At 38.7% G+C, this 72089-nt stretch overlaps 2 pseudogenes; both read left to right on the plus strand.

Annotated features, from left to right (window-relative positions):
- Positions 1 to 28817: 28817 nt before the first annotated feature.
- Positions 28818 to 31722, plus strand: LOC122350938 (annotated as a pseudogene).
- A 4683-nt stretch (positions 31723 to 36405) lies between these two features.
- On the plus strand, positions 36406 to 50743 carry LOC122350722 (annotated as a pseudogene).
- The last annotated feature ends 21346 nt before the right edge of the window (positions 50744 to 72089 follow it).

The raw sequence follows: 72089 nt of genomic DNA on the forward strand, positions 1-72089 counted from the left end.
ACATTATTTATTAAGTTTAACATTTGATGACCTTAAACATTCCTAATTTCTCTAGTAACTACAATTACACACACACACACACACACACATATATATATATATATATATATATATATATATATATATATATATATATATATATATATATATATATATATATATATATATACTGATAATATTACAACCTGTTAAATGCTTAAATAAAAACAAAAAAAATTACAATAAAGATAGTCTTAGCCAAGACTCTTCAAAAATAGATTCAATCCAGTTCAAATTTTAAGTATTATCAAAAATATTTCTAAATAAATACAAGCACTTGTTGAAGCTGTATGACTGGCATGAGTTACGATTGTAGTTATTGCAATTTACTCAAAGCTCACTTTGCCACCCATGCGAGTGTTTTTAATAACTTCGATCCGTGTGGAAGTTGATCGTTTACTGGTATTAAAATATATGCCTTATAGCCTTTTGTATGGCTCTACAAATTTTACATTTTATATATACACATATTATTATTATTAAAAATATTCAAATACATTCAGAGTATAATCGCATTAATTCAGGAGCTGTCTAAACTTAGGCCTGTCTGGTGTAGGCCCAGATAACACGTATATCCACAAGATGTCTGTCAAAGATCGGCAGTCTGAGAAACATCTGCTGTGTACACACATCTGACAGATGTCTTTAAGATGTCAGTTTTTACATGATCAAAAACATAAACATCTTGAAATCAGTGACCAGGAGCTGTTCAAGCCCAATCAGCGATTAGCGATTCTGTCCACCTCCTCAAATCTCTACACAACTACGGTGAAAGACCCAGGACTAACATAAGTGTCTTTTTCTATTGTATTTATATAGTTAATATATTGAATGCACCTTAATACAACAATTAAAATAATGGAAACAATAAGAGACTTCAAAATCAATAAAAAAAAAAAAAAAAACATTTTTCATTGATAATGTACACACTGTAGTCAGTAGTTTAACTATAACCTAGCATCATTTACAAATAAAAAAATAGTGCATAAATTGTTTGGCATTTTGTTTTTCTTCTCTTTTCAATTTTCAGTGGAAGGAGCGAGGAGTCTTAGAAATGCGTCACAAATGCAGTAATTATTTAATGTAGTGCTTAATGTAGTAAGTGATGACTGTTTCTCTCTGGTGCTGCTCAAGATAGTTCGAGTTCTCAGAGTTCAGCTCTCAGGTGTAGACCATCTGTGAGAAGCAGCCTCTAAACTGATCATTAGTTTTCTTCCTGTTGGTGTGTTGATTTGAGTTAGACTACTTCGTGACTTTTCAGAGATGTGATTAAAAATTCTGATTTCAATCGCCAGCATTCAGTGTCACAATGGCACTGTTAGCAGTACATTTAGACAACTTTTGAGCGTTTATAGGCTTCTTGCGTGTCGTGAGGGCCTGCAGTATTTAGCGCAGGTGGGCGGCTGAAGAAGCTTTGGGGCATGGGTATTTGGCAGGCTGAGGCTTTCGCGTCACCAAAAACTAAACTCAAAGGAGGAGATGCGTAAAGTAACTACCTGAGCAGCTTAGCATTGAAAAAATCAAATAAACTCAGTAATTGCTAGTTAATTTCACTCTTAATCTGAAACATCAACACTTTGAATTAAATGTGAGAAATGCTGAAAATAGAAAGAGTGAAATAGTGTTATGCCTGTGCTTCTAATGATCTATTACAAACTTGAGAGCTTTGTATTTTTAGCATGGAGGGAAAGAGAGAAAGGAAAGACAGGTGAAGGTAGAAGAAGGAGAGGCATGAGCAGGGGAGAGTGCCAAAGACATGGCTGGCAAAGAAGAATCTGAATTTGTCTTGAAGAAGATTCTGCCAAGAAGAGTCTGCCAAGTTCAGAGATGCAGAATCTAGACAATTTGATGGAGAACAGTAGTGAGCAAAGAGATGCAGGAGAAAAGAAAAAGAGAAGAAAAGCGGAGTGAGAAGCACACGTAAGGCCTACTCCGCGTCTTGTGGAGGTCAAACCTCAGCAAATTCTGTTAGTCCTGCAATGAGCTTCCTTCTTGGCGTAATGAAAGAAGTTTCAGTGCTTCCAGTGTCTCTGAAGACCTTCTTCTACCCAGCTGCCTTCAGGCCCCTACGCCAGTGACCAAACCGGCCACATATCCTCAAAATCAGAGAAAGTGCTATATTCTCCTCTTGAGTGATCCTCTGACAACTGGTAGTTTCCTCCCAAGCCCCACTCCGGAAGGATCTGATGGCGTTGATCTGCAACTTTCTTCACCTAAAGCCAGCAGCCAGTGCAGCCTCAGCGTCCACTTCTTCTCTGTTTGAGCACTTGCCAGAACTCACGCTCATCGACATAGAGGATGAGATGCGAGTAAATGGAGTACGCTGGTAAGACCCACATAAGGCATGGGACTTAAAGCCTGAAAGCCCCCGACTGCTGGAGGCAGATGTGAAACCAAGAAGATTATTGCTTGGCTGGAGTGACAGCGAGGCTGGAGAAAGTGGTCGAGGAAGCGTTGGAGGTCAGGGATGTGAGGACGAGGAGAAGATGGGCCTGTTGAAATGGGAGCTCTGAGGACATCAAGGGCATTCGACAACGACGCCTCTCAGAAAAGAAGGAGCTGGACAGGCACATGATACCGACTCTTCTGTGTAACCTCTCCTGAAGGTCCAAAATGAGACCAAGCACAATGTGCATGTCCAGGGAAAGACCAGGGCAAAAGAAAGTACCACTTTTTCTGTTAACCTGGGCAGAAAACAAGGCCAAAACAAAGGAGGAGAGAAGAAAATCGGAAGAAGGCGAAGAGAGAAAAAGTTGCTGCTTAGACGCTACAGAATGATCGAACTAAAAGCGCCTTGTTGATCAACAAGCACAACCGCCACCACTGCTCCTCTGAATGATGCTCATTGATCCATTTAAAACAGTCAAAGTCTGTGTACAAAATAAAAAAAATACATACAAACTAAAAAGCTGTACAAGTTAGCACATGTGTTCATTTACGATTACATGCAGTAGTTGCTCATCTAGGGACCCAGTAGGTTCGGCTGGAGCGTGTATTAATGAAGCTCAAGTTCTTGCTTAGAGAGAAATAAAAAGATGTATTTGGAAGAATATTTCACTCAGAAAAGGAAATGAGTAGGAAAGGTGACCCAGAATTCACCAAGGGCAAATTTAAATATTACACTGTAACAATAAAAGAAATTCAGTAACATTCAATTCAATGCACAGTATTGTCGCTAATCATAGAACGGCTTGGTAACTCAGGTTTTGGAATAAACTCACGCAGCAGAATAGTCACCAAGACATCAGACTATCGGATAACCGATAATATAAAAGGCAAGCCTCTCAATAAGTTTCCAAAGCGAAGTTCAGACAAACACTTTTTGTAGATTCACATAAATTTCACCAAAATACAAAGGAAATAAAAGATTCAATAGAAAAAAAGAGTCATTCATAAAAAAAAATCATTTGACTTTTACAATCCTTTCCAGTTCAAAAAGATTCAGTTTAGTGGCTTGATTCCTTCCATTATTCACTTAATATACAAGTGAGCGAGGATTCAGAAAACTTTCCAGCTGCTGTTCTTGCACTTTCCTAAAGATGCTTCAATTAAGACTTTAAAATCACGGATTCAAGAATGATCAATCATGCACAATGACTTAATATTTGTCTGAACTCTATAGGAGTTTGGTCATTGTAGTGACTATCCTTAATCAATTTGTCACATTAGTCACCTCTTGGGTCTGCTGATTTAGGCCTTACTGAGCTTTTGTAAGTCAAGGAACACCAACTGTCTGCATTTCTTGACATTTATTGCAGACTTGATTAGAAAAAAATAAAAATAAAACAAGCCTTGGCCAAAGTGCTACAAACTTGGTTTCAAGGTTTGGCTGTAACCAACAAGTAGAGTCTAAAGACCATATACAACAAATCATGCTCAATAGGCCACACCCAGACCTTTAAGCCTCCATTCTCCTGCCGAGGGGCACATCTCTCAAAATAAAGACAGATGCAAAACAAAAAGATGAACTATATAAACCTTTTAAATAATTAAACTCCTGCAGTCAGTTTATAACTAACTGCTACTATTAAATACATTTGAACAAAATGAATGCAAATTATTTTTGTGCTCATATTATCATTGCAAATAATGATGATACTCACTCTTTTGGCTTATGGGCGTAATACAGTTTGAACGATTTTTCTGCATCAGTGCTCCAGAACTGAGTCAAATGATCAGCTAGAAGTCATGTTTGCTCAAGAAAAATTTCGGATTATCATCAATGTTGAAAGCGTTTATACTTCATATTTTTGAAGAAATTGCTGATGATAGATTTTATTTTCACGATTCTCTTACGAATTAGTAAGTTCAGATTCAGCACTTATTTCAAATAGAAATCTTTTATTAGCATTCTAAATATCAGTTTTAATAAGTATAGCCCGTCCATGAATAATAATACTGCTATAAATAGCCGACACTATGTGATTCTAGATAATCCAAACATCCTTCTTTCAGACAATAAACCATATACGCACTTTTTATTTTACAATTGAATTTAGTTTCTGATCCTCACTTTTAATCAGCTTTTCTTTTTTTTTCCTCAACAATTTCTTCCAGAATACATGATAAGATGCACTTTCCAAATATTTCCAAACAATGTTCACATTAAGGGATCAAATGTAAGCGGGATGAAACCCTATAGCCAATGTTGTAGTGTTTGGTTTGTTCATTTTTATTTTCTGGCCCGGGCATTTCACAAATTTTACACTATTAGACTTGAATTATCATAATTAAGATCAAATGAGGAAAAAAAAGCTATTTGTGATGTTACTCTTCCCTTCATGGGACTTTCTTTATTATACACTATATTACTTATTCTTACTAAAAAATAAACACGTTAGTCAACACTAAACAACAAATAATGAAATCACAACTTGACATTTCAATGCAAAGAAAATTAAGCGGTCACCTCTTGAAAAGCCATTAATTACCCAGGTTTGTTTTTCAAGGACATTCTTTCAGTTTAAATAAAATAAAAAACTAAAGAATTTTCAAATCATGAGCCAACATTTTATTCACAATAGAACATAGATAACGTAAATGCTTAAAACTAGAAATGTTACTTTATAGATAAATAGGCTCTTTTCAAATCTGATGTCAGCTACAGAGTCTCAAAGTAGTCCGGCACATCAAGTATTTTTAATACCTTTTTGATCACATGTATGGAAATTTGATGCGTTTACTGTTATTAAAACCTGTGCTATTTATAGCCTTTTGTAGCTCACACAATTAGCATTTTAAATATGCACATATTGTGTAAGAAAATATCCAAATCTCAAGACAATCACATAAACCGCGTGTTTATTGTGGTTATGCGTCATCATTCTTCTGCTGTGTAAAAGCCTTAACGTGCTCTGGCTGAAACTCATCTTGTTTGTGAGTGTTAAAGCCACCTTCCTCTCCGTTCTTAGTTGCCAGCCATTTAGAGTATATCTTGCATTAGTCAGGGCTGTAAGCTTGGGTGCACACACCATGCAGGTGTAGGCCCAGATAACATGTATGTCCACAGATGTCTGTCAAAGATGGCAGTCTGGAAACATCTGCTGTGTACACACATCTGACAGATGTCTTTAAGATGTCAGTTTACACATAGTCAAAACATGAAGCATCTTGAGAAATGTTGACCAGGGCTGTTCAACGATGTGGTCATGATTCCTGTCACCTCACTCAATCTATTTAACTACGGTGAAGACCATAGGACTAACATCGTGTGTCTTTTCTATTTGTTATATAGTTAATATAATAGATACATAATATAACAATTAAAATAATGAAACAATAAGAACTTCAAAATCAATAAAAAAAAAAACATTTTCATTAATGTACACACTGTAGTCACAGTAGTTTAACTATCTTCGCATCATTTACAAATAAAAAAATAAAATGTAAATTGTTTTGGCATTTGTTTTTATTCATAAGCATTTCAGTGGAAGGGCCAGTCTTAGAAATGCATCCACAAATGCAATCAGTATTTAATGTAGTGCTTAATACTTAATAGTGGCTGTTTCTCTCCTGTGGTGCTGCTCAAGGCTAGTTCCGAGTTCTCAGAGTTACAGCTCTCAGTTATGACATCATAATGGAGAAGCAGCTCTAAACTGCTAGTCCTGAGCTGATTTTCTTCTGTTGGTGTGTTAGGAGTTTAGAGTTGGGAGCTACTTTAAATGACTTACTGAAGATATGAATTAAAATTCTGATTTCAATGTGTATTCCAGTATCACAATGGCACTGTTTAGCAGTACATTTTAGACAACTTTTTGGGCGTTTTGCTCATGTATGAAGTCGCCTTTGAGGAGACTTTTAGCAGTATTTAGCGCAGAACAGAGCGGCTAGAAAACTTCCAGAAGGCATCATTGTGAAGGCGAGGCTTTCGGCGTCACCAAAACAAGAAACTCGGGAGGAGATGCGCCAAGTAACACCTGAGCAGCTTGCGTTGAAAAAATAAATAAAACTCCAGTAATTGCTAGTTAATTTCACTCTTAATGCAAACATTAACACTTTGTTGCGTAAAATGCTGAAAATGAAAGAGGTAAAATAGTGTTGTCTTGCATAATATACAATGATCTTTATTCACAAACTTGAAGCTTTTGTGTTTTTAGCATGGAGGAAAGAGAAAGACAGGTGAAGAAAGGTGAAAGAAGGAGAGAGGCATGAGCAGGGGAGGAAGTCTCTTAAAGACATGGCTGGCAAAGAAGGGAGTACAATTTGTCTTGAAGAGATTCTGCCAGAGGAGTCTGCCAAGTTCAGAGAGATGCAGAATCTGGAACAGTTTGATGGAAAAGTAGTGAGCCTTAGAGATGCCGGAAAGAAAAGAAGAAGAGAAAGCTGAAGGGGCAGAGCACACTTTGGGCCTACTCCTCTTGTGGAGTCAAACCTCATAAAATTCTAGGTAATCCTGCAATGAGACTTCATGCCAGCGTAATGAAAAGTTTCCAGTGCTTCCAGTGTCTCTGAAGGCCTTCTTCTGGCTGCTCTTCAGGCCCCTACGCCAGTGACCAAAACCCGGCCACATATCCTCAAAATCCAGAGAAAATTCTATGTTCTCCTCTTGATGGAAGTCCTCCCCAAACAACTGGTAGTTCCTCAAGCCCCACTCCGGGGATCTGATGAAGCGTTGATCTGCAACTTTCTTCACCTGGCCAACCCAGCCGGTGCAGCCTCGCGCGTCCACTTCTTCTCTGTTTGGGCGCCTCCAGACTGCGCTCATCGACATAGAGGATGAGGATGCCGAGAATGCGTGGAGTACACTGGTAAGACCTATCAGGCATGGGACTTAAAGCCTGAAAGCCCCCGACTGCTGGAGGCAGATGTGAAACCAAGAAGATTGTGCTTGGCTGGAGTGACAGCGAGGAGCTGGAGAGTGTGGTGAGCGTGGGAGGTCCAGGGATGTGAGGACGAGGAAGATGGGCCTGTTAGATGGGAGCTCTGAGGACATCAAGGAGCATTTAGACAACGCCTCTCAGAAGGAAAGGGCTGGGCTGACAGTGAAGCTCTTCTGTGTAACCTCTGAAGGTCCCAAAAAATGAGATAGCTTCAGTGGCCATGTCCAGGAAGAACCCAACCACGGAGCAAAAGAAAAGTACCACTTTTTCTGTTAACCTGGGCAGAAAACAAGGCAAAACAAAGGAGGAGAAAATACGGGAAGGGAAGGCGAGAGAAAAAGTTGCTTAGGCAGCTGCAGGAATGATCCGAACTAAAGCGCGTTGATCAACAAGCTGCCGCCACCATGCTCCTCTGAATGATGCTCATTGATCCTTCCCCAAAACAGTCAAAGTCTGTGTACAAATAAAAAAATACATGCAAACTAAAGCTTCATACAATTCCTTACATATATTGTTCACGAATTACATACATTAGTTACTCATCCTAGGACCAGTAGGTTAGGCTAGGGCGTATATTAATAAACTCAAATTCTTGTAGAAATAAAGATGTATTTGGAAGATATTTCTCAGAAAAAATAAAATAGGAAAAATTGACAAATTCACAAGAGAGCAATTAAATATTACACAACAATAAAGAAAATTCAGTAACATTTCAATTCAATGCACAGTATGCGCTAATCTGGGAGCACCCGGTAACTCAGGTTTTAGAATAAACTCACTATAAATCGTCAAGAACATCAGACTATCAGATAACAAATAATATAAAATAAACCTCTCAATAAGTTTCCATGAGTCAGTGAAAACACTTTGTAGATTCACATAAATTTCACCCAAAATACAAAGGAAATAAAGATTCAATAGAAAAAAAGAGTCATTCATAAAAAAAAAAATCCTTTAACTTTTTTACAATCCTTTCTGATTCAAAGATTCCCAGTTTTGATAAACAGTTCTTCCATTATTCATAAACATATAGTAGTGAATTGAGAAAACTTTCAGCTGCTGTTCTTGCTTTCTAAAAAAGTCTTTTCAATTAAGACTTTAAAGAATACAGTTTAAAGGAATGATCAATCATGCACAATGACTTAATATTTTGTCTGAACTCTATGAGTTTAGTCAGTGTGGTGACTATCCTTAATCAATTTGTCACATTAATAGTACCTCTTGGACCTTTGAGAGTTTGGGCAACTTGCAGACTTTTGTAAGTCGAGAACACCCAACTAATGCCATTTCTTGACACATTTATTGCAGACAGTTAGAAAAATAAAAAGTAAAACAAACTTCCAGCCCAGGTGCTACAGCTTGGTTCACCAAAGTTTGGCTGCCAACCAACAAAGTGAGTCTAAGACCATGTATGCTCCCAGCAGTGTCATATCAGTAGGCCACACCCAGACCTTTAAGCCTCCATTCTCTCATATAGAAAATTTACATCTCCCAAAATAAAGACAGATGAACAAAAAAGATGAACTATATAAACCTTTAAATAAAGTAAACTCCTGCAGTCAGTTTATAACTTACTTTGCTACTATTAAATACACATTTTGAACAAAAAATGAATGCTACAAAATTATTTTGTACTGTATTATCATTGCAAATATTGATGGTACTTACTCTTTTGACTTATGGACGTAATACAGTTTGAACGATTTTTCTGCATCAGTACTCCAGAACTGAAGGTCAAATGATCCTTCAGAAATCATGTTGCTCAAGAAAAATTTGATTATCATCAATGGTAGAAAACGATTTATGCTGCTTCATATTTTTGAAGAAATTCATGATAAGATTTTATTTTTCCATGATTCTCTTACGAATAGTAAGTTCAGATTCATTACTTATTTCAAATAAATCTTCGTAGCATTCTAAATGTCAGTTTTAATAAATATGTACGTCCATGAATAATAATACTGCTATAAATAATAAACACTATGTGATTCTAGATAATCCAAACATCCTTCTTTCAGACAAACCATAACACGCACTTTTTATTTTACAATTGAATTTAGTTTCTAGAATCCTCACTTTTAATCAGCTTTTCTTTTTCCTCCAACAATTTCTTGGAATACATGATAAGATTACTTTCAAATATTTCCAAACAATGTCATTAAAGGGATCAAATGTAAGCGGGATGAAACCTATAATAATGTTGTAGTGTTTGGTTTGTATTTTTATTTTCTAGGCGAGGCATTTCACAAAATTTTACACACTAATGAACTTAGTTATCATAATTAAGATCAAATGAGAAAAACTGTTATTTGTGATGTTACTCTTCCTTCATGGGACTAGTATTATACTACACTATATTACTTATTCTTACTAAAAATGGCAAATTAGGTCAACACTAAAACAACAAATATTAAATCACAACTTGACATTTTTCAATACAAAGAAGGTAAGCGGTCCTCTTGAAAAGCCATTAGTACCCAGGTTTGTTTTTCAGGACATTCTTTTCAGTTTAAATAAAATAAAACTAAAAATTTTAAATCACATGAGCCAACATTTATTCACAATAGAACATAGATAACATAATCTCACTTAAACTAGAAATGTTACACTTTATGAATAAATAGGCTCTTTCAAATCGATGTCAGCTACAGGTCGTAGTCAGCACATCAAGTGTTTTTAATACCTTTTGATCATGTAAAATTTGGTGGTTACTGTTATTAAAATATATGCTATTTATGGCCTTTGTATGGCTCTACAAATTAGCATTTAAATGTACATATATTGTTATGAAAAATATCCAAATCTCGAACAATCACATACAAACGCGTGTTTATTGTGGTTGTATGCGTCATGTTCTTCTGCTGTGTAAAGCATGCGTGCTCTGACTGAAACTCATCTTATTGTTTGTGATGTGACCACCTTCCTCCGTTCTTAAGATTTGCCAGAAATACATTCAGAGTATAATACGCATTAGTCAGGAACTGTCTAAACTTGGGCCTGTCTGGGTGTAGGCCCAGATAACCGCGTGTGTCACAAGATGTCTGTCAAAGATCGCCCGATCTGGAAAACATCTGCTGTGTACACATGCAATAGATATCTTTAAGATATCAGTTTACACATGATCCCAAAACATAAACATCTTAGAAATCAGTGACCAGGAGCTGTTCAAGCCGTGCGATTACTTGATTCTATCACCTCCTCAAATCTCTATTATTTACAACTACGGTGAAAGACAGGACTAACATGCGTGTCTTTTTCTATTTATTTATATAGTTAATATAATGAATGCACCTTAATATAACAATTAAAATAATAGAAACAATAAGAGACTTCAAAATCAATAAAAAAAAAAAAAAAAAAACATTTTCATTACATTAATGTACACACTGTAGTCACAGTGGTTTAACTATATTACAGCATCATTTACAAATAAAAAAATAAAATGTAAATTGTTTGGCGTTGTTTTTATTCTCTCTTTTAATTTTCAGTGGAAGGACTGAGAGTCTTAGAAAGTAAATCACAAATGCAATCAGTATTTAATGCCAGTGCTTAATGTAATAGTATTGACTGTTTCTCTCTGGTGCTGCTCGAGATAGTTCGAGTTCTCAGAGTTCTAAGCTCTCAGTTGTGACATCATGGCTGACTTGGCTCCTGAAACTGCTAGTCTGAGCTGATTTTCTTCTGTTGGTGTGTTGGGTTTAGAGTTAGGAGCTACTTTAAGTGACTTACTGAAGATATGAATTAAAAATTCGTTTCAATGCGCAGCGTTCAGTGTCACAATGGCACTGTTTGGCAGTACATTTAGACAACTTTTGAAGCGTTTTGCCTTCTTGCGCGAAGAGAGTGCTTTGAGGCACAGCAGTATTTAAGCGCCAGAACAGGCGGCACAAACTTCAGAGGCATGATGTGAAGCGAGCTTCGGCGTCATAAAACAAGAAACTAGGGAGGAGATGCGCCAAGTAACACCTGAGCAGCTGCGTTGAAAAAATAAATAAAACTCAGTAATTGCTAGTTAATTTCCTCTTAATGCAAACATTAACACTTTGAATTAAATGTGAAATGCTGAAAATAGAAAGAGTGAAATAGTATTTGTCTTTTATAATATACAGTAATCTTTATTCAAACTTGAAACTTTGTGTTTTTTTAGCATGGAGAAAGAAGGAAAGACAGGTGAAGAAAGGTAGAAGAAGGAGGCATAAACGAGGGAGAGTCTTAAAGACATGGCTGGCAAAGAAAGAGATACAATTTGTCTTGAGAGAGATTCTTAGAAGTCTGCCAAATTCAGAGAGATGCAGAATCTAGACAATTTGATGGAAAAGTAGTGAGCATGAGGATGCGGAGAAAAGAAAAAGAAGAAAGCTGAAGGCAAACACGCTATGAGCCTACTCCACGTCTTGTGGAAGTCGGCCTCAGCAAATTCTCGTTAGTCCTGCAATGAGAGCTTCCCTTCTTGGCGCCAATAGAAGAGATTCAGTGCTTCCAAGTACCTCTGAAGACCTTCTTCTACCGGCTGCTCGCTTCCAGGCCCCTACCGCCAGTGACCAAACGTACACCATCACTCAAAATCCAGAGAAGTGCCATATTTCTCCTCTTGATGAGTCTCCCAAACAGCTGGTAGGATTTCCTCCAAGCCCCACTCAAGGATCTGATAAGAAGGCGTTGATCTACGCTTTCTTCACCTAAAGCCAACGGCAAACAGCTCAGCCGTCACTTCTTCTCTGTTTGAGCCGCCTCCAGAACTCACGCTCCTTCGACATAGAGGATGAGGGGATGCAGTACGTGAGTACACTGTCGAACCTATCAGGCATGGGACTTAAAGCCTGAGAAGCCCGAGCTGCACAGAGCAGATATGGGGCTCAAGAGAAAGATTATTGCTTGGCTGGAGAGTGTGACGAGGAGTTTGGAGAAAGTGTGGTCGAGAGCGTCGGAGGTCAGAGATGTGAGACGAGGAAGATGAGCCTGTTGAAATGGAGCTCTGGACATCAAGGGCATTTAGACAACGCGCCTCTCAGAAGAAGGGCTGGGCCAGGCACATGATGGAAATAACTATGTGTAACCTCTCCTGAAGGTCCCAAAAAGTAGGACCAAGCACAATGTATGCATGTCCAGGGAAGGACCACGGGCAAAAGAAAGTACCACTTTTTCTATTAACCCTGGGCCAGAAAACAGGCCAAAACAAGGAGGAAGAAAATCGGAAAGAGAAGGAAGTGAGAGAGAAAAAGTTGCTGTAGGCAGCTACCGCAGGAATGATCCGGAACTAAAGCACTTGTTGATCCATAAGCACAACCGCCACACTGCTCCTCACAGATGATGCTCGTGATCCTTCCCAAAACAGTCAAGTCTGTGTACAAATAAAAAAAAATACATACAAACTAAAAGCATGCAAGTTCAACACATGTGTTCATTTACAGTTACATGCAGTAGTTACTCATCTAGGGACAGTGAGTTAGGCCTAGGGCGTATGTTAATAAGCTCAAATTCTTATGAGAAATAAAAATGTATTTGGAAGAATATTTCTCAGAAAAATAAAGTAGGAAAATTGACAAATTCACAGAGCAATTAAATATTACATAACAATAAAGAGAAAGTTCAGTAACATTCAGTGTGCACAGTATTATGCGCTAATCTGGGAGCACCAGTAACTCAGGTTTTAGAATAAACTCACACCATGAAATAGTCACAGAACATCAGACTATCAGATAACAAATAATATAAAAAAATAAACCTCTCAATAAGTTTCAAAAACGAAGGTCAGTGAAAATACTTTGTAAATTCCACATAAATTTCACCCAAAATACAAAAATAAGATTCAATAGAAAAAAGTCATTCATAAAAAAAAATCATTTCTGACTTTTACAATCCTTTCCAGTTCAAAGATTCCAGTTTGATGGCTTGATTCCTTCCATTATTCATAAATATACAAGTGGCGAGGATTAGAAAACTTAGCTGCTGTTGCTTGCTTTTCCTAAAAAGTCTTTTCAATTAAGACTTTAAAATCACAGTTTAAAAGGAATGATCAATCATGCTGCAATGACTTAATGTTGTCTGAACTCCATAGGAGTTTGGTCAGTGTCGTGACTATCACTTAATCAATTTGTCACATTCGTCACCTCTTGAGTGGTCTGCTGAGGATTTGAAACACTGAGCTTTTGTAAAGTCCAAGACACCAACCAATGTGCATTTCTTAGCATTTATTGCAGACTTGATTAGAAAAAAATAAAAGTAAAAACAAACTTGGCCAAAGGAGTGCTGCAAACTTGGTTTCAGGTTTTGGCTGCCAACCAACAAAGGTAGGTCTAGACCATATGCTCCCAGCAGGTGTACTCCAGTAAATACACAGACCTTTAAGCCTCCATTCTCCTGCGAGAAGCTGTCTCCAAAATAAAGACAGATGCAAAACAAAAGATGAACTATATAAACCTTTAAATAAAGTAAGCTCCTACAGTCAGTTTATAACTATGCTACTATTAAATACATTTGAACAAAATGAATGCAAAATTATTTGTGCTGTATTATCATTGCAAATATTGATGGTAACTACTCTTTGACTTATGGAGCGTAGTACAGTTTGAGCGATTTTCTGCATCAGTACTCCAGAACTGAAGGAGTCAAATGATCCTTCAGAAATCCCGTGTTTTGCTCAAGAAAAATTTCGGATTATCATCAATGTGAAAACAGTTGTGCTGCTTCATATTTTTGAAGGGAATTGCTTGATAGATTTATTTTTCGATTCTCTTACGAATAGTAAGTTCAGATTCAGCCCACTTATTTCAAATGAAATCTTCCGTAGCATTCCTAAATATCAGTTTTAATAAATGTAACCGTCCATGAATAATAACACTGCTATAAATAATAAACACTATGCTTGATTCTAGATAATCCAAGCATCCTTTCAGACTAATAGACCACATATACGCACTTTTTGTTTTACAATTAGATTTAGTTTCTAGAATCCTCACTTTTAATCAACATATTTTTTTCCTCATTAATTTCTTAGAATACATGATAGGAATTGCCAAATATTTCCAAACAATGTTCATTAAAGGATCAAATATAGCGGGATGAAACCCTATAATAATGTTATGATGTTTGGTTTGTTGTTTTTTATTTTCTAATGGGACATTTACAAGAATTTTCACTAATAGACTTAGTTATCATAATTAAAGTCAGAATGAGAAAAAACTGTGTGATGTTACTCTTCCTTCATGGGACTTTATTTATTATACTACACTATGTACTTATTCTTACTAAAATAAACACGTTAGAGTCAACACTAAACAACAAATAGTAAAGAAATCACAACATTTTCAATACAAAGAGGTATGGCATTCACCTCTTGAAAAGCCCATTAGTACCAGGTTTTGTTTTCAAGGACATTCTTTCAGTTTAAATAAAATAAAAACTAAAGATGTCCTTGAAAAAGCAAACCTAATTACTGTGGAGCTTTCTTCTTTCTTTGTGATGAAAAAATGTCAGGGTGAATTTGCTTACTATTGTTGTTTAGTGTTGACTAACGTGTTTATTATGGGAAAAATAAGTAATATAATTAATTAGTATAATAAATAGGAAGTCATGAAGAAGAGTAACATCTATGATTTTCTCATTGTCTTATTATGACCAACTAAGATTCGTGAGTAACAAGAATTTGTGAAATGCCCGCTCTAGAAACATAACAAGCCAAGCTTGCTACATTTTGACCATTATGAGAGTTTCATCCACGTTTACATTGTCCCTTAATAACGAACATTGTTTGAAACTCATTTGAAGTAATTCTATCATATATTCTGAAGAAATTGTTGGAGAAAAAGAAAGCTGATTAAGTAATTTCTAGAAAACTTAAATTCAATTAGTAAATAAAAATTGCGTGTTATATTGTCTGAAAGAGATGTTTGAACCCATCTAGAATACATAGTGTTATTATTATAACAGTGTTATTGATAAATGGGCGTGTATTCATTAAAACTGACATTTAGAAATGCTCACAATTCGTGACAGTCTTCGAATCTGACACTGACCGTGAAATAAATGGCAAAATCTGTCACGAACTCTTCATATGAAGCGCAGCACAACTATTTTCAACATTGATGATAATCGTGTTCTGAAGAATCATTTGACTTCGATTCTGAAGTACTGATACGAAAAATAATTCAGGCTGCTATTCGTCATAAGTCAAAATGAATTATCAATATTTGCAGCAATGCAGCACAAACTAATTTGCATTCGACCCTGATTCAGAAGCTCATATTTAATAGTAACCGGTCAGTGCTAAACTGACTTCATGAAGTTACTTTTATTTAAAAGGTACATATAAACCTCATCTTTTGTTGCATCTGGCCTCTTTTATTTTGGAGATATGCCTGAAACTGAAAATGAGGCAAAATAGTGTAACCTACTGAAGCATGTGCAACTTCATAGACACTTTACCTTTTGTTGGTGGCAGCCAACAACGAAACCAGAGTTTATGTACCTTTAGCGAAGACTGTTTTACTGGCCACACATCCGAAGTCTGCAATAAATGTCAGCTGCATTATTGATGTTCTTGAACACAAGCTTTTCGTCTAGGCCTCGCTTGAACAGAAGGTAACTTCAATGTGTTTCAAATTGATTAGAGATAGTCACCACACTGACAAGCTCCTATGAAGACTTCGAACAAATATTGAAATCATTGTCATGATTGATCATTCGCCACAAACTTAAATATCTTCAAAGTCTTGAACTGAAAAGACTTTAGAAAGCAACGCTGGACCTTTTCTGAATCTACTTTATATATTTATGAATAATGGAAAGAGAGCTCGATTTACCAAACTGAATCTTTTGAACTGAAAAGTATCAAATCCAAATGATCCACATGAATGACTTCTTTTTCTATTGAATATCTTTATTTCTACATACAGTGAGTATGTGGTCTACAAGTGTTTCGCTTCTTTTAGCTTTTATTGAAAGGTTCTATTTTATATTATTTATTATCTGATAGTCTGATGTTCTTTGTGACTATTTCATGTGTGGTTTGATAAAACACCAGGTTACGTAGCATAATAAGATATTGCTAATTTCTCTTTTGTGTATGTAATGTTGTTGCTCTTGTGAATTATTAATCAATTTTTCTACTTTTATTTTTCTGTGAAAATGTTGTACCATCCATCTTTTATTCTACTGCAGAGAATTTTGAGTTTGATAATATCGCCTCCCTGAAATCAGGCACCTACTGGTCTAGACAGTAACTACGCATCGTAACAAATGAACACATGTGTTGAGCTTGCATGAAGCTTTTACATTGCATGTATTTTTGTTTGTACACGAACTTTTGACTGTTTTGAGAAGGATCAATGAAGCATCATTCAGAGGCAATTGTACCGACCCGATCAACAAGTAACGAATACGGATCATTCACTGTGGCGTTCAAGCGACAGCTTTCTTCTCTTAGCTCCTTCTCTTTTCACGTCTGACCACTATTCTCTCCTTTGTTTGACGCTGTTCTGCCCAGTGCTGAAAAATTGGTACTCTTTTTGCTCCGTAATGCACATTGTCGCAGTCTCATTTGAGACCTCGAAGGTGCAGAAGAGCTTCATCATGTCTGGCGTCCTTTCTTCTTTCACGAGGAGGCGTGGATGTCGGAATGCCTTTGTGTCTCAGGCCTCCATTTCGGCGCAGGCTCATCTTCACCGTCACCATCCTGGCTCGGCGGCACCACCGACCGCACTATCGGCTCACCACTTCTCAGCCAAGCAATAATCTTTCTTGGTTTCATATCTGCCTCCGGCGATAGAGAAGGCTTTCAGCTTTAGTCCCATGCCCCGCGACGGAGTATTACCGGTGTGCTCGCGTGCTGATCCTCTCATCCTCTGTCGTCGATGATTCTGGGCTCAAACAGGAAGAAGTGGGCGACTTTAATTGCCGGGCTGCTGGCTGATGAAAGAAAGTTGCCCGGATCGCGTGGCTCATCAGATCACGGTGGCGGAGAACACCGGTGTTCGGGAGGACCTTTCGGAGAACGCCAGCGCTTTGCTCTGGATTTTGAGGATGTGGCGGTTTGTCACTGGCGACGAGGAACTGAAAGCGGCGGCCCGATGGAAAAGAAGATGTACCGAAGACGCTGAAGCGCTGAGACCTCTTCTGTGGTCGAAAGGAAGCTCTCGTGCGAGACTAGCGGAGAGCTGGCGATTTGTTACTCAGGCGCGTGGGTAGGCGGCGTTTCGTTCGCTTCGGCTTCTCTTCTTCTTTTCTTTCTCGACATCATCAAGTGTCTGGGTCTGCGTCTCTCTGAACGGCGAACAACGGCAGGGCTCTCTTCGAAACTGGAAATTGTCTTTCTTTGCCAGCCATGAACTTCTCCACTAGATTCATGCCTGTCTTCTTCATATTCTTCACCCTGTCTTTCTTTCCTCATGCTTCAAAAAGCACAAATTTTCAAGTTTGAATAAGATATCATTGTATATTATCAAAGACACCCAACTGCTATTTCGCTAACAACATTTCAGCATTTTCACATTTAATTCAAAAGTATTAATGTTGTGATTAAAAAATTGAGTAACAGCAGTATGATTTTATTTATTTTTCAAATCGGTGCACTTAGTGACATCTTTCTCCGGTTTCTTGTTTTTATTGACGTCGGCGCTAAGCTCTTCGTGCCACGATGCCTCTCAGAGAAGTTTATATTGTGCTGCACCTGTTCTTCTTGTTGAAATACTGCTGTGCGCCCTTCAAGCGTCTGCCGGCGTAAGCGGCAAGCTTTCAAAGAGACGTGCAAATAACGCACCTTTAAACGATAACCGTTGTGTTGCTGAGATAATAACGTTAAATCAGGGTACAATCTGCTATCTTCGATGAAGTCACGAGAAATGCTCTAACTCACAAACTCTGGCTTAGAAAAAATCGTCAGCTAACGATTTGACTTTGCTTCTCCATGTGATGTCATATTCAGGCGGAACTCTGAGAACTGAGCTATTTTGAAGAAACGATCCAGTAATGAAGTAAGCACTTACATTAAATACTGATTGCATTGTGACATTTCGAACTTTCTCATCCTTCCACTGAAAGTAAAAGAGAATAAAACAAATGCCAAACAATTACATTTGGCCCTTATTTATATGCTGAGCTATAGTTAAACCACTGACCGTGTACATTATTGTGAAAATGTTTTTTTTTTTATTGATTTTGAAGTCTCTTATTATTTCCATTATTTTAATTGTTATATTAGGTGCATTCATTATATTAACTATAAATAAATGAAAAGGTAATATTAGTCTGTCTTCACCGTAGTTGTAAATAGAAGATTTGGTGACAGGAAATACTTATTAAACGATTTGCTGAACAACTTTCTGGTCACTGTTTCTAAGATATTTATGTTGAATCGTAAACTGACATGTAGGTGCATCTGTCGAATGTGTGTACACGGCACGAATGTTTGAATCAACGATCTTTGTGTTGCTCTTTGTGAACATCATTATCTGGGCCTACGCGAACGAGCAGTAGGCAGCCTGAACTATCGTATCTCTGAATCTCTGGCAACTTAAGCGAGGAAGGAAAGTGGCTCCTTAACATCACAGAGCAAGACGAGTTTCAAATCGAAACGCGTTAAGAGCACACACAACGAAAATAACTTGTGGCACGACAACACAATAAACACGATTATATGTGACTGTCAACGAACTTTGAATATTTTCATAACAATATATGTACATTTAAAATAACTGGTAACTCAGAAGCCATACAAAAAACATAAATAACATATATTTAATAACAATGTGACCAAATTCACATGTGTCAAAAAGTATTAAGCTGCTTGATGTGCCGACACACGAACCTGTAGTGACATCGGGCGAAGCTCATTTTGTCCATAAAAGGAAATGTAACATTTCTTGAATTTTAAGCTTGTTTATGTTATCTGCTATTGTGAAATAAAATGTTGGCTCTGTTAAAATTACTTTTGAATTTTATTTTATTTAAACGAAAGAATGTCACTTGAAAAACAAAGCTAGTACTAATAGACTCAGAAGATGTTCGCTTTCTACCTTTTCTTTTGTATTGAAAAATGTCGAGTTGTGATTTCTTTACTATTTTGTTATTTGTCGATGACTAACGTCGTTTATTAGTAAGAAGCAAATAACATCAATGTTAACTCAAATCAAGTCCCATGAGAAGGAAGGTAACATCACAACGATTTTCTTTCATTTGATCTTAATTATGATAACTAAGTTCATTAGTGCAAAGGCGTGAAATCCGCTCAGAAAATAACTGCAACATTATGAGGTTTCTCCGTTTTGTTGATCGCAGCGTCAAACATTGTTTGAAATATTTGGAAATATTTTCTTATCGTATTCTGTGTTGGAGAAAAGAAAAGCGATTAAAAGTGATTCAGAAACTAAATTCAATTGTAAATAAAAATTAACGTCATTATGTTTGTCTGAAGAAGAGATATTTGAATTGTCTAGAAGTATCATAATGTTATTATTTATAGCGATATTGTCGTAGACGTGCTGCATTTATTAAAACTTGACATTTGGAAATGCTGCAATTTCTATTTGAAAATAAGTGCTGAATCACGAAACTTATATTAGAGAATAAATGAAAAATAAAATCTATCACGAGCCTCTTCAAAATATGAAACAATACACAACTATTTTCAACATTGATGATAATCGAAATTCTTGAGCAAACATGATTTCTGAAGGGTCATTTGACCTTCTGGAAATACTGATACGAAAGGAAGAAGCTTATTACTCATAAGCTCAAAGAAGCTGAATTACCATCAATATTTTAATGATATAATACAACGCACAAAATAATTGCATTAAACCCACTGTTCAAATAATATTTAACATTAATTATAAACGACTGAAGTTTACTTTTATTTAAGGTCTCAGACATCTTTATTTTATCTGTATTTTGAGAGATATTAGCCTAAACGCAGAAAGAATAGGCAAGGTCTGGGTGTAACCCTGCACAAACATGACTTGCACGAAACACATGTCTTTGAACCTTACCTTTGTTGGTCAACGTATGAGCCAATTTAGCAACACCTTTGGCAGAGACTGTTTTACTTTTATTTTCAGTAAATGCCGGCCATGTCGAAATACGTGAATTGTCCTTAGACTTACAAAGCTTCGGTGGCATCTAAATCTCAGCAGGCGCCCAGTGACTGTGACAAATTGATCAAGAGATAGTCACCGCATGACAATAGAATCCGGGCAAATATTGATCATTGTGCATGATTGATCATTTAAACGTATATCTTTAAAGTCTTGGTGAAAAGACTTTAGGAAAGCAAGAGCAACGGCGAGACACTCACCAGATCTAAACTCGCTGTATATTTATGAGCAATGGAAGAAATCGATTTTACCAAACTGAATCTTTGAACTGAAGAGTTGAAATCGAAATGATTTTATGAATGACTTCTTTTTCTATTGAATGCTTTATTTCCTTTTATGTTTGGTGGTATGTGAATCTACAAAGTGTTCACGACCTTAGCACCTGAACGCCGAGGTTATTTTATATTATTTGGTATCTGACTGGTCTCTGTTTACTGTGACATTGTGGTTATAAAACCTGGGTTAGTGCTCCCAGACAGCGCATAATCTGTGCGTTGGTGAATGTTACTGAGCCTATCTTTTATTGTTATGTAAATATTTAATTTATCTTGTAATTCTCAGTATCTACTTTATTTTTTCTGAAATATTCTTCAATATCTTTATTCTGCAGAGCTGAGTTTATTAATATCTTGCTCGAAGTCATTAGTCGGATGACAATAACGCAACTGTAAATGGTACGTAATGTTGAACTTGCATGAAAGTTTTGAATTTGCGTATTTTTGTTTATGCACGAACTGTTTTGTTTAGGAAGGATCAATGAGCATCATTCGAGGAGCGAGTGATGGCGATTTGTGCTTGGGTGATCGGCAAAGTGCTTTAATTCGGTTCTGGCGTTCGAAGCAGCTTTTCTTCTCTTGTCGCTTCTTTCGTATTTTCTTTGCTCCTCCTTTATTTTAACTATTTCGCGGTGTGAAGTGGTACTTTGCTCGTGTCTTCCTGGACATGCACGATGTTAACTGATGCTGGACCTTCGGGAGAGGAATTTTGCAGAAGAGCTTTGTCGTAATGGCAAGATCGGCTTTTCCTTCCTGTTTTCGCCCGAAGGAGAGCGTCGTTGTGGCCGAGCACCTTTGATGGCTCTCGAAGCTCCGGCAGGCTCTCTTCCTCGTCCTCACGTCCTGGACCTCGGCAGCTTCCTCGACCGCACTTTCTCGGCTACTGGCTGGCTCGCTCTCCCACGGTAATCTTTCTTTATTTCATATCTGCCTCGGCTTTGATCGGCGAAGTCATGCCTGACCAGTGCTGCCGATGCCCGCTCCGCGTGCTGATATCTCATCGCTCTGTATTAGATGACGTCAGTTCGGTAACTCAAGCTGAAAAATTGAATTTGACTGAGCTACGCGGGCTGCAACAGGTGAAGAGGATTTGCGAATCACGCCCCTCATCAGATCACGAGTGGTGGAAGAACCACCGGTGTTCGGAGGACTCTTTCGAGAAGGGAGCCTCAGCGCTTTTCTGGATTACGGTATGGCGGTTTGCACTGGCGACGAACCTGGCGACGGCGTGAAAGAAGGTGTGAAGATTTTGCGCAGGCTTGCCAGCCTCTTCTGTGGTGAAAGGAAGCTCTTCGTGCAGAGACTAGCAGACTAGCACGGTTGTTTACTCCACCCAGGCGTGGGCTTCGGCGACCGTTCCTTCTTCTTCTTTCGGCATCTGTAGCTCGCTACTTTCTCCATCAGGTGTCTGCGTTCTGCATCTCTGAACTTGGCAGACTCTGTGGCAGAATCTGTTCAAGCGCAGAGTGTATCTCTTTAACTGAACTTTACTCACAGTTCATGCCTCTCCTTTCTTCTGTTTTTTCTCTTTCACTTATCTTTCTCTTTCCTCCATGCCCAAAACACAGAGTTTCGAGTTTGTGAATAAAAGATCGATATTGCTATTATGCAGAACAACATATTTCACTTCTTTCTGTTTCGGCATTTCTGTTTAATTCAAGAAGTGTTAATATTTGTGATTAAGTGAAATTAGCAGCAGTACTAGAAGTTTTATTTATTTTTTCAGCACCAAACTGCTCGAATAGCAACGAAACATCTCCTCCGAGTGCTGTTTTTATTGACGTCGCTTCACCGTCTTAGTCGCCCGTCTTCTGAAGTTTGCTATTTGTGCTGCCTGTTCTTTAAGTAAATACAACTTTGTGCCCTCAAAGAATATGCTGGCATGGCGAGCAAAAGCATTCAAAGACGATAAATGTGCTGCTAAACAGTGTCTTAGGTAATGAACGCGATAACAACGTTGAATCAAGGGTACAATCTTTATATCTTCGGTAAGTCGCAGTAACTCCCCAACTCTGGAAACCACAACGCACCAACGAAGAAAATCGATCGAACTGCGATTTAGAGCTGCTTCTCCGACCGCGCCGATGTCATACGGCAGGCGGAACTCTGGAACTTCGGAACTGTCGACGGCACAGAGAAAACGATCGATATGACAAATGTTAAGCGCACATTAAATACTGATTGCGACTAACCGACATTTCTAGAACTCACCGATCCTTCGCGAAAGTAAAGGAGAATAAAAACAAATATGACTTATTACATTTTATTTTTGTTAGCAAATGATGCTGGGTATAGTTAAACCCTTTGTGACCCACGTATTTGCATTAACAATGAAAATATTTTTTTATTGATTACCGAAGTCTGTATTTCCATTATTTTAATTGTTATATTAAGGTGCATTCATTATTAACTATATAAATAAATAGAAAGACAAATATGCAGTCACTGTCTTTCACCAACAATTGTAAATAGAGAATTTGAGGAGGTATTCAGGGCGTAATATTTGTTGCTGAGCAACTTTCCTGATCTTTGTTCTAAGATATTTATATTTTGGTCATGTAAAACTTGTCTTAAGACGTCTGTCGGGCTATATGTGTACTGCAGATATTTTCAGGCTTAGCGATCTTTGACAGGCGCTGTTTATGCATTATCTGGGCCTACGCAGGCGAGCCCGGATGACCCTGAACTAATATCGTTATATAGAATGTGACTTCACCAACGGCGCAGAAGCGAGAGAAGAATGATATTAACATCACCAACAGGGCAGTTTCCGGTATCGGAAACTGCGGTAAAAGGCACACACAACGAAATAAACATGGCGACAACCACAATAAACGCGTGATTTTATATGTGATGGCCTCTTGGTTGAATATTTTCGTAACAATAATGCATTTAAAATGCTAATTTAGAGCCATACAAAGCTATAAATAGCATATATTTAATAACGTGGCGACAAATTCCACATGTGATATCAGGCGCATTACGCGCGATGCATTCACGAAGACTGTAACGACATCGAGTGAAACTTCATTTGACTCATAAGCGCAACATTTCTTTAGTTTAAGCATTTGGGTATCTGCTGTTTGTGAAATGTTGGCTCGTATGCTGTTAAAATTCTTTTTAGTTTTTATTTTATTTGAAACTGAAAAATGTCATGGCAAAACCTGGTGACCCTTGTGGGCTTTTTCAGAGTGTTCCTTTCTACCTTTTCTGTATTATCTCGAGACCTTGGAGCTGCTTACTATTTATTGATGGTGACTAGCGTCGTTTGTTTTTAGTAAATAAATGGCTGCTGGTATGAAATATAACCAAATAAGAGTCATGAGAAAGTAACATCACAACGATTTTCATTTGATGTATTATGACAACTAAGATGACCAGTGTGAAATTTTGTGAAATATAGAAAAATAAAAATAACCCAAGGCAAACACTACAACATTATTATAAGTTTCATCCGTTACATTGATCCAGCAATGTGGTATTGTTTAAATATTTGGAAGTATTCTATCATGATCTGAAGGAAATGACGGAGAAAAAGCTGATAAAGAAAAGTGATTCTAGAAACTAAATTCGATTGTAAGTAAGTGTGTTATAATTTGTCTGAAAGAGATATTTGGAGTATCTGAGTATTATTTATGGCAGTATGTATTCATGGGCGTGCTGCATTTTATTAAACTGACATTTAAGCAAAATTTCTAATGGCAAGTGCTGAACTTATTAAATGGAAGATAAGTGAAAATAAATCTATCGCAATTTCTTCAAGAAATAATGACAATCTCTGTTTCAATACATTGATAAATAATCCGAAATTTTAAATAGCTGTGATTTCTGAAGGATCATTTGACCTTCGGTTCTGGAAGTACTGATATGAAAATCGTTCAAAACTACCATTACGTCCATGAAGTCGAAAGCCAGTTACCATCGGCCTTTGCAATGATAATACGGCAAAGTAATTGCATTCATTTTGTTCAAATATACAACTGGTAGCTTGATTGATTATCAAACTGACTGTAGAGTTTACTATTTAAAGGTTTATATAGTTCATCTTTTATTTAGCATCTGCTCTTTGTTACAACCCTCGACGGAAATGGTAAGATATGGTCAATGACCTACTGAGCATGGCCTGCTGAGAGCATGATAACCTTTTGTTGGCAGCAAACACTTGAACAAGTTTCAACGCTTTTTTAACAGGATTTCACTTTATTTTTCTAATCGAAGCTCTGCAATAAATAATCAAAAAATACATTAGTAGTATTCATGAACTTACAACTCATTAGCGTCTGAAATCCTCGGCAGACTGAAGCTAATGTATTAATTCGACCAGAGATAGTCACGCGTAACTCTAGGATTCAGACAAATGTTGTGCATGATTGACATTCGCACAAACTGTCTTAATTGAGCTTTTGGGAAAGCACTTGGCGCTGAAAATTTTCTGAATCTCAATCTCACTTATGTTATGAATAATGGAACTCGATTTACTCAAACTAGTCTTTGAACGAAGTTGTAAAGTCAGGTATTTTTTTATGAACTTGACTTCTTTCTATTAGTCTTTATTTCCTTTTGTATTTTGAGTGAGCAGATCTACAGATGCTAAGCTTTTGGCTTTGACCGAAGGTTATTTTTATATTGACTGTTATCTGATGGTCTGATGTTCTTGTGACTATTTCGTAGTGTGGACTATTCTAAAACGCAGGTCTGACTGCTCAGGTACCAAGCGCGCAATACTGTGCATTAGTGAGCTGTTGCTGATTTCTGCACGTGACCCGTATGTATTTGTTAACAACTGGCGAGTACTGTCGACACTACTACTTTATTTTTTCTGAGAAAAATATTCTTTTCCGTCTGTCTTGTTTCTCTACGAAATTTGAGTTTGTTAATATCGCGCCTCGAAAATCATTTCTACTGATCTAGATGAAGTAACTTACTGCATGACAACAAATGGTGCATGTGTTAATTTGCACACGAACATGTATTTTTATTTATACGAACGCTGACTTCTTTTGAGAAGGATCAATGAGCATCATTCAGAGGAACGATATTGGCGATTGTACTTTTATTGTCAGCAAGTACTTTTAATTCGGTCATTCCTGTGGCGTTCGGCAACAGCTTTGTGCCGCTCATCTCTTTCGTATTTTCTTTGTTTGACATCATTTCTGCCGGAACCAACGAAAAGTGGTACTTTCTTTTGCTCGTGGCTCTTTACTGAACATGCGCATTATAACTATTCATTTTGGGGCCTTCGAGGAAGGTACAGAAGAGCTTCATCGCTGTGTCGTCAGCTGCCTGCGAGGAGGCGTGCGTTGATGCTGCTTTGTGTCTCCAGAGCACTCCATTTCAACAGGCGCTCTCTTTCATCTCACATCCCTGAACGCCTTTCCCTGGAGCCACGCGGCTCACCGCTGTCGCTCTCAGCAAGCTAATGTCTTTCTTGAACATATCTGCTCAAGCGATGAAACTTTCGAGCTTTAAATCCCATGCCTGACAAATCTTACCGGTGTACTCCGTCGCCATCCTCATCTCTGTAATCGATCGAGCGTGATTACGAGGCGTCAAGCTGAAGGAAACTACGCGAAGCTGCTGGCACAGGCGAAGAAGTTGCGGATCGCGCCTTCATCGGGCTCACGGTGAGCCGCGGTGACGGGAAGTTCCTGAAGAGAACGCTAACTGCTAGTTTGAGATATGTGGCGTTTGGCTCACTGGCGGCGAAGGCTTTACAATGACGGCGACAGAAGAAGGTCTTCGGAAGATTGCGAAGCGCTGAGCTCTTCTGTGGCGTCGAAAATGCGAACTAACGGGAAATTTGCGAGTTACAGGAATTGGGCAGGCAGCTCTGCTTAGCTGCATTCTTCCCATCAAGTGTCTGAATTCATCTCTCCTGACAGCAGACTCTAACGGCAGAATCTCTTCAAATTATGTCTCTTTCTTTGCCAACCGTATCTTTAAGACACCACTCACCAGATTATGCCTCTCTCCTTTCTTCACCCTTTTCTCTTCGCCTGGCTCTTTAACTGCTCTTTCTCCGTACAAAAAGCACAAGTTTCAGTTGTGAATAAAGATCATTGTATGACCCATGCGAGACAACACTATTTCCTTCTTTCTATTTTGGCATTTCACATTGAGACTAAGTGACGATGTTTGTGATTAGAGTAATTAACTAGCAGTACTGGTATTTATTTTTCAACGCCAAGCTATTTCAGTAAGTGCACTGGCGTTTGTCTCTCCAGTTTATTTTTGTGGCGTCAGCCTGCTGCGATACCTCTGGAAGACTATAACTTTGTGCTGCCTGACCTGGCAGCTGAAACCGCTACCGGTAACCTGGGCGTGCTCTTCGGCGCAAGCGACAAAGCATCAGACGATAAATGCTGCTAAACGATGCCATTGTCAGACGCTGGCCTGCTGCGATTGAAATCGGGGTACAATCTGTATCTTCGGTAAAGTCCGCAGTAACTCACAACTCAGGCTCACAACACCAACGGCGTCAGTCGAACAACATTAGCACCAACTTCCTCCGTATGATGTCGCCAGCTGAGCCCGGGAACTCTGAGCTTCCGGAATATTGACGGCGCCGAAACGATCGTACTGTGAAGTATTAAGCGCTACATTAAATACTGATTGCATTTCTGACGATTTCTAAGACTCTCGCCCTTCCACTGAAAATTAAAAGAGAATAAAAACAAATGCCAAAAAATTTACATTTTATTTTTTTATTTGTAAATGATGCTAGAAGCTATAGTTAAACCACTGTGACCACAGTGTGTACATTAACAATGAAAATGTTTTGGGTTTTTTGTATTGATTTTGAAGTCTCTTATTGTTTCCATTATTTTAATTGTTATATTAAAGGTGCATTCATTATATTAACTATATAAATAAATAGAAAAGACACGTATGTTAGTCCTGTCTTTCACCGTAGTTGTAAATAGAGATTTGAGGAGGTGACAGAATCGCTAATCGCTGATTGCTTGAACAGCTCCTGGTCACTGATTTCTAAGATGTTTATGTTTTGGATCATGTGTAAAACTGACATCTTAAAGACATCTGTCAGATGTGTGTACACAGCAGATGTTTTCCAGATCAAGCGATCTTTGACAGACATCTTGTGGACATACGTGTTATCTGGGCCTACACCAGACAGGCCCAAGTTTAGACAGCCCTGGACTAATGCGTATTATACTCTGAATGTATTTCTGAATATTTTCATAATAATATGTGTACATATAAAATGCAAATTTGTAGAGCTATACAAAAGGCTATAAATAGCATATATTTTAATACCAGTAAACGACCAACTTCACACGTGATCGGAAGTTATTAAAACACTCGATGGGTGGTGTAAAGTGAGTTTTGAGTAAAATTGTACTATTAATCTCATAATTGTAACTTGATGCTAATGTTAGCTCTAATGCGGCTGCTTGTATTTATTTAGAAATATTTTTGATAATACTTGGGCAAATTTGAACTGGGATTGAATCTATTTTTGAAGTGAGTCTTAATAAGACTGTCTTTATTGTAATTTTTTTGTTTTTATTTTTAAGTATTTAACAGGTTAAAAATACACATATATATATATATATATATATATATATATATATATATATATATATATATATATATATGTGTGTGTGTGTGTGTGTGTGTGTGTGTGTGTGTGTGTGTGTGTGTGTGTCTGTGTAGTTACAGATAAATCAGGAATGTTTAAGGTTGTCAAATGTGTTAAACTTAATAAATAATGTTTACAGGCTATTTGCTATGCTGTTGTTTAATTTGTCATTGCTTATGCTGATTGGCCCATTGTCTAGGCACTGTAAAAAGCTAATAAAGTGAGCGTGGTCACAGCAGCTTGGGTGGCACTCTTTAAGGCTGTTCACACCGAGAGGAAACTATAAATTAAGCAGCAGTAACTATATCAGCCTCCACGTCTACGTGCGCACGAATAATGCGATTATTTCCAAAAATCAGAGTCTTGTAAATGCACTTTAAATTCGTTAAAATGTAGGCTGTAGTTTGGCAAACTTCTAACGCACCTCAAAAATTCCCCATGATTTTTTTCCTGCACCTCTGGCATCCAATAATAGGACGAAGCGGCGTGGGGAGGATAGCTGTGTTTATTTTCTTTCAGCCACAGATGGTCTGAGAGGCTGAGAGGCTGCAGCGGAGACACGCAGAACGACGGCCGGGGATGAAGCCGCAGCTTCGGGGAAAAGGTTGCATTTATTGCATGCACAGCCCGGCAACGGGATTCAAGCTCTCACGATGTTAATGCACGTGGTTACGCTTGGCGTTTTGGTTCTGAGCTGCGGACCCGCAGGCGCTTTCCCCCAGTTACAAAGATGACTACATGGACGAGGACCTGGCCACCTTTGACTATTGGCAAAGGCACGGATGATTTTGGCGAGGAACGGGACGCAGGAGTGCGAGGAGTGCGTTCCGGAGCTGTGCCCGCTCCCGCTGAGCTGCAGAGCCGGGCTGGTGCGGGACGGCTGCGGCTGCTGCTCTCAGTGCGCCAACCTGGAGGGACAGACCTGCGATCTGGGCCAGAGAAACGTCTATTACGGGCTGTGCGGGGAGAACCTGGAGTGCAAACCGGACCGGTCGGATGGAGCGGACGCAGAGGAGCCGGAAGCCCAGTGTGTGTGTTTGTACCCAGAAACCTCTGTGTGGCTCAGACGGACAGACTTACATGAATATCTGCAAATATAAAGAAGCGGCTTATTTGAATCCTGCACTCAATGTGAGCGACGGGCCTTGCAGAACAGGTATGAACCGACCAGTATTTATTTAGGTGTTTCTTTATTGACTTTTGAATATATAGAAATGTATGTATCTATTATATGGTATTATACATGGTATTTACATGGAATAAACACCACAAGGTTGTTGTTTAAATAATAATAATAATAATAATAATAATAATAATAATAAATAAATATATATATATATATATATATATGCATTTATTTATAGCAAAATTAATATTTTTGGCATTCTTTCATTCATACATGGTTTAGTAGTGTTTATATATATATATATATATATATATATATATATATATATATATATATATATATATATATAAAAATAAATTTGTTTTTGTTTTTTCTTTAATAAATATAATGGCACCCAAGCTTTAAATATTTATTTATTATTGGGAGTATCTCAAATTTTTATTATTATTATAATTATTATTTAAAGCATGGAATAAACATCTCAAAGCTAAAACTTTTTTCTTTAAATAAATGTTTTTAATCATAAAGTTATCACACATGTTGTTCCCCCTCTAATCAACATTTTTCTTTCATTATTTGCTTATTTGTTCATTTGTTTTGTTTGTCTCTTTCTTATTTTCCTTCACAAGTGATTTAAAGTGTTATCTCAAGAGTGTTTTTTCTCTGGGCTTCCAGCACTTGGGAATTTTGGACCTGGCCCCTATAATTTTCCCAGTGACTTTAAAGAGGAGATTTATGACCTTTAAACAGCTCTTTAAGTTGGGCTGACATAGGAAGTGCTTTCTGAATGTGATCTCTGATATGACTTTTTTCCTTTCTCTGTATTTCTGGTAAGTCCCTATCATCAAAGGTGCCGCCGCATAATCTGAAGTAAATGTAACGGCAGCAGTATAGCATTTCTTTGTGAAGTGTTTGCATTTCCCATGGCGCTAGTGGAATGGAGGAAAGATGGAAAAGAGGTCATTTTACCTGGTGATGATCCCACATATCGGTTCAGGTAAAGTACTTTCAAACAGAAACCCTGTAAAATGATATATAATCTTGATTAGGGCCTCATGATTTAGATGAGTTTGTTTCTTCATCAGAACAAATTTGGAAAAATTTAGCATCACGTTACTTGCTCACCAGTGGATCTCTGTAGTGAATGGGTGCCGTTAGAGTGAGAGCCCAAACAGCTGATAAAAAAAAAAAAATCATCACTTCCTCTATTGTCCTCCCACATCAAAATCCACTGACATATTTGTTTAGAACCGGTTTTGGACTTTGTTTGCAGAATTTTATTTGTTTTGCATATTTCTGTAGACAAAATGAGTTTTTCACAGAAGAAAGCAATATAATGGATAGATGACTCATATTTAGCTGGAAGCTAAAACGTCTTGATAACATGCAGCTTATAAGATCTTAACTGTTGGACTAGAGTAATGTAAATTAGTTTTGCTTTTATTAGCTGTTTCATTCTGACGGCACCCATTCACTTCAGGGGATCCATTGTTGAGCGATATAATTGCTTTTTCCAAATGTGTTGTAACGAAGAAACAAACTCATCTATATCTTGGGTGACCTGAGAGTGAGTACATTTTCATTCATTGCCCATTTTGGCTGATACCATATTGAAATCCATTACACCGAATTACACAGATTTTTCCACAAAGTAAGTGCAGAAAATGTGAATAAATTCATGTCTAATGATTTACTGCAGGTGTTTATGGCTTCAAGATTTGGGACATGAAAGAAGGCGTTCGGTTAGATCCATTAATGAGCTTGTCAAGAGCTACAAAATTTATATAAGGATCTTGTTTTCAGTAGATAGGAAAAAGTGTGTCGGGATCCACCTCAGCCTTTCCATTTCTCCGTCTTTCCTGTAGTCACGAGGTGGCCCTCAGAAATATGAACTTTCCAGTTGGCTGCAGATCGAAGAGGCCGGGTCAGATGGATTCTGGCACATACAGGTGCATCGCCGAAACGAGCTTGGCCATGTCTCAGCCACAGCGGTTTTAGGAGTCCTGCCACCAGGTAAAAAATTATACCCTGGGCTAATGGCCTACAGTAATATTTCCTGTTCAGTTAGCTTCATGCACAGTGTAATGTGTTTGTCTTTTTTTTTTTACCCAGATGAGATGTCTACCTATTTGGAGCAAAACTTAAATGAAATGATGAGCTATGACCAATTACAGGACTATGACAGGGATTATTACTAAACTTCGGATCCCAACACCCTCGAGGAGAAAAACAATGTCTTTATACTTTTAGCCATTCGGCTTTAGACATGGCAAGAAGACGCCAAGAAACGCAGCGCAAAAATAGTAAGCCTGTTAAAAAAACATTGCCCTCCAGAGCTTTTTCTACATCTGGATAATCAAACATGGAGACGACTAGGAAGAAGCTTAAATAAATTCCCAGTGGCCCAGGCCTCTCAAAATGAATAAAAACACACAATGAGAGTGGAGTAGTCTGAAGCTGCTAGAAGCTCTGAAATTCAGTACAGAGAGTAGCTGCTGGAGCTGAATGTCTCTTTTGTTTCACCGGTGCTTTTCTTCATAGAGTGACAAGCTGAATAGCAAAACATGAAGAACTGTAAAATCTGAACGTGAGCTGGACAAATCAATTTTTGGTAAATGCATATTATAATTACTTTTTGTTAGGAATGTAACATTTGGAATATACTGAAATGGAATGCTGTAATTGTCCCTTTCACAAATAGTTGTAATTGTATTTATAAAAAAAGTATAACATTTATACAATATCTCAATAAAGAATTGAAACTGAGTAACTAATACATTAGGTACAACAGTAGACACACATTCATTCACACTTTTCTATCCCATGAGGCCACGGGAGAGGATTTTGAATGACACTGAAGCAACACAGCTTATGTCGGTAGGTCACATGACAATAAAAGAGCGATGAATGCAGTACATCTAGATGACATTCGTACTACAAACATTCATGCTATAGAATTTACACTCGCAAAATAATCAAAAAGAAGAATGCAATTTCAGATGTAGCCGTAAGTTTCATTCCCGAATGGATCAGTACCAGACGTTTACTTGCTGGAGAACGGTGTAAGATAGAGTCACTGAAAAATCCCTGTCGCTCTTGTCTTCTCCGAAAGGCCGCTGTTGTTTGAGAACTTACTGCTGTCCAATTTGTGCTTGACGTTTTTGCAAACTCTGTTCTTCACAATCCATCCGTTTCTACTTAAAGCAGAATGTGTGTAGCCGGTGAGTTTGTCTGTTTCCACATGTGGCATCCCTTTTTTTTACCAGCCTTTTTTTTGAGTGAGTGTGTGTCAGATCTGCGTGAGGCAGTTGAGCACACAGCTGGCTCTAATATATCTTTATGATCTCCTGTGTTAAGACACAAAAAAACAGGGATCCTATTCTTTGGTACATGTGCATGCAGGTTGGATTTCTTTTGATGGAAATACAACAAACACCCTGAGGCTACTTATTGATATACAGTAAACATCTCTTAACCCTCTAATTCCACCTTTTAGTAGAGCAGAGTCCTGTATTTAACAGAACGGCCACGGATAACAGATATTTAACCCCATTTTCTCTTCTGCCCTCTTATGATGTTCTCTGGTGCCTTTAATTCAGAATAATTATAACAGCTCTGCATGTAATTTTTAAGTCATGCTGTATTACTCCTTTATTTCAAATGTGTAAAAGATTCACATTCTGACACCAGGTTTTTTTTCAAACCAACAAAGAACTTTTGATGGTCTTTTACAAATGTACTTTATTGTACGGTAAAAAACACTAACGTAGAGTTATACACCAAAAACAGTGTGCATAACAAACCAAATGCAACGACATGTGTTTTAAGGGTGCATTTGCACGACTTTCACCCAGCAGTCAACTGTTAAAGCAATTAGCCTGCTGTAAGGTCTAAATCACTTCAGACTGAGAGCACCCTGGGACCGAACGGTTTCCTCTTGCCTTAAACAACTAAACACTCTGAAAACCCAAAACACCTCCACTAGACGTGCTAAAGTTTTTGACTTTATGGGTAGTATATAAGCTCTCCATGGGCCCCCTTGTCACTGCTCACTATCATTTCACAAGATGTTAACCTATTGAATCGTGTGGATTAGTGGGAATTTTTTTTTAACAGCTGTTCATTCTGACGGCACCCATTCACTGAAATGACTGATGATCAAGTGATGTAATGTTTAAGTTCTCTAAAACTGTTGCGATGAAGAAACTAGTTCATCTATATAGCTTGGTTGGCCTGAGGATGAGTACATTTTCAACAAATGTTCGATTCTGGGTGTACTATTCCTTTAAGTTTTTACATCCTGATACTTTGCGATATTTGTCTGTATGGCAGTTCCCAAGACAAAAAATCTATATTTTCCAGTAGTCTGAGAGAGATGTTGGTTTCTGTTTCATTGCCACCAGTTATTTTTCTTTCCCTCAAATTCTATGGAAAACTGTGGAAATATTCAGGGGATCGTGTGAACTTCCAGAGCCAGCAGCGAGGGGCTTCCCTTCTCTGCCCAAGAATCCACTAATATCCTGTGTCATGAAAAGACATTACTGGCACCGAGATGGAAGACGAAAAAAGGCTTTAAATTCAAACAAATAGCTTTAGGAAATGCAGTAGACCCAAAAAGGCATGCAGATTAATTCATATAGCTTACCAGATTTACTTATTGCTGGTTGGGAAAGCATAGTTTCCGAGGCAAAGAGCAAAAATAACAAAATTGCTATTGTTCATTTTTTTCTTTTTGGTCTCCATCAAGCACAGTCACCACAGACGCTCAAACCCCCCCGAAGCATTCACTGCATGGCTAATGCTAAACCATGATAGCCACTTAAAAAAGGCCTCACCGCTCCCCGAAAGAGTTGCCTCTGTCTGATTTGAATAAAGAAAAGCAGTTCCAGACTCTTAAAGCCATTTCCATGCGTTTGTTTTCCTTCCAGTTTTGTGTAAAATGAGATCCATGTGCTGAGTGAAAGATCATCAGTCTCGTGGGAGGATTTATTGTAATCAATAAAGAGAGCACGAAGACAACAGGAAGAGTTCATGTTTGTGTCTTAGGAAGAATAACAGACAAGCAACAGTAAAACGACAAATAAGTCAGAGGAACTTATGAGGCAAAAATATAAAGCTGACAGTTTAGAGGTTAGATGAAGTACTAACAGAAAGTTGCAAAACAACAACAACAGAAAGGCTAACGACAAACAAATGTTATAAAAACGTCTCTCTTCCTCATCCGTTTTTTATGCCTTGTTTGGTCTCTTTACAATTCATTAAATAATTAAATTACGCTTTATATTGGTCACAGAGAGCGATCTTTACTGAAGTGTGTGTGGTGTGATGATGACCGGTCATGTGCAGTACTGCTTTGAGGCTCTAGAGGGCAGTGAGAAGATACCACTTAGAAGCATCTGCTCTTCATTGCTCTTCATATTTTTTGATTTGAGGTAACTTAACGTCATAAACCAACCATTAAGCATTAAACCTCGACATAGGTTTCATGCTGTTTATACAACAGGCAAAAATTAAAGCGGTGATCAGTTACTTGTGATATGACCTATTTTTGCCATTGAATGATAAGCTGAATTCAACTTTAAAACTATAGAGACTTAGGATGGGATCATTTCATTTTGGACCAATAAGCAAACAACAGGAAACTTAATAACTACATAGTACTGTTTTCAAGGACGCCCTCAAAACACCCACGACTCGCTGTATCGTCGTGGAGGCAAACTTTAGCACAGGCGTGCAGCCTGTTTTCTTCTGAAAAAATCTGGGACAGCGTTCTGTTTGATTGCGGTCAACTAAATGCAGGGATTTGTTTGTGGATCTGGCAGCTGTGTTGCATTAATGCTTCGATCCAGACAGAGGCCTAATATCCTCCTGAGACCCAGAACAAAAGTTTTTTGAATTAAGTATTTTTTTCATTACATTGTTGTCACGTGAAACTTCCAAGCTTTTGGCATCTCTGTAAAGCCCTGAATGTGTTCTGTACGGGACATGTGAGGTCTCGGGAGAAACCCACTAAAATATAATCTTCACTACAGAGGTAAAAACCCCATAGCTGGGTCTCAGGAATATATGGAATTAGAATTGGGTCATCATTAAATACATTTATTTAAATACATTTTATATCACAGGCCTTTAGAGATTGTGTGTGCATATATATATATATATATATATATATATATATATATATATATATATATATATATATATATATATATATATATATATTTAAAGCAGCTTACAGAAGCTCATCACTTATTGGGAGACAGCACTGTCCTTTGACAACGTACATTATAATAAATGTACACATGACAGACATTATGTTGGTGCATAGTAAGATTATTACTGGTATTGTGTTCATTAAATTATTTAACATACAGGACAATGATTGATTAATAGCATTTGTCTATCCTGAAACAGCTGGAAAAATGGTCAGTAAGGCACCCCTCGTTGTCTGGATGGTACGTTGAATTGCGTGTGTGTGTGTGTGTGTGTGTGTGTGTGAGTGTGATGGAAACTTGACACACCAGAGAGCAGGAAGTTTGCTGTTGACCACAGACCCTGAAAAATAAGACCATCTTAAAATAGCTCTTATGTGACAAATATAAACCAGTGACGTTGCTTACAATACCTTCTTGTTTAATATTTTAAAATAATTTTTAAGATGAGCAATTTACTGCTTAAATTCTCAACAGCATAATGATAATAAAACTCTCAGGCCTCAATAATGCAAAAAATGTTAAACCATCTATCTAATTTCCTGGGTTTAAACAGTTTGTGATGTTTTTCAATTTAAAATACAATGTTGTTTCCTCTCTTCTGGGCGCAAAATAACATGAGGAAACATGATCTTGAGTAATCTTTGTGGCTTGGCTTATACAGAGGCTTGCACAGCTCTGCAAAGAAGTGTAAACTTTTTTTTGGGCTATACAGGAAGTAGATATGGCGGAACTTGGAGATGCTGTTTGCGTCACAAGCAAGTTTAGCAGAAGTATGATACATTAGATGAGACGGTCTTAAGGAGCTGTCGGAGACAAGACGGAGAGAAATGGAGGAGGACATTAGAAAGAAGGGGATGCTGTATTTACAACAGCAGCGGTTTGGGAAGGTAAGACAGAATGTGCTTTTCTCACCAGGTGGCTTATATTAAAGAACAAATGTGTTCTTTTACGGTAATGATCTGAAACTACTGTCATAGAACAAAATGAAGGCTGACCGAAGGTTGTAGCTGCTCAAATACAGAAATTACCGCTAAATAGAGAAAACCATGAATATTACATATTAATATTACCATGTTTTTTTTTTTTTTTTTTTATAGGCAGCATCTCAGATGGTTTCAAAATGTTCTGTTGCAAAATACTACTGGACAGTTGGCCCTTTTTTAGTTCCTCTATAACACCTATAATTTTGTGTGCGTTTGTCTGTGCTGTTGCAGAGCAGCTGTTCATATCTCAGACACATAATATAATTTTATTTTGTTGCATTTTATTTTATTTGATGGTTAATAAGTGTGCAAGTTCGTTTGGTATCTGTCCTAACATTAAGGCCTATTGGAAAGGCATCACTACTGTACTCATGATGTTGAGCAGTACTCGATACTTCATATATATATATATATATATATATATATATATATATATATATATATATATATATATATATATATATATATAGCAGCATTTTAAATTTGCAGTAATTTACAGATTAGTATGGAAAAAATGTTGATATGAAAAAGATAAATGTCATTGGGAAAATAAGACATTATGCATTTGTGTGCAGCTTGTTGGGCCTATGAATTTCAATTAGCAGCCTTCACGTTGCCTAATTTGAACCACATGTTTGTCGCCAAATATTCCATATCTATTGAGCTATTACAACAAGAGAGAAATTCATGAATCATATTAAGCTCACTGGAAGTCATGAACAACTTCCTGAACTGTGAACGTGATCCACTTTAACTTGTCCATATTTTCATTTAAAACCATTTTCAATTCATTTTGATTGATGCCACTGATAATATTGTTGGTTCCCGCCATATGGGACTGCAGTAGAGGAATAGTCTGTTGGCATAATTTAGAGGACTTATGGGCTGCTGGAGTCCATTAAAGTGAGCTAATGTTAGCAGTAGGATCAGAGCTGTCTCTTTAGGAAACCACATGAATGTGTTGCATCTGTAATAGATTATGTGCTGTTTGAAGCCATGACTTTTCTAAAATAGTAGGTAATGTCCGTACCACTGAGATTCTTATTATGGTTATTTCCTGAATAAGAAATCTCACACTTTAAATGCTATCAGTTGATGTGATTCAACCATCCTTGGTCACTTGAGACAACGGAATGAGACTATTAGACTGTTAGTGACTTTTAGCTTAAAAACCATTATGGGAAGATGTACTCTTGCTATTTTTAAATGAACCACTTCTCATTTTAAGGTCAAAGACGAGCGCAACTTGTTGGCAATATCACTGACATTATGAAAAAGTAGGATAATGTTTGTTGATTTAATCTATCTTTAATCTTTAATCTAGCTTTGTGTCAGATTAACCAGAAGTGATCATCATGATGTGATCTATAGACGCGTTTGAGTAAACTTAAGAAACTGTTTTTGCATGTCACATGTTAAAAATGTAAAAAATAAACACGCTTATGTGAAAATAAGATTGCGCGTGAGTAAATAGCTTTTCGTGGAAAAAAAAGTTTGACAACGCAGTGATTCAACCTACCCATCGATATATGAGTGAGGTTTTGTCCCAATATTATATTTCATGGCTGTAATATGTTAGGTGCTTTCTTCTAATGTTCCTTTATATTAGACATTCTGTAATATAATAAGGCATATTACTTATATTAGACTTATCATTTTTGTGCATGCCTAAAGAACAGCACAAATAAACACAAAAATTGTTAAGAGTTTACGTCACTTTCAGCCATTTATCTTCTCTCTGTTTCAGAAATGGCGTAAGGTCTGGTCCGTGCTGTACCGAGAGAGCTCCTGCTCCATCTCTCGCCTCGAGTTTTTTGAGTTTAAAGATGGAGCTGGCAGCACGCTGGAGAAAGCCAATCGCAAACAGGAAAACAAAAAGGTGAGCAAGAAACCGTGGAACTCAGATTTTCCATGTACTGCGAACGTAACAAATAAGATGTGGCGTATCTGAGGAGGGTGATGTAGATCCTTGATGAGTCACGGTACACGAACAATCAAACTCGGTGGGGGGGTCACGCACATGTGTTTATGCGTGGGCGGACACGTACAAACAATTAGCAGGAAGTGCCATTTATTCTGTTCCCACTTCTGCTGTAAAAATTGACAAACAGAAATCCATACAAAAGTAGGATGTTCACAAGCTATCTTTTGAAATTAACGCACATGGAAAATGATCAGATCTGGAAAGGGAAAAAAAAAAATGTTCATGCATAATACTACCCACACAGTTCGTAAATCTTTGAGCGTATTTAAATGCAGCCGTGTCGTTCCACTTGTTTGCATACATTTCAAAATAAATGAATCTGAATTTCTGAGTTTTATGTTATTGTTTTTTAGGTGATAAAAATGAGCGACTGCATTCGTGTTTCGGAGGCTGATGTCGAAGGCTGTCCACGGGATTGTGGACCTTTTTTGGTGGAGACAACTGAAAAGACATTTGTTTTCGCTGTTGAGACAGCTGAACTGGAGGACTGGATCCAGAAACTGTGTGAAATCGCCTTTCCGGTATTTAACACTGATTTTAAATTGTGTGATTGCCTCTTTCCAGCATTGGAAAAGACACTGCTTTTGCCTTTTTTTTCTGTTTTGGAATATTGTGGTGCAACGCCTCATTTGACGCCTGATTGCGTAGCATAGCGCTTATATCAAAGTTTCCAGGTTTGGTCCCGTGTTTTGTTCCAGGCTTTGTAACCGCAGTTGTGTTTTTGAAGCTCCTGTTGCATACCAGTGTAAAAGACTTACATCTGCCAAGACTATAGAGTCAGCTGCTTATGCAAAAATATCTGCATACGTTAGGATTCAAATTGCAACAGCTCGCCAAGGTTTTTGTCTTCTCAGCAGGTGTAAAAGCCCTTCAAAGCTGAGCAGAAACTTGCTTGTGTGACTCATTGAGTTTCTCATGCTTCTCTAGTTGTCCAAAGAAGAGCTTGTTTCCACTGAATGTGTTTTTTATCTATTTTTAAAAAAGGGAAGTTGTTTTCATATCTCATTGTACCATATATATATATATATATATATATATATATATATATATATATATATATATATATATATATATTATGTTGTAAGTGATGGTTATAGTTTAAATAAAGGAAGTAACTGCCAAGTGACATTGACTTAATGGATTTTAGAGGTTTGTAAGCTCTCTGTGGACAGTGGAAACATGTAGAGCTTCACTCTTGCTCTATTCTGGCCATGGGTTAAAGTCTTTGTAAATAAGCTAAGAATTGAGCTAAGAAGTACAATACTGAGTACTTAAATGGTACAGCTTCTCGAAATATAACATCTCATTTTAAAACTCAAGCAGTACCTATTATAGTGGTTTGACCTCACACCCTTTTTCACACTAATACGCTTTTCTTAAAAACCCTCTCTTTAGTATCCACATGAACTGAATTTTAACACCTTCTGAAGTAAGTGTGAGTGGTTCCTTAGTGGTTTTAGTCCCTAGATATAGCTAGAATTTCCCCAGATGATACTGCTTGCCAGCAGGAATTGCGCACCTTTCAGAACTAAATTAAGTTTGCCTGTAAAAGTCCAATTCAATAACTGCATTTGAATTAAGGTAGAAAAAAGAATGCAGAACTGCAATTCAAATTTGAACGTAAGGATATTAAATTACGGTTATTCAGTCATTAAATGAAACTGAATTAATACTAATTTAAGAAAAGAAAAGAGAAAGACTGATTGAAAGACAGTGAGGAAAATGAACAGATGGATGGATACATACTGTATTTAATTACTATAGATGGAGAGACAGACGCCCTACAGGTTGATGGATAGATGAACAGATGTTCTAATTAGATACCAGACAGACAGACATAAAGAGAGATACATAGGAAAGATACATGGCATGCACAGGCTCATTGGAAATACGTGCCTCTACAAACTCCAAAAATGTATTTATACATACGAAACGCTGCATACTCCAGTTGAAAAGAACACTAGAGACAGTGCAACTCCCTCAACTTTTATTATTTTATTTTATTTTCACACAAAGTATAATTTTACGTTCCACATTTTCGATTTATAAAGCCTAATTCTCACATAATTACTAATTATATTTTTCTGAACCGTAAACTGGGGTTCAGCAAAACAACTCAAAAGGAAGTTAAAATGGCACGACTGCATTGACTAATGCATTTCTTTACCACTTTAACATTTAGCAGTATTTTGTAGGTTTAGGGTAGGGTGGCCATACGTAACTTTTTTCCCGGACGTGTCCTGGCCAAGATTTCTGTATTGCTTTGATTCAAAGTACCTCGAGAGCATTTTGAAAACGTAAGGAAACGATGTCATATACCGATTGGTCTGCAGGCAAGCAAAGCCAAAAGCTAGATATTTTAGGCAATATAGGAATCCTGGCTTTTGTGGTCACCCTAGTTTAGGGATTGCTTTGGTGTGGGACAGGGGTCATCAAACTTGATCCTGGAGGGATGGATGGATTCCATTTCCTTTCATTTTAGTGTAAATTTCAGTTCAGCTTCATATGGGGCACGACAAATTGAATTCATACTCCAAATCATGAATCAGAATTTTGCCGGGCTTTGTCTGCCAGATGAAAAATCGACTTCTCTTTGATTGTAAATCTATCAATGTCTGTAGCAAATGTGAGACGATTTGATCAAATCCCTACATCTGTGAGAAACAGCAAGAGTGATGCTAGAATTGTGATGCTAGAATAAATATGGAATCGAACCATTCAGTTTTGGATTTGTATATATTTGGTATAGACCAATAGAAACCTTAAGATTACGTATGATGTCTCAGATTCCTCCAGCTTTTTAGCTTTTGCCTAAAAAAGGTGGCTGTCTTTTAGAATTTGTAACTGAAGTGGTGCTACAGAAAGCCAACAGTAGAAGCTGTGTTGTGGCTGTTGAATGAGGAACGCTGTGGAATGGAAGAGCTTGATGTAATGCACTGGGGGAAATGAATACGGCTTTATGCTGAGAACATAATATGATCACTTTGGCTCAGTTTTGGAGAGCGATTGTTGGCTCAGAATGTGGGTTCCTCAACAAAGGCCATTTGTCCGAGGTCTTATGGTGAAGTTAAACTGCATTTCAGCTGGTGCAAAAAAATAAAGAAGTGCGGAGAGAATTTCCATTGCATATACCACTGAAAATGACACTTGCCGGTAGAGGACTAACAGTGTGAATTCTCAAAAATGCATTTAAGAACATATATAAAATGTTATTTAAATCTAATTTACAAACATATTTGTGACTATTTTTATTTTATTCATTTATTTTATTTATTACTTACAGCGGTGTTAAAAAGTGTTGGCCCCCTTCCTGATTATTATTTTTGCATGTTTGTCACACTTTAACGTTTCAGATCATCAAACAAATTTAGATATAATCAAAAATAACACAAGTAAACACAACAAATATTTTTAAATGAAAGTTTAAACCTAAACCTAACAACTGGTTGGGACACCCTTAGCAGCGGCAACTGCAATCGAGGGTTTGCGATGAGTCTGTTACAGGGCTGTGGATGAATTTTGACCCACTCATCTTTTGAGAATTGTTGTAATACAGCCACATTGAAGGGTTATCAGGCTGCCTTTTCAAGGTCATGCCACAGCCTCTCAATAGGATTCAGGTCAGGACTTTGACTAGGCCACTCCAAAGTCAGATGTAATGGGACACACACCTTCTAAAAGTTCTTGTCAGTCCACAGAGTATTTACTCAAAAGTCTTGGGGATCATCAAGAGGTTTTCTGGCAAAACTGTGACAAGCCTTTATGTTATTTTTGCTCAGCAGCCGTTTTCATCTTGGATCTCTGCCATGCAGGTCATTTCTTACAGTGTCTCTTTCTTGTGGTGGAATAATGAACACTGAGCTTAACTGAGACAAGTGAGGCCTGCAGTTATTTGGATGTTTTTGTGGGGTCTTTTATGATCTCTTGGATGAGTCGCCACTGCGCTTTTGGGCTAATTTTGGTCGGCCGGTCACTCCTGGGAAGGTTCACCACTGTTCCATGTTTCCATGTTTGTGGATAATGGCTCTCACTGTGGTTTGCTGGCGTCCCAAACGCTTTTGCACGCAGGGCTATGTGGTTTTGGATCTTTTTTTCTCGTAAAAACTGTCATTTAAAAAAATCCACGTTGTGTTTACATGTGTTATCTTTGATTAATAATTACATTTGTTTAATGATCTGAAACATTAAAGTGTAACAAACATGCAGAAAAAAAAGGAAGGGGGCCAAAACTTTTTTACACACCTGTATTTATTTGCTCTAAGGTTATTACAGGCTTAGTGAATTTAAAAACTGCATTTTTAAAGTTTGCGTTGCGTGTTATAAACTGCTGTATGTTTTGGTTCATTGTAGATGAGCTGGCCAGAGAGAGGAGCGATGAGAGGAAACAGTTTACATGCTGAATCTGATGACGTTGCGATGGCGGACAACACTCTCTACTGCAGCAGAGAAACTGGTAAGGAAGTGTGGAGTGTGTACAAAACCACAAAATTACAACAAAATTATTCCGAACCACGAATATGAATGTACACGCACAATATCAAAGTCACAAGAGGAGTAGCTCGTGGAGCTCTTCTGGTGGATGAGCTGGTTTTAGAGATCTGGTGAAGTACCTTAAAAAAGTCTTGTTGCTAGTTTCTGTTAAAGATGCACAATAAATGACACTCTTTCGCTGACATAGGCTTGTTGACTAGTCTGACACCTCTAGTTTTTGTGCTGTGAATATTGTAAACCAGCAACTAACTTCTTCATTCCTCTGTTACGCAGTGGAAAGTTGTGGCTCATCTTTGTTCTCTTGTGGTGGAAAAAATATCACACAAGTGTCCGCCTTGTTTGCAGATTGACCACTATCTGTGTAAACGCGCAATATCCTGTCGTTTTTAAAGATTGTTCAGTGCCCTGTTTGACTTCCTTTTCATCCATTTTTATTTTTCTGTCTTCATTAATGCTGGGTAAGTGCTGTTTGTTTGATGGTTGATATAATGTGCTGTTCTTTCTTTGTAACACCTGCTACTTTTATTTCATCTCTTTCATTACATTTCATCAGATGTGGCATTATTTGAGAACATTATTTTAGGAGGGAAGTTTGGCTCTTGTGAAATTATGTGAAATGTTGATAGCAGCTGTGTACCATGCACATATTTTCTCATTCGTGCGTGAAAGCCATATCTAAAATCATCAAATTCTGACCTGTTTGAACAATTTAGTATATTTAAAGAAGGTAAAACCATGTACATTTAATACAGATAACTCTGTATTGGAATTCTGGGTGTAAAAAAACAAAAACAACAAAATACACATACACATACACACACACACACACACACACACACACACACCAGCATTCAAAAGTTAATTTTTTTTGTTCTGTTTTTGAACAATATGATCTCATGCTCACTTATTTATTAGATCAAAAATACAGTAAAAACAGTGATATTTGGAAATATTATAACAATTTGAAATATCAGCATATATTTTAAAACGTAATTTATTTCTGTGATGGCAAAGCTGAATTTTTAGCAGCCCTTACTCCAGGGCTGCTAAAAATTATATGCTAAACTGAATTTTATATTTTAAATATTTTTAATTTATTAATTGTATTTTTATTTTTCTGGATTCTTTGATGAATACAAAGATTATAAGAACAGCATTTATTTAGATAAAATTGAATGCAGATATGCATCCTATATATATAAATATATATATATATATATATATATATATATGTGTGTGTGTGTGTGTGTGTGTGTGTGTGTGTGTATATATATATATATATATATATGTGTGTGTGTGTGTGTGTATATATATATATATATATATATATACACACACACATACACACACACACACACACACACACACACACACACACACTCACACACTATATTGCCAAAAGTATTCTCTCACCCATCCAAATAATCAGAATCAGGTGTTCCAATTACTTCCGTGGCCACAGGTGTATAAAATCAAGCACCTAGGCATTAAGACTGTTTTTACAATTTGTGAAAGAATGGGTTGCTCTCAGGAGCTCAGTAAAGCAAATCCGATTGTAGAAATTTCCTCGCTCCTAAATATTACACGGTCAGCTGTATTATTAGAATGTGGAAGCATTTAGGAACAACAGCAACTCAGCCACAAAGTGGTAGGACACGTTATGCTAAGGCACATAACTTTCTGCAGTCAATCATTACAGACCTCCAAACTTAATGTGGCCTTCAGCTCAAGAACAGTGCGCAGAGAGCTTCATGGAATGGGTTTTCATGGCGATCAGCTGCATCTAAGCCATACATTACCAAGTGCAATGCAAAGCGTCGGATGCAATGGTGTAAAGCATGCCGCCACTGGACTCTAGAGCAGTGGAGATGCATTCTCTGGAGTGACAAATCAGGCTTCTCCATCTGGCAATCTGATGGACGAGACTGGGTTTGGCGGTTGCCAGGAGAAGCAGTCCTTGTCTGACTGCAGTATGCCAAGTGTACAGTTCTGTGGAGGGAGGATTATGGTGTGGGGTTGTTTTTCAGGAGCTGGGCTTGGCCCCTTAGTTCCAGTGAAAGGAACTCTGAATGCTTCAGCAAACCAAGACAATTCTATTTTAGACAATTCCATGCTCCCAACTTCTTGGGAACAGTTCGGAGCCTTTCCTTTTCCAACTTGACCAGTGCACAAAGCAAGGTCCATAAAGACATGAATGACAGAGTATGGTGTGGATGAACTTGATTGGCCTGCACAGAGTCCTGACCTCAACCCGATAGAACACCTTTGGGATGAATTAGAGCGTAGAGTGAGAGCCAAGCCTTCACGTCCAACATCAGTGTGTGACCTCAAAAATGCGCTTCTGGAAGAAGGGTCAAAAATTCCCATAAACACACCCCTAAATCTTGTGGACAGCCTTCCCAGAAGAGATGAAGCTGGACCGACATTGTTTTCAATTCTTGCAGTTGATATGATATTATTCTCTATATTATTTGTAATGAGTGAGTTTAAAAATTTATTATTACCAATTCCTCAGTTTAAGTAATTTTGCATGAATGCATTGAAATGCAGTCTTGGTTTATTTTTCCATCTGTTCATTTACATTGAGCAAATTGAAAAAGAGGCGAACAGACTATCAAGCGAACATAAACGATACACAATAACCAAAAACACATCCCCAAAGATGGAAAAGACAGATAAAAGCCCTCAGTGGACATGTTTCACACTGTGGCTTTCAGCAAGATGACAGTCAAGAGAAGTGGAAGTACAAAAACACACATCAGTGATGCAGCACAGGTGCCAGACAATCCACCTCAGCCAGTCTAACTTCACCAGGCATTTCAACACTACCCTGACTGTTTAATCATGGGTCATTATGTTCCTATATTTGCTCGCATTGAGAAATGGCATTTAAATGATCTCATTAAACTAATTGACTTATTTCAGTCCACAGAAAGTTGGCCCATATGTCTGCGTGAGCTTCAGCATTCTGTTGCTTTCTTTCCTCTCTGGAATGCGTCGGGCTTGGGGAGTTCGCATTCAGACAGTTTATCAAATCCATCTGTTTCAATTTAAATATCAGAAGGCCTTGTTCTGTCAAGCGACAGCAGGGTAACAGGGAGCGAGAGGAACTCGGCGATAAGAGGGGAACAGTAAGGCTGTGGAACTACTGCTTTTTGCGGCACATACAGATATTTACACCGGGATGCAACATTTTCACAACAAACGCATAAAGTCGTCAGTGAATAAAACCTTATGGCGAAATTAGTGATGTTAAAAAGCTGTAAACCACATCAAATAGCAGCAGATCACTGGTATGTGAAACCACATCCCAGATTCAAAAACATTAGTGCCAGGAGACCAGAAAAAATATAGCTCATCTTGACTCCGCTTGAGGTTTAGTTCTGATGCGGATTTGTCACTAAGTAAAATCAAAGCGTATTGCTGGACAGGATAAAATTACACTATCGTTAAAAACACTTGCAGTTGGTATATGATTTTTAATGATTTTTTTTTAATGGAAGTCTCGTATGGTCACAAAAATATTGTTAAATTATGACAATTTAAAATAACTATAGGTTATACTTTTATTTTGGTTATACTATTTTAAATTCTAATTTATTTAATTTATTTTCAACAGTCATTAGCCCAATCTTCAGTGTCACATGATTCTTCAGAAATTTGATTTGTTGCAACAAAAAAATAAATAAAAATCTTAGTATTATCAGTGTTAAAAACAAGCGAAAAAAAATGCAAAAGAACATCTTTGTTTGAAATAGAAATATTAGGTAAAATTATACTTTTGTGTCAGTTTGAATTATTTTAATATATCCATAATAAAGGAATACATTAGTACAAAATAAAAACATTCGTTGTCTAAAATAATCAGTGTCACAAATTATTACTTTGCATCCAAAATACTGTAAAATCTTAGCCTTGGTGAATCCAGAAAGAATGTGGTGTGAATAAAACACTATATTTAGAAGAGATAAGTGTTTATTTGGCCGATGGTGACCTTATGTTTGACCACAAGTAGCCGGTGGACAGTGACCTCCTACTAGCAAAATTGCTAAATCCTCTGCTTATGCTGCAACTTAGCAGGTGCTGTGCATTTTACAGTAAAAGAGCTCTCCGACTTTTAGACCCCACTCTATTCATATCTACATGAAACGCGCTGTTCGCGTAAAATGTACCTTTTATGATTTTACAACTTCCTGAACACAACACACACCTGGAAGGAGAAAGATGTGTTATGCAAATGAGGTCATGTGGAAAGTAAGTGGAAATGGAGGGTTACAACCACAAAACAGTTGCTGTGAATTTGGTGCATTGCCAGATGTAGAGCAGTAAAGGAGAGAATCTTGCATATGAATCTCACCACTTGTTGCTCTGTGACAACAGGATGTAAATATGGAAATGAGTCTCATTTTTACACTAGTCTGTATATAGTGTGGCTTTTTTGTTCTTTTGCAGGAAGTGCCATTCTTTTTTATTTGCTGAGAGGTGTGGAGTGGTTGCTTCTGTTCTGACAGCTGCAAACAGAAGCCAGCACTGTCTCTGCAAAGACATACTTCCTCTCAATGAAGTTTGACTGTGGCTGGAGGAGCCACGTTTCAAACGGAAAAAAGATACCTCCAAACCACATCGCAGCCTTTCTCTCTCTCTTCCCTTTCTAGTACGATTATTGGCATAATTATGCAAAAAGTTTCACATGACTATGCCAAAGTGTGGCCTGAAATGATGACCTTATGACGTGAGGTCAAGTCCTAGTTCCAGGCCTCTACTCATTTTCTTCCAGTCTTTCTCTTCAATGTTGTTTCTCTCTCAGTTCAGTAAATGCCCAAAATACGGTAACATATAATAACATGAATGAATGAATTGCCAAAAGATTATAAAAATATGCAAATTGGTGTTTATTTTTGGGTTATTATTACTAAAACTAAAACAAATATATATATATATATATATATATATGTATGTATGTGTGTGTGTATGTATGTATATATGTATCTATGTATGTATATATATATATATATATATATAACTACTGCTATTAAATCAGACTTTGAGAAGCATCCTCATTTGCATTCAATCTATGCAGAGCCTGAATTAATAGCTCACTGTTATGGGTCGACTGTTTTTGGACTGAATGACATGTACAGAAAAATCTCTCTTTGACACTTCACCTCAGGAAATTAATAGAGTTTCATCACCCATGTCTGCTTCATGCAGAAATACATCTGCATGGTGAGCCCTTTAATAGACAATCCCTCTGGAGCAGCAGCAGACTCCTGCAGCACACAGTTCACCCTGCAGTTCAGCAGAAGCGAACAGGGTGTTGACCTTTATTAACCGAGAGCATCTAATAAGATGCTTGTTTCTCAACAGTGCATGTGCTAAATCTGTACACTTGTGTGAAAAACCAATTATATTGCATACATGCCGCATCAAAAGAAAGCTGCTCTAAATTATTGTACATATGTGAGAATGACCTCTGATACGTACCATCTGCTTCCAAAAAGAGTTCAAATGGGTAGAATCGCATACTCATTCACTGAGAAAAAGCCTTTAAATTTCATTTAATAGTTTATAACATTTATATAACATTTTGTAATATAATTTTTTTTTTTATGATAATAGAAGCCCATTCAGGTTTACCCAACAGATGTAGTTTCTAATGCAGTTCTACATACAGCTGAATATCTAATACACTCATAAGCCTTCAGAAAGCCACAAGTTAGCTGAATCCATTGTTATGTGGTTGATATATGCTATGCTTTTGGCACATTGTTTATGCAAAGCTTTTTCCTTTCTGTTGTCTTCAGCAATGAAAGACTTTAAGGTGACGGTGAGGCGTACAGAGGCTTCTGAGAGATGCGGCCTGAAAGGAACAGTGCTGTTACGGACTGATTTTGATAGCCTCCTTCTGAAGGAACCAAAGACGGGAGAAGTTCTCTACTCCTGGCCCTATCGCTTCCTCCGCAGGTTCGGCAGAGACAAGGTATGGCTTTGATAGTGATCTGAAGTCTTTCAGCTAATGCTAGTGGAGTGTGTGCTCTCTGTCATTCGGTAGAGTGATGGGGATATTGAACTGTAAAAAGATGTTATTGTAATATCCAGACTGCCTTATGAAAAAATAAATAAATAAATAAATAAAGCAGCCTAAGCTAGTGACACTAAAGATCGTGTTGAATTAAGTCATACACATTGCTTAGAACTTCATTTTGACAACTTTTTAAGGTGAATTTCTTAATATTAGATTTTGTATATTTTTGCACCCTCAGAGTCCAGTTTCTCTGCCAAATACTGTCATATCGTAACAATCCAAAGCAAAGCTTATTTATTCAAATCTCAATTTCAGAAAATGTATCAGGGTAAATTTTGTGGTCCAGGGTCACAAATTATATTTGAAAATGTCTTGCATAGAGATAAACAGAATTACACTGTTATTATTACTAGCTGGGTTTCCACAATTTCTGATGCAATCTTTCAAAATGTGCAGAAAAATGGTGAGGATAACATTTAAAAAAAATCGTACTCTCCGTTTTGGATGGTATTGTACATGCACAGTTTTTTTTTTTTTTTATCATCTTTTACTACTTACGACTGATTAAATGTATATATTTTTCAACAAACAGGCAACATTTTCCTTCGAGGCTGGGCGAAGATGCGACTCGGGGGAAGGCAACTTTGAGTTCGACACAAAGCAAGGAAACAGCATCTTCCAATCTGTAGAGGCCGCCATCAATCTACACAGAGTCAACTTACCTCAGAAGCAGATATCAAGCGTGGGCGAGATGCCATGCCCCCTTCACCTCGAATGAGAGCTGTGGCAGAGAATGTAGGCGTCTACAGTATGGTGACTGACAGAGCAGTCAGAGGCGGACCCAAACAACCCCAGAACCCTCAGCAAACCAGACTCGAACCCCTGCTGAGAAACTTCTGACCCGGAGTCAAGAGCTTGAACCTGGACACCAGGCCTCCGCGTGAAAGAGCCAGGTCAAGAACTTCCGCAGCTGTCCTTTGGTCAACAGCGAGGATGAGATGTATTCGAGCCATGGCCCTGATCCTGATCGGGGGAAGTCCTGGGAGAAGCGAGAAACAAAAGACCGTCGTTCACATGCTCCAACCCGAGGACTCTGACTACTCGCTGCCCTTTGACACCATTGGCAAGAACATGGGAGAGACTTTGTCGGCATCAAACCCTCCACCCATGTTTGTAGAACCCAATTGTGAAAATGACAAGAAAGGCAAATTACAAAACACAGAACCACTTTATGATATTATAGACGAAACTGCAATCAGATCTCGTTTCTCAAACAAAAAACACCTTCATACAAAAAAGTGGAGCACATTTATGATGAACCAGAAGGTTGTGGTGTGGCCCCAAGTGGGCCTCCATCGCTCTATGATGAACCTGAGGAGGTCAAAGGTCATGCTTGGAAGATGTTGGGCACAGTGATGGATCCAGTGGGCATGAATACCCATACTGGCAGCTTCTGTCGATGACTATGCGGTTCCTAAACCTCCCAGGAAATACTTGCTTTCAAAGCAGAAGGACAATGAGGAAGAGGACAATTCCCGTATGACAACATTATGGTGAAAAGAGTCCAAAGAATAACTAAGACCTGCTTCAGAATTTAAAGAATTAGAAATAAGTGAGCGTGCGAATGAATGAATGAAGTATTTAATCAATTAATATACAAGGTATGGGTAATAGTCATCAGAGTGCTTTACTGTTTCCGAATAAACTGTGATTTTCAACACGCATTATCATGTTGGTCAATATAATGACAGTTAGGTTCATCTCTTTTAGCCTTTTAACTAATTGTGGTAAAATTTTACTGTAATGGAATGTTCAGATTGCCATTATTAGAATCACAGACATGCCCTTTTATGTAAATTTAGGTTTTTGTAGTGTGATTTAATATTGCGCCATATTGATCATATTCTTAAAATTATGGTAAAGTGTGAATAATAACCGTTTATTTAAAAGAGCTAAATTTTGGCTTTTTGAGAGCACCCATAATCAGTAATCAGCTAAATGCCTTATGCAGTGAATATATATATATATATATTTATTATAGGCAACAACTTATTAACAACATGCATTGCTATTTTCCAGCACAATTAACATTACATTATGTCGATAAGGTGAAATTTTATTTATTCAGATGAACACACTTTTGGATTTTTAAAGAATAACTGTAACCAAGTTGAACTAGTGCAATAGTTAAACAATAGTTATATACAAATATAAAGTAGTAGCAATGCACAGTGAATATTATATTTGGCCTCTTTTTATGTAAATTAGACTCATTATAGAATGCAGCTTTGCATCACTATTTGCCATCAGAATTACGTTGCGTTATATTTATCATTAATATTTATTCGCAAACATTTATGGTAACAGTTTAAGACTTATTTACTATTAACTAAGACTTTTTAAGTTTTTAAGTTTTTAAGTTCTAATTTGCTGCTTATTAATAGTTATTAAGGTAATTGTTAAGTTTTATTTATTTTGATTACCCCATTCTTGGCAAACCTCTTGATAAATGCTAATTAAAATGTAATTATGCTAAATTACCACTTTTGGCAAAAACACACACACAAACCAGTAGATTTAATATAATAAAACTGCTGTCCAGTGAATGTTTAAATTTTTAATGTAAATTATAGATTGCACATTATTTGATCTCTTTTCATGTAGATTTCATGCACCCTTTTTCACAACTTGCATCGCGGTTTATCGTTGCGTTACATTAATCGTGAACATTTATTCAACACATTATATTTATTTAGACAAGCCCACTTTCTGCTTTTTAAAGATCACCTGCAATCCTGCAAAAAGTGTGTAAATGTGCTAAAATAGCAATGCACTGTTAAAAAAAAAAACAAAATTAACATTGCATTATTTAACCAGTTTAGTTTACCCAGCTGCTAATTTCACTAAAGTAGCAATGCGCAGGGAATATTTTTTTTTTTTAAATTCATGTCCTTACCATGTAAATAAGGTTCATTATACATAACGTTTTATTCACAAAACTTGGCATTTTAAAGAAACAATTGAGTCTGCTGTGTTCACCACAACATTGCTTAAAACCAACCCTTAAGAACTGCATTTGTGTTCAGCGCAAATTCTGTGGACTGATTAGCATAACCACAACTGCTAAAACAGCGCTATCAGTAGGCACAGCGCATTCTTAGTGAATTCCCTATTAAGTGTCCTAATCGCGCACGGGTGTATCTGCTATGACCTTCACTATCTACAAAGGAGAAGTTGATTTTATCCGGTTGTAAATCAAAGACTAATTTAGCTTCAGTTGAACGCGAGGCACTAATAGCCCTTCTTCCCTGTCTCTAGCCCTTCTTTTTCTGGTCTCAATTCTGCGGGACCGTGATGAGAGCTCACACAGGTAATTAAAGTCCTGCAGATCTCTCCCGAAATGGATGGCGCCCATCACCTAATCCTCTGCTCACTAATGATGGACAAGGGAGTACCGTTGAGTGCCATTGTACTACTTTTCAGGCCAGACTCTCACTTTCCCTCTCACAGGCTTCCTATTTTGAGGAACACATGAATAATAATAACTTGACTTGGAGAAACTGGGGCACTGTTAGGATGCTGCTGGGCTCCCTGCCTGCCACGGTTCACGAGTCCACAGTCTTGAGACTTTTAAAAGTCTGAAAACACTTTACAGCTCTTATCAATTCAGTCTCTTTCTGTTTTCAGAGCATTTCAGAAATCTGAACTGCATCGCACGTGATGTGAATGTTTTTTTTCTGTATTTTTCTGTACATTGACCGTGTTTTAAATGCACACTGAATATTATTGTTGTAATTAGAACTGGATATAGTTCAAAGCCTGCGTGAGGACAATTTAAAGCTACCCGCTGCCATCGGACTGCGTGAAATGTGGTGGCAATCTGCTACTGGAACATTTTAGCATAGTTTTGCAACTCATTAAGTTGAGTAAACTGGTACAGACTTAAGACGTCATTACAGTACACTTATTTGCAGCTTTGGGAGTCTGCTGTGAGATGAGCTCTGCATAAATGCTGAAAAAGATGAAAGCTTCGCTAAGCACCGACTCCGTGGCCTAGTTCCTTGTTGTGTAAAATAGATTGTTGAGCAGCAGGGGCACTGTGTTTGTCCTCTGTAGGGGCAAAACACTGCGTGGATGGAGTCGTGGTGTGCGTCGGTGTGAGGGAGTCCAAGCTTCAGGGGTGTTGATTTTTTGTTAATAAAAAATATTTTCTCTCTTATTGTTGCACAGAAATCGACTTGGAGTATTCAGTGGTATGCTTGAAATTATTAATGGAAATAAATCAACTGAATTGTAACTGAAATGTGCTTAGTGTTCCTTTACTGAATAAATAAGAGTGCTGCGAGCTTATTTTGAGGTGGAGATCATGAGCCTCATGCCAGGTTTTGTTTCATGCCCACGATTTCTTTGAACCAGACTTGACACTAAGGCAACTTGAGTCTAATGTGGAAACTCTGAAAATAGACACCACTGATAGTTTTTTTCAGATGTAAAGATGTAAAGTGATGCAACACTGGCACAGTATGACACTGTCTACAATGAGATCTATAATACCTCGATATAAATGGTAAAAACTAAAATGTCATATATATATATATATATATATATATTAGTAATTAACAACAATAAATATATCATAAAGATCATAAAATACATTTTTCTTATGTCTATATAACCTACTGGTGTTCCATTGTGAAAATTAATTACAATAATAAAACACACACACACACACATATGAAGCAGATGTGCACAGGCATGCTAGTAGTGAAGGTAACCATTGAAACTATAATAAAGGTTGCATGTTCAGTCCCAGTCAGTGAAGTGTCAAGGTACTGAGTTTACTGTCCTGCTCAATTATTATTGTGCCCTTGAGCAAAACACTTCACCCCAGGTTATCCCACAGGCATTGTGCTCAATTAGTGCACTGTAAGCCACTCTACATGAAAGCATCTGCTAAAATGGCAAATATCTATCTGGAATAATAAACTGCTTGCCAGATGCAAATAAGAGCTTGTTTTTGCAATAGAAGTACACGTTTAGTACATGTGTTGCTGAAGAGCGAAAAGCATGCCTTACGATGCTGATGACCCCACTTTAAAGCAATTGTGTCTGATCAATAAATACATGAGGATGCGCAGCGTTCAGTGTCTTCGAGTGGTTAATTGGCTCCAGTGGATCCAATTTACCAGTGGCACTTTCTAATGATAAGCAACTACCTAATAGAACGGGCCGAACTTAACAGTCGTTTCATATCCAGGAGCGACGCCTTTTAAATTCCAATTCATCACCACTGATTACACTAATGACAGTATAAAGATTTCTATGCACACGGTGGGGTTGTCGTGACCCCGTGAGCTTTTTCTTTTCCTTTTTTTTTTTTTTCTTTTTCACGAGTGAAATCCATTGTTTTTGACCCCACTGCGCGTTCATAACGCGTCCGTCGCTCTGTTTCAATCTGACTCTCGCATCGGCTGGTGCAGTGACATCGGAAAATGGAAAGAATATCTTTTTCAGCACCCCGGAATGGAGCAATGCTGTTCTGACAGCTTAATGTATGGCATTTAAAGGCATTTCACCAAATCACTTCTGCTCTCCGCGCTGTGTGTCAAGCAGAATGACGGCAAAGTAGGAGTCACTGTCACTTTAAAGATGTATCGGGCGCATTTGCATATATATATTTTTAAAATAAAGTGCGCTGAGTGTGCTTATGATATGATGCTGGGATTGAATATATTTTTAATCTCTTCAAATGAACATGATCTACTTCTTGCGGTACTTGACTCGCAGTCAAGACTTGAATAACATACTGAAGCTGGACGACAGCCAACGGTAGGTTATCTTGCTCTGTGCAAACTTTGAGGTTATATATGGTGATTAGAGTTAAAACAGCTTGCGTCTGAGGTAACTTTTCACCTCTTGATTAGCTCCGCTGGAATGGTGTTATACTGTTAAGAAAAAAATCACGTGTTCTTATGTGTTTATAGAGTCTAATGGTGAGGTCACGGTCTGTCCTTATGGAATTGGTGCTGCCAACCCAATCAGCTTTATTTAAATTAAATCTAAGTCCAAATAAACATTCTGAACAGGACTACACTTGCTAGACCTGCCCATATGATTAACTGCTGTGCAGAGGTGAATAGCAGTAAATGAACACAGTGTTCAGACCGAGTGTGTAGCGTAGGCCTGCTAACAAAGCTTATGGACACATTAGTATTTGTTAAAAGCGGTAACTTTAGTGGTAATGGTAATAAACTGAATAGAACGCGGCAGAAATTTCAAACCCTGGTCAGCCATCGAGCAATAAAATGTTTTTATAATGACCGCTGGCAACTTTTCGTCAACTTACTTTGGGTTCTAGTATCGTATCAAGTTGTTATAGCTGATCAGTGCCATCTTGTGACCCAAAATGTTGGTACAACTACACGGTTTCTTGCTTCATTGCTTTCTGACAAATGGTGTAAGTTTAAAACAAGAAGAAAAATCTGTAAATGGGATATAAAATCTGTTGGGTTTTTTTTTCTGTTTTTCAAACGATGTGCCTAATGACAGGTCGTAAGGACTGGTACAACGGATGAAAGTACTGGATGACCGAGATTTTAAAATAGAGTAAGAAATTGGATTCTAACAGCAATTTATCTATTAATATTGTTCCATTTGTCTTGTTGCCTGCTGGGCTCGTAGTTTAAAAAGCAACAATCTATTTTATCTTAAGTTTATTTTTTGAGACATTAAGTCAATTAACAAGCAAGATCAAATCACTTTCTCATGTCCATGTATTTATTTGGTAAGTCGCTGTCTAATAGTCAGGGTAATTTTCAGTGAGACAGTCAGTCATTATCACAAAATAAACCAAGACCTGCTTCACAATGAGAACCTCTTTCCCTGTCTAGGTTTATTTTGCAGTATAACCAGCTGTGCATCATCTCTTGTATATCTAATGCATTACAACATAAGCTTTAAATATAACAGACTGATAATTGAAGGGCTGTCTGACCACAAGTTGGTCGTCTCATGTAAAAATAGATACAAAGTCACATGTAAATGCAAGTGTTTTTTTTTATACATTTAGATTGGTTGTTGAATGACATTTACAGCCTGTATCATCTATAAAAAAATGCCTACAAATACTTAAGATCACCTGCAAAGTTTTAATAGCCGGCTTTCAGATGAAGGGCAATAAGGCTATCGAAACCTCGACCCGTGCAAAGCGTTGACGGTAAGAGGGCCACAGCTCCCCCGTTCCTTCCACAACACGACTCAAATGTACCTCTCGCTCTTAAATGAACACACACACGCTCTAGCATCAACTTCTGTGGCCAACGGCATTGTGAGAGTTCTGCAGACTGACAGGTCAACGTCGAGTTCCACTGGCTGCGCGACAGAAAGAGAGGGAAAAAAGAAGAAAGGCATTGTGCGGAGAGCAATGGCCGCAATTCAGAACCCACGCAGCATGAGGACAATTATCCCCATTTTCAGTCCACCCCTCTTCCCTCTGCTAAGTCTCCTCCAGCTACAACGAGCACAGGAGGAAAGCGCCAGAAACGGTCCGCGTGACACCTGCATCTATTACCCTACTGCAGTTGTGCTCGGTGAGACGACTAGTGCCGCGCTCACAACAACACGACTGGAGCTCCAGCGCTGCTGTTTGCATAAACCTCCCCCCTTCCCCGTGTGTGTGTAATGCTATCAAGCCGTTTTTGCCAACCGCTTGGCTAGAAATGACTAAAAGTGCTCAAATCTAGCCCACTCAAGATGTGCACGTGCCTGAAAGATGAAAACAGGACGGATTTGGCTGCACTGGCCACATGGCACTTCTCGTTCCCTTTCATCCGCACACCTTCTGGGAAATGATAAAAGCGAGAAAGGCGAGGGAACGGAAGGCTGAGGGGAAAATACAGGTATTTCACCCCTCCCTCCTGCTGAGGCTTGTCATCGTAAACACAGAACAGGTGTCAGTTCGCACCTGTTGCCTGTGTGCAGTCTGCTTCCTCAGCCAAACTCTACCAGCCCTGCCGGAATGCCAAATTGATTAGTATTTCATGCTCGGTGACCGTCCACGGGACTTTCAGCATTCTGCACAGTGCCTCGGTGATGCCCTGTGGGCAGCACGCAGTGATGGTTACCGTGTAGGAGTATGTGAATAACGTTCAGTGCATCTGCAAAGACATGAGCTCCGTTCTGCAACCTGTGGTAGTAAGCTGCCTCACTAGTGCCTATATGCCACAGAGAACCGATTCGTCGCACAAAATCAATGCAACACACAAATAGCACTGCTTAGTAGCGTAGCCCTTTTCTCTGTATATTCTAAGTGCTACTGCTCTATCCAAAAAAAAGTGCTACTGCTCTATCCAAAAAAAAACTTAATGCCATATGGCATATATGGCATTACGTTTTTTTAAGATAAACAGTAGCATTCTACAATTAAATTCATCCAAAAAATTTAATTCTGTCCAAACAGCTGATGAAAGCCATTGACCACAGTATTTTTTTCCATAAAGAAGTCAATGTATGGTTACCAGCATTCTTCAAAATATCTGCTTATCACGTGCACACACACAAATACACACACGCTCATACAGGTTTGCAACAACTAGAACAAATAATGAGAGAATTTTCATTTCTTTTTCTATGGTAATTGCAAACTGTATTTGACTGTGACCACACATGATCCAACGCTTTCTCCAACGATGGAGGGATAGTTCACCCCAAAATGTAAATTCTGTGATTAATTAAATAAATAATTGAATAAAGTCTTTATTTTTGGTTTCTTAGAACACCACTGACTATTTTACCGATGTTCTTAATATATTTGGTGTCATTTGTGTTGCTGTCTAAATACGGTCAGAAAGCTCTCAGATTTCATCAATAATATTTTAATTTGTCTTCCCGAGATGCAAGGGTGAATAATTAATGACAGAATTTTCATTTGTGGGTGAACTTGCACTTGAAGACCTTTGCATTTATTGCTGCTGTAAAGCAATCCACCCTTGATGAGGAGATTCGTACCTGCTTTTAAAAAATACATTTGCCTCAATCTGTGTACAGAGTCAGAAATATGTGTTGTTGCAAGTTGTAACTCTAAAAAAGAAAGAAATGAAAATAAATCCAAGGCAGGATTCCAGACCTGAAATGTTGACTGTTGCAATGATTCACATTGACATTAAAGGTCAAAGGTTACAGTGTTTACACTTTCCAGGAAGTCAACAAACAGATGGCTCACTTGTCGTTGTCACTTCACATTAAGCTGACACTGTGAAAACATACACATCACCTATACAGTGATTTATTTGTTTATTTATTCCTGTTCAGTTTATTTATTCATGTTTTCTTACACCGTATTAGTCGTGAAAGACTTTACAGAGGGCAGAAAGAAAGAACATTAGCCCATGATACACAAAATAAGAGTCTAACCAATGGCTATGTCCATCCAAAATTCAAGACAATTCATCCCATGCTGCCAGTCTGCATTCTGTAGCATCTGTTTAAGATCATCCTCAGGCTTTTGCTCTTCATATGCAGCCAGACCTCATCTTGCCTACAGTAAAGCCAGACCTCAAACTCACTAGTCAGAGACAGATCCTGCATGACAGCGAACTGATAACTTTGGTCCGTTTCACTCATGGCCTTTGGCAAAACTCTTAAGCACAGAGCTCAGTCCCAGCCTTATTTGTTGGACTGGGCCTGATCTTTATCATTGACTTGTTATCCTTCTCCAACAAATGACAGAGAGAACGAGGACCGAGCCTCCTCATCCCTGTTTACTGAGAATAATTGAGCACTGGCTCTTTCCAGGTCTTTTCCAGCGGATTCTCCCTGAGCTGCCCCCAAGGAAAGGAGGCAGGAAATGAAATGATAACATCCATCCGCACCTGACGAACAAAGGAGCTGGGAGGTTTGGAAAGGGGATAGTAGAAAAGGAGAGAGCGAAAAAGAACGGGAAAAGAAGACAGCATCTCATAGGAAATAAAAATCGCAAATGAGATCTTTTTAATATCTCAATTGCTTGTCTTGGACAGCTATGAGATGAAATGAAGCGCAAATGAAGAATTCTGCTTAAATCTTCTCCTCAGATTTTTCTGTTTGAGAAAAAGACTACGTCTCACTTGGGTCTCGTCAATGTTTTCTACTTGATCTCACTGGAAAAAAAACATGTTAAAACTACCAACGCCACTGAGACAAATTAAGAATAGAGTAAAATATTATCAGAAAACATTCCATATCGTATGAATTTGATAAACTCATATAAAGTCCAACGCTAGGACTTTTTATATCGCTGCACTCTGTGTAATGATGTTGGGGATTTTTGTCGACCAATAGGTGGCGACAAGGGACAGGCTGAATCATTAATCCAACCGATTCATTCTGGACAAAACATGAGTAATTGAATCGTTCAGGAACGACACATCAGCTGCAATAACGAGTAGCTTCAAGTGGGGAACTGTTTTTGTGTGTGGAGCAAAAAAAAGGGTGTAACGACTTGGAATACTGTATCTAATAACGTAACTATGTAAGTTACTCAATATTAAAGCTGCAGTCTGTTACGTGTTTGTGTTCGGAATTTACGAAGCGAGTACACCATGAATCCATTTTCCAAACAATGTTTTTTGGCGTGTCCTGAATCACTCCTGTACAGCTAAAATAAGTGTTTATATTCGGATTATTTAAACTGGTTCGGACAGGTACCACTGCGGAGTCGCCCCGTACCTGCGTGATTCGCCATACACGTAAACAGAGAGAAGTAGCTCCGGCTAGAATATTCTTCCGCGAGATTACTATTTATTTACAGCTAGAAGTTACCGCAGCTTTAACATTCGTATGTGTTGCGATTGTCTCGCATAGAAACTGTTAACACAGAATACGTTCTTAATGTAGCCTATATATTGTCTGAATATGCATTGTCTTTTTAAGTCTTAAATCCCGTTTTGAACTGGCAGGCTGCCTTGGACTTCCGGTAGCCTATAGAGCTGTCCTTGTTACTGGAATAATTTACAAGGAATAGCCCAAGCCAAAGTTCTAACATGACAGTTTCTAATTAGCCATGGAGGCTTGGGCACATCCTTTGAACGGTTGATCATGAATCCATGGCTTAGTTCCACACACAAGAATGTGTTTGGGAAGCTCCTTGGTTTATTTACATACTTTACGTGTCCAGTGGACGTGCTCACAGATTGTAATGGCATGGAAATTAACATTAAAAATGCACAGAGCAGTGTCAGCAGTGCTGAAATGTTGTTTTTGTTTTTTAAAGAAAATATCCATAACAGTTAGTGGGCTAGTATTGTGCAATAATTATTTTAGTAATTTAGTCATCTTTACTTATTATTTTAGACCCTCAAAAATAACGTTCATTTACAGTGAAGTCGTTTTACTGATAAGATTGGATAAGACTGATAAGACATGAGGACAAATAATATCAGAATTATTTTTATATTTGTGTAAAATATCCATAAAAACAACGACTCAGAAGTGTTCTGAGCAATAAAAGGGCAACATGCAGTTTTCCAACGGGGTGGGTAGCAAACACGATCAAGCAAGTGAGAAAAAATTTAAAAAAAAGAAAGTGCGTGTGGGAGATTTGTAAATGTGACTTTAAGCTACCAAATCGAGATGCAGTCACACGAAAGGAAAGAGTTCATTTGCTAGAGAAAAAGTGTCAGAGTGGAGAGTGAGTGTACTCCAGGGTCTTGGGCTGACTAGCTGTGCCCAGTTCTTCAAAAAAAAAATTGGCGATTTCCATCCGTAATCTACATTTACATACGTCTCCCCTATTAATAATGGATATTAGTCCCATTAAATCCTCGTTTCACTCCACACTTCAGAAAACCACTCCAACTGCTTCCCTGACCGTTAACGTGAAAGCTCCTTCTGCTCCCCTCTAGTAGCATCACACACACACACACACTCTTCGTGGAGCAGAGCGTGAGAAAGTGTGTGTTCGGGTAGGTGGCTTTACCATCGACACATCCTCTCCATCTGGCAGCGCTCCTGCATTGCTCCTTGTTCATGGCTATTTAAAATTTCAGTAGCCTGTCGCCTTGAGTAACACAGAGCAGTGCTGTAATGAGGACATGAGGGAGGTTTTATTGATTTACTCTCTTGCCTATTGTCAATCATTGAGGCTGGGATATGTGCATGCGGTGGAGGGACGCTAGACCTGTCTCTTATGCTAAATGGCGCTGCCCGTACCTGTTTGCCTATTAAGCTATTTGTGTGACGTAGCTAACATTGTTAGCTGCTTCGGTGGCTGTAATGCAGTTGCAGAGCAGTGCTGGTAAATTACTGTGCTTTTGTTCATGTATATTTGCATCATGCTTCTCAGACTAACATATGTACCAAGCTGGCATGCATTTGTTTGACTGCAGTTTGCGCGGGATACAGACGGACGGAACTAGCTGGGGGAATATCTGGAGTTGTCTGGCGCCTTTGCATCCTTGGTAGTTTGAACCAGCTGCATCCAAAACCGGTCTCTGCTGACACACATTCTTTTCAAAGACTTCCTTCCAGTGCAGAACATTCATAAAGAATTCATGCAGAAAGATAAAAATGCAAAAAAAAGAGCCATAATGAAGTTGTGACCAGGGCAAGTGAGCATCTAAGGGTGTAGGAGCCAGTGGCTGTATTAAATATAATGAGTCTCCTTTCTCCTGTATGCTTTTGAGACATGAGAAATAAAATAAAATATGGGAAATTTCCATAAGTACTGTGCCTCGTAAATAGTGTGTATAGCAGATTAGACTCCTTGCATATCTACATATTTTAAGATAAAACAGTAAAGGGTCGTTAACACTAAGGTCGGCAACTATGTGGATAATTGCAACTCAGGTTTTAATAATAATTGAAAATATATTTGCGTATATATCAACTGTTTATAGCTGTCTACCAGCAATACACTTTATATTTACAGTTATTGTTAGTTCTTGGTGTGAACAACCCTTAAAGATATAAACATAACTATTAAGATGACCGTATCTTTAAATAATATTTGTTCACTATCCTGAGGCTAGATTAAAACTGGGTGCCGAAACGCCTTAAAAAATGATTTGTATTTATAAACATGTGATATCTAACTTCTTAAGAATTTTACGACATGGTCAACTGGAAAAAAACAGTTTTTATTATCTCTTACAAGGTCAGTGTCATAAAGTTTTAAGATTTTCACAAGAGCAAGTGCTAAGCTGCGTTTGGAGAAACAGTAAACAGCGCTGATAGACTTTTAATAGTCTCCTTTTAGGCTGACCCTGAATTTTAAGTGCTATAGACGGGCAATAAAAATAATAAATAGGTGGAAATGATTAACGGATGCAATAAAAGCATCAGCGCTGGACAGTAAAAGCCAGGACAACAAGCGCCGTATTTTAATGTCGATGGCAAAAGAGATTTAGATGTTTAGAATTGTCTCATTCGAGAGGAAAAAAAACAGTATTATTCAAGTGCATCAGCGATGTTGATTAAATGATTTGCAGGCATTTAGCAGACGCTTTTCATCCAGGGTGGCTTCAAGGCTTTTTAAGCTGCACTTAACCTTGGGTTAACATCTTTTTAAACCTAGGCCAGGGTTAAGGTCACTTTTAGCTCTGGGTGCCCAGGGTTTAGAATGGCACTAGGTTAACAATATTTTAAGTGTGAAAAGACCATTACAGTATATGACTTGCAGAGACAGTCATAAAGCAGTAACCTCAGGTTAAGTGACTTACTCCAGGGCATAACATGATAGAGCACGATTACAGTCTCGGTAGTCTGTATCGTTTGCTCCACGTGTAAGCAAATGGGTCTTTGTGGATCCTCTCCCTTACTGCCCCTCCAGCTAGCGGGACCCCCCTCCCCCTTTCTTTTTTCATTATCCTCTAGATTTTTGCTGCTGCCCAGATAGTAAACAGCTATCGGAGGTTGAATCATCTGCTGCAAAATTGCTTTTCATAGAGAGCCAAGCCTGGTGGCAGTGCTGGAGCATCTCCGTACCCTGCAGTCCCTTTCTTCCTCTCTCTCTCTTTCTTTTTGTGCGCATCTGATTATTCTGACTAATCATTTCCACTCGTAAACATGTATATAATTTAGGCATCGTGATTCATATACATGCGCATTAATATGAAAGATACTTTTTGATTATATACAGCATTTTGTTGTTTTTGTTGCATACATGTTGCATAATTACACGTAGAAAAGCCCGGTGGTCTAGTCATTTAGTAAATACACAGCCCACTTGAATATTATTGTAATGTAATATTGGTGACGACAACTTGAATTAATCAATGCCCTTAATATTAATAGTGTTCTTTTAGTACCATTAATACTTGTAAAGTTTCAGAAATTGTGTTGTATTTTCGTAATTCTGATTTATCTCCACACACACACACACACACACACACACACACACAAACACTTCTTCTTCTTCTTCTTCTTCTTCCGCTTATCCGGGGCCGGGTCGCGGGGGCAACAGTCTAAGCAGGGACGCCCAGACTCCCCTCTCCCCAGACACTTCCTCCAGCTCTTCCGGGGGAACACCGAGGCGCTCCCAGGCCAGCCGAGAGACATAGTCCCTCCAGCGTGTCCTAGGTCTTCCCCGGGGCCTCCTCCCGGTGGGACATGCCCGGAACACCTCCCTTGGGAGGCGTCCTGGAGGCATCCGGAACAGATGCCCGAGCCACCTCAGCTGGCCTCTCTCGATGTGGAGGAGCAGCGGGTCTACTCCGAGCTCCTCCCGAGTGACTGAACTCCTCACCCTATCTCTAAGGAGCGCCCAGCCACCCTACGGAGGAAACTCATTTCGCCGCTTGTATCCGAGATCTCATCCTTTCGGTCATGACCCAAAGCTCATGACCATAGGTGAGAGTAGGAACGAAGATCGACCGTAAATCGAGAGCTTCGCCTTGCGGCTCAGCTCCTTCTTCACCATGACAGACCAGTACAGTGACCGCATTACTGCAGAAGCTGCACCGATCCGCCTGTCGATCTCTCTCGCTCCATCCTTCCTCACTCGTGAACAAGACCCCAAGATACTTAAACCTCCTCCACCTGGGGCAGGAGCTCCCCACCAACCTGAAGGGGCAAGCCACCCTTGTCCGACTGAGGACCATGGCCTCAGACTTGGAGGTGCTGATTCTCATCCCAGCCGCTTCACACTCAGCTGCAAACCGCCCCAGCGCACACTGTAGGTCTTGGCCAGATGTAGCCAACAGAACAACATCATCAGCAAAAAGCAGAGAAGCTATTCTGTGGTCACCAAACCAGACCCCTCCGGCCCCGGCTGCGCCTAGAAATCCTGTCCATAAAAATAATGAACAGGACCGGTGACAAAGGGCAGCCCTGTCGGAGTCCAACATGCACTGGGAACAAGTCTGACTTAATGCTGGCAATGCGAACCAAGCTCCTGCTCTGATCATACAGGGATTGGACAGCCCTTAGCAAAGGGCCCCTTACCCCATATTCCCAGAGCACCCCCCACAGGACACCACGAGGAACCCGGTCGAATGCCTTCTCCAAATCCACAAAACACATGTGGACTGGTTGGGCAAACTCCCAGGAACCCTCCAGCATCCTGAAGAGGGTATAGAGCTGGTCCAGTGTTCCACGTCCAGGACGAAACCCGCATTGTTCCTCTTGAAGCTGAGGCCCCTCCGAGGATCGCCACCTTAACGCGGTGGAGGGGTTTGAGTGCCTGAATGACCCTAGGAGCTAGGTTGTCCGGGGCTATATGCTCCTGGTAGGGTCTCCCAAGGCAAACAGGTCCTAGGTGACAAGCCAGACAAAGAGCGGTCCACCTCACCCTATGGATAAAAACCGTAATGGAGTCGCGACGTCGCCCGGTATGGCGCAGCCGGGGCCCCGCCATGGAGCCAGGCCTGGGGCCGGGGCCGGCATGCGAGCGCCTGGTGGCCGGGTCTTGCCCCACGGGACCCGGCCGGGTCAGCCGAAACAGCGGACGTGGGGCCATCCTCCCGTGGGCCCACCACCTGCAGGAGGGACCGTAAGGGGCCGGTGCCTTGTGGTTTGGGTGGCAGTCGTCGGCGGGACCTCGACAACCCAACCCCTGGACTCAGAACCTAGTTCTAGGGACATGGAACGTCACCTCTCTGGGGGGGAAGGAGCCTGAGTTGTTGCGGGAGGTTGAGAGATACCGGCTAGAGATAGTCGGGCTCACCTCCACGCACTGCTTGGGCTCTGGAACCCATCTCCTCGAAAGGGGCTGGACTCTTCACTACTCTGGTGTTGCCCACAGTGAGAGGCGGCAGGCTGGTGTGGGCTTGCTCATAGCTCCCCAGCTTAGCCGCCATGTGTTGGAGTTTAACCCGGTGGACGGGAGGGTCGCCTCCCTGCGACTCCGGGTTGGGGGGAGGACTCTCACTGTCATTTGTGCCTACGGGCCGAATGGCAGTATAGAGTACCCGGCCTTCTTGGAGTCCCTGGGAGGGGTGCTGGAAAGTGCTCCAACCGGGGACTCTATCGTCCTGCTGGGGGACTTCAACGCGCTCACGTTGGTGATGCTAGTGACACCTGGAGGGGCGTGATTGGGAGGAACGGCCCCCCCGATCTAAACCTGAGTGGTGTTCTGTTGTTGGAATTCTGTGCTAGTCACGGTCTGTCCATAACGAACACCATGTTCAAGCATAAGGGTGTCCACCAGTACACGTGGCATCAGGACACCCTAGGGCGGAGGTCGATGATCGACTTTGTGGTTGTATCATCTGATCTCCGCCGCATGTCTTGGACACTCGGGTGAAGAGAGGGGCGGAGCTGTCAACTGATCACCACCTGGTGGTGAGTTGGATTAAATTGGCGGGGAGGAGGCCAGACAGACTTGGCAGACCTAAACGCACTGTGAGGGTCTGTTGGGAACGTTGGCAGAGACCCTGTCAGGAGATCTTCAACTCCCGCCTCCGGCAGAGCTTTGACCGGATTCCGAGGAGGCTGGAGACATTGAGTCCGAGTGGACTATGTTCTCTACCTCTTTGGTCGACGCAGCCGTCCGGAGCTGTGGCCGTAAAGTCTCCGGTGCATGTCGTGGCGGTAACTCCCCGAACCCGATGGTGGACATCGGAAGTAAAGGGATGCCGTCAAGCTGAAGAAGGAGTCCTATCGGGCCTGGTTGGCTCATGGGACTCCTGAGGCAGCTGACAGGTACCGGTGGCCAAGCGGACCGCTGCCCGGTGGTTGTGCAGGCAAAAACTCGGGTCTGGGAGGAGTTCGGGAGGCCATGGAAAATGACTATCGGACGGCCTCAAAGAGGTTCTGGCAAACCGTCCGACGCTCAGAAAAGGGAAGCAGTGCCCTGCCAACACCGTATACAGTGCTGGTGGGAACCTGCTAACCTCGACTGGGGATATTGTCGGGCGGTGGAAGGAATACTTTGAGGACCTCCTCAATCCCGCCAACACGTCTTCCACTGAGGGAGCAGAGGCCGGGGACCGGGGGACTCGACCATCACCCTGGCTGAGGTCACTGAGGTTGTTGAGAAGCTCCTCGGTGGCAAGGCACCAGGGGTGGACGAGATCCGCCCGGAGTACCTCAGGTCTCTGGATGTTGTAGGGCTGTCTTGGCTGACACGCCTCTGCAGCATCGCGTGGACGCGGGGGACAGTGCCTCTGGACTGGCAGACCGGGGTGGTGGTTCCTCTTTTTAAGAAGGGGACCGGAGGTGTGCTCCAACTATAGGGGGATCACACTTCTCAGCCTCCCTGGGAAAGTCTATGCCAGGGTACTGGAGAGGAGAATCCGTCCGATAGTTGAACCTCAGCTTCACACACAAACACATTACATATATTTATTTTTCATTCATCTTCTTTGGCATCTTTCACATGCCATTGTGTTCTTGTTGTAACTTTGTGTCCTTGTTTATTCAGAACAATTGTCAGATGATGGCTTAGAATTAACATTTAAAAAGATGCACTTTGAATAGATTTTTCACTAATTATTACATATAGCCTGCTTGTCTTATGAGTAATCCAGCGTTGGTGCTACTGTCACCATTACAGGCTCCTGGACTATTGCTTCATAAAGTCAGTGCATGTGTTATTACTCACAGAAGGGCCACATTTTATGAAAATATATTTTTTTATATAATATGTGCATTGCCGAAATATGAAAATTTGCTGAAAATGTACACTTCTAAAATGTAGAGGAGTTTGTTTCTTCATCAGAATAAATTCGGCCAAATGTAGCATTTTGTCACGTGCTCACCAATGGAAGTGAATGGGTGCCGTCAGAAAGAGTCCAAATAGAAGCAAGCTGGGGAGCAATAGACTGTTTGGACTGTTGTTTCTCAGGAAAGGGAAAAATTTAAACCCACTTCCAAGAAACAGAAAAGAAAAATAAATTACATTCTAAATAATAATGTGTGTTAGCTGATCAGAAAAGAGACATGTGACTTTACTCGGTGACTTGGATTGAGTGAACAACTTGGTCCGAAGTTAGGTCCAAAAACTGTACAGTGAGTTGCCTTGAAATTTTAAGATAAGCCAAGTTTTCATTTTAAGAGAAATTTGTTGTTGATGTTAATGCAGATTATGCAGCGGAGTTAGTGTAAATAGCCACTGCCAATAATAGACACAGATAACATTTTCCTGAGATGTTGATTCAAAAAAAGACACCAAATTAAAAAAAATTACACTGATTTAAATTACAATTAGGCTTACAAAATGTTAGCATATTTCCATAAGTGTGTCACTAATTTAATTTCAGAAATTTTTGAACATTAAGGAGAGGGAGTGGAAAAAAGACAGTACACACGATCAAATAAAACACGGATATAAAACCTACAGTATACAAAAAACAAACAATAGTGCACACAAACAAAGGCAGCCGCATGAAGTCACTATATTCATCTTGCATAATCTCATTTTCAGATATTCACTGAGGTGATAACAGGCTACAGCAGGCTAAATTAATTAGCCGATTTTATTCATGGAGTCCCATCTCTTTAAAAAGGTATTACAATCATTATTTATCTTGTATATTAATTCCTCATATCAGGCATTTTTTTATTAATTCTTCCATCCATTCTTCAAAAGGAATAAATCCTGGAGTATTCCAGTCGTGGTGCGTTATTCTGCTATTTACATTTTTAATATGTTCCTCATTCTGTCTCCATAGTAATAATCAAATACGATGCTCATCTCTGGCAGTCATTGTGTGTCATCGAATGAACTTGGGGCCACTTTGCTTTCTACAATGCTGACCGAGCAATCGGCACGTGGAGCGTTCACATATTGTTAAAACTCAAGTGAACTTATTTTCTGTTCCGAAAAGTACGTTTTTGAGGGTGCGCAGCCCTAAAACCAGGATGATTCAGGCTCTGCTGTTGCGCACACACAGGCAGTCGCACATTTTGCAGTGTATAGCTCCGAGAAGGATTAGAAACATCATCCATCGAGCCTACGCTACAAGACAAACAGCGCAGAAGGCCTCAGGACCAGCTTTGAGCGCCTCATTGTTTTCTTCACACACTAAAACTTGGAGCACTGTGGTTGTTTCCCTATTGGATGATAAATAAATTCATCATCTTACCTCGAGGACATATACTTCCCAAGTATCAACTTCTCATCATATGGATATTAATCTAATCGCCTCATGCTTAAGTAGCGGGTTGGGTTGTTGCTTGTAAGGAGACTAATTTTACCTCAAGGCAAATCTAATAAAATCTCTTCTAGGCTATTATGATCAGTCAGCGAAGCAGTGAATCACCAACTGATTCACCAGCAGTAACAAGAGGGTTTATATCTGAAAGACAATGTTTGCTGAATTTGGCAAGAGTTCTTGTACACGATATAGCTTTTCGTTCTGTCAGCCAAAAGCAGCACTGGAGGACTGTGGTGTTGTTGATGGACTCTTAAAAGTCCAGTGAGATTTATCGGTCGGGGCTCTGGCACTGACGTGTTTCAGGTTGGGGTGAGGTGTCATCACGGAATGCTACAGGCTACTGAAAAAGTTTGCTAGCATAAAGTTCATTCGTGTGAATCGGTAAAGAGAAGCTTTCTCATCATAGCTGACAGTTCTTTAGTCAGAAAAATCTGAAAGCATGGTTAATACGAATGTAAACAGATCCAATCACATAAAGCATCAATAATGAATGCAATATATATATATATATATATATATATATATATATATATATATATATATATATATATATATATATATATATATATATATATATATATGATAATGTCACAGGCTAAATTAATAAAAAAAAAAAAAAAAAAAAAATATATATATATATATATATATATATATATATATATATATATATATATATATGGGAAATGAGTATAATCGTTTTTTTTTTTTTTTTTGGATTAGTCTTGCAGTAGAATCTCTACTCCTTTATTTTCTAACCTGCACAAAAAACACATGCTGTTTATTTTAACCCTTAAGTGCATGAATCTTTATTACATATTTAGGTCTTTAGTGACCCGCAGGCAATTCGTAAATTTAGTACGAAGTGACTAATTTCTATTCCACACGAATTTATATGACTTTTGCTAAATCACATTTATTTTACAAGTTGCACAAATTGTATGAATTTGTAGAAATGACGTACACCTAACCCGTAATTGGTACGGATGAGACTGTGTTGGACCTATATATCCACCACAGATGGATCTCTCACTGCTGCAATAGCAAAAAAACCCTCTCAGTGTTTTAAGAACAATAACAGAAGAATAAAATAATGCATATTTTGTTAACTTTTGAAACTTAAAAGGGTTCAGTTTGAGAAGATGATTTTACCATCATCGGAGCGCAGCCACAATCTCAACCATTTTCAATGACTTCATATTTAATATTTTGCTGATGATATTCGCTTGTTTTGTGCCTGGGGCAATTATGAGTGAAACATCATCATCATCATCGTTGCGTATCAAACAGTGCCATCTCAAGGAATAAAAATGCATTGCACATATCAAGTCGTATATATGTAAAAACAGTGCAGGAAGTAAAACTATACCTCAGGTCTCTAGCGACCTTATACACTTTTTACAAAAAAAAATGAATCAATGAACAGGCATTCTTTTATATTATATTCTTTTATACCACTGACTTCAATAGTATTTTTTATTATGGAAGTCAATGGTGACCCAAGGCACCCTGGTTACAAACTTTCAAAATACCTTTGTTTGTGTTCGGCAGAACAAAGAAATTCATACAGGCTTGAAACTACTCGAGGGTGAGTAAATGATGACAGAATTTTCTTTTTTTTGCTGAACTATTCCTTTAACTTTGGCTAAACCTCACCCGCGCATATTTCACAAGGTGGCGGATTCGTAGGAATTCGTACGCCCTAAAATGAACCGCCATTGAAATCATGCAAAATTGCGTGAGGTTGTATGAATTTGTAGATTTAGATTTAGATCTCCTCGCTTTTGGTTCTGTCCAATTACTATTCACTTTGTTCTTGGTGTGAGTAAACCAATCTATTAGATTAACTTTTTTTATACCACGTTCAGAATGAACAAAGCATTCTCTTCAATTTAAATGTAAATGTCTTTTGAGTGAAAAATATCTCATCATTCAAAATGTAAAGTTTCAAGACTTTTTTTTTTGTAATACCATAAATCTGACAAAATGCGTCTGTGTTTGACTTCTTCGTTTTTCCCTTTTCTTTTGTTTTACTGTTAAAAGTGGAAAACCAATAATATTTCATCAATGGAATAAGAACTGCTTAATATTTAAAAAATGCCCCAATTCAAAGTGTAATATATAAAGAAAAACGAATGTACCATTTCCTGTGGCTGAAGTTTTCAGACTGTTGATTGATTTGGTCTGGAGTCAACTGTTTGTACAGCTTCCTGTAGAGCATAAACAGTCATTACCTACTGTGCTTTTACATTCATTTGGCCATTGCCGTTTTTCTTGTGCTTCACAAGGAACAGGCTCACATCCTCGTTGTCATGGACACGCACTCTCTGCTCTTTGTTTTTGAAAGATGGCTTTTAAAAGTGTACGTTCATAGGGTGCAGCCACCCACAAACAGCAGAACAATTCTAACTTTAACAAAGATGAATGTGCATTCATTCAGACAAAGGCTGGTTTCTTTAGAGGGTTAAAAGATGGTTCAGAAACTTTAAAAAAGGCGTACCTTGAGTGAATACAGCATTTTTTTTTCGCAAATTATTACATATAACCTTCGAGGTGGACAGAAATATATATAATGAGTAATCCAGCATTGGTGCTACGGTCACCATTACAAGCTTCTGGACTATTGCTTTTTGAAGGCAGTGCAGTGCATGTGTTATTACTCTCAGTAGAGTCACATTTCATATACTGAAAATAAAAAATATTTTTTTATAATAAACAAAATGTGCATCGTTACATGTTGCACATATATCAGCACTTTCTCACATTAATGCGATTGAAAATGCGCTCACACTAAGACCGTCCAAGATGTAGATGAGTTTGTTTCTAACCTGCAAGTGCACATTTCAATACAATACTTCTTTTTTTTATAACAAGGGAACTTATTTAATAAAGATATCAAAAGTGCTGCATTTACATCTTTCTTGAATGTCAGAGGTATTGTTAATCTCAGTGTCCTTGATTCCGAATGCAGAATGTGTCACATTGGAGTGGATGCCCCTAGACACAGAGGATTATGGGATTTAGGCTACTCACTGGCATACCTCTCAGAATGCATCACATTCAGATGTCCCGACAAAACATCCGTCTCTGGTAATTGGTAGATTTCCATAAGTAAATCCACTGCTCATTCATTCCCCGAAGTGCTGGAGTCGGAAACTGAACAAAATGGCAGGACCTGAAAAGATATAGGCTATGGTTGGTTTCAAAACTACTTGCAGTACAAAAAAAAATGACATAAATTAAATCGAGCACATCTTAAAATCTGAATTAAATAATGCCATTCGAGACCACATTATTTTAGTTTGTTGCTTTGTAGCATACCTCATGATGAAGCGTGAGAGTTGTTGACGGACAGACATTTATATTTTATTCACAC

This window comes from Puntigrus tetrazona, chromosome 8, assembly GCF_018831695.1.
Source record: "Puntigrus tetrazona isolate hp1 chromosome 8, ASM1883169v1, whole genome shotgun sequence".
Classification (NCBI taxonomy): Eukaryota; Metazoa; Chordata; class Actinopteri; order Cypriniformes; family Cyprinidae; genus Puntigrus; species Puntigrus tetrazona.